General features: G+C 43.4%; 2 protein-coding genes and 1 pseudogene across 2 annotated transcripts; all 3 read right to left on the bottom strand.

The window, feature by feature from the left end:
* Positions 1–13,604: 13,604 nt before the first annotated feature.
* LOC139642131 (piggyBac transposable element-derived protein 4-like) lies at positions 13,605–16,599 on the bottom strand. The gene is made up of 3 exons (XM_071516863.1): positions 16,593–16,599; positions 15,743–15,941; positions 13,605–15,276 (listed from the first exon to the last, which is right to left on the bottom strand). The coding sequence occupies exons 1-3, from the start codon at positions 16,597–16,599 to the stop codon at positions 13,605–13,607; spliced, it is 1,878 nt and encodes a 625-aa protein (XP_071372964.1).
* A 3,753-nt stretch (positions 16,600–20,352) lies between these two features.
* On the bottom strand, positions 20,353–25,259 carry LOC139642130 (gastrula zinc finger protein XlCGF57.1-like; annotated as a pseudogene).
* Positions 25,260–62,649: 37,390 nt separating this feature from the next.
* On the bottom strand, positions 62,650–63,687 carry LOC139642127 (gastrula zinc finger protein XlCGF8.2DB-like). The gene has a single exon (XM_071516859.1). It carries the CDS (start codon positions 63,648–63,650, stop codon positions 62,910–62,912), a length of 741 nt encoding a protein of 246 aa, XP_071372960.1. The 5' UTR covers positions 63,651–63,687; the 3' UTR covers positions 62,650–62,909.
* Between the last annotated feature and the right edge of the window lie 77 nt (positions 63,688–63,764).

Raw genomic sequence — 63,764 nt, 5'->3', positions numbered from 1 at the left:
GTGTTTGGATCCAATCTGTAGAAAACCTTTGTGTGACGGTCCTCTCTTCTCCTATTACAGGTCTAGAGATGTAAGAGATTTCCTTGTACATGCAGACAGCTTGATCCCCTCTGTATTTATCCAGAGACGTTTGGACAGCCTGACCAGATTCTTCCCCTGCCGCAACTGTACGGCTTGTGAGAAGAAAAACACTTTCAAGATTCACGATTCAATACTTTATTGCCATACAACCTTAGTTGTAAGGAATTTGTCTCAGTGTGCTCATAACAGAACATTAACAGCAGGGACCACAAGCATAATATAACATAAAATCATGAACAAGCACATAAGGCAGATGATAAAATACATGACAAAAACCCCACCAGCCACCAGCCATACGGCTTCTAAAACATACATGGTAAAACAATGTGTTACAGGTACATCTGCTGGTTATTTATCTCACCTCATACCCATGTGGGTTAGAATACGTAGGCGAGACTAAAAGACCTGTGAAAACACAGATTATAGAACATGAGAACACAAAAGTGCCGTTGGCAGAAACAATGTCAAATCACCTACAGCCAAACATTTCCATGATGCCGGTCATTCTGTCTCAAACCTCCTACTGTGTCACAGAGCAGATCAGCAAGACAGGTAGGGGTGGGAATATAGAACAGAGGTTACTTGGGGGCAGAACGCAAATGGTAATGATAATAGTCTGTATTCATGTGAATTGTATAGACCTCCTATGGCCTCAGCTGCCTTATTGACTAATTGTTTGCATTCCCCATTTGCCACAAGTCTCTTTGATTGGCTCACACTGAATTTGAGTCTATAAATAAGTCTTTGTGAAGTGAGTCTTTGTACGGTGCTGAGGAAACTTTCACCTTTTGTCTGTTCACTGCACATTTGACACATTTTAGTTGGACACAATGTAAACAAATGTTTTGCTTTTAGGAGCCTGTTTTGTATTTTTTGTCATAATGTGCAAGATACTTTCTTCAACCCACTTACATTTTTTAGACTTTTTTTTTTTTACATTTTTACCTTTATTAGACAGTTCAAAGTTGAGACAGGAAAGACTGGCAGAGAGAAGGGGAAGACATGTGACAAAGGTCCTGGGGCAGATTGGAGCCACCAGGACGCCCCTTCTTCAATACATTCAATATAAAACATTTTCAAATAACATTTTACAATTTGTGTCAGATCTCATTTTGTGAGAGATTTCAATTAGTATTTGCTTTTTATCATTAATTTATACGACAGAATTGTGTATCACAATAACTTGTTCGCTGTGTATCAGGATATGATTCTACTGACAATAAATGACACTGAATTACTGCCCAGCCTGATATTAAGGAGCCTGTAACAGAGAAATAAAACTCACATGGGAATGTTGAACCTGAATTTGAGCCAAAGAGCAGCAACAGTAATTCTCTCTCTCACATTAGCCAACATTAACACAAGATGTGTATGAGCAGTATTCAGATCTGGCTGCATCCCGAACCACAACACTGACTAGAAGGGTTTGGGTTTCCTCCTGAATGATGGACTATCATGATGTGTCTCTAGTTTATTGTTCTGTTCCTGCTGAACAGTTCAGCTCAACCAGCAGCTCTGCAGCTTCACCTGCTGCTGCTCTCACCAACACACTTATGGCTTCTGACCTGTGAACGCCGGCGAAATCTTCTCCCACAAACACTGCAACTGTAGGGTTTCTCTCCTGTGTGGATCATCATGTGTCTCTTCAAATATGCCTTTTCACCAAAATGTTTACCACAGATTGAGCAACTAAAGGGTTTCTCTCCAGTGTGGACTCTCATGTGTCTCTTCAAACGTTCTTTATCAGCAAAAATTTTCCCACAGACAGAGCAATTCAATTCTTTTTCTCCTGCATGGACAGCCATGTGTCTCTTCAAGTGTCCATTTTGTCTAAAACGTCTCCCACAAACACTGCAACTGAACTTTTTCCCTTCTGTGTGGATTCTCATGTGTACCTCCATGTATGATTTATTACAAAAACTTTTACCACAGACTGAGCAACTAAAGCGTTTCTCTCCTGTGTGGATTGTCACATGTTTCCTCAGGTATCCTTTACAACGAAAACTTTTACTACAAATACTGCAACTGTATGGTTTCTCTCCTGTGTGGATTGTCATATGGTCCTGCAAATGAATATTCTTAAGAAATATTTTACCACAAACTGAGCACCTAAACCGTTTCTCCCCAGTAGAGCATCTTGCTCTACTGGGGACTACTGGGGATCTATGACTTACATGGACTTTGTTGTATTTCGGTGAGTCTAAACCTGACTGAGGTTCTCTAGTCTCCTTCCAATCCTCATCACTGTCTTCAGTCTCAGGTTCAGAAGAGTCTGAAGTCTTGCCATCACTAGTTGGTTGTAAATGACTAGCTGGATCTAAGTTCCTGGCTGGTTCTGATACTCCACAGTCCTCTCCATCAGCTTCTGTTTTCATCTGTTCAGTTGAGCTGCTGGCTAGAGGCTCTGCCTCTCTGTTCTCCTCAGTTTGGCTTTGATGAAGCTGTGAGGACTGAGGTTTCTCTTCATCATCTTCACTCTTCACAGGGACAGGAGTGAACGGGAACTCGGTGATATCGGCCTCCTCCGGCCCTCGAAGCCGCTCTCCCTCCTGACCGGTCCGGAGTTCCTCCTGTTCCTCTTTAATGTGTGGGGGCTCTGGGTCCTCCTGGTCCAGACTGGGGCTCCAGTCCTGCTGCTCAGGGGGAACCTCTTCTTCATGGACCAGCAGCTGTGGAACATCTGGAGGGAAGACTGAAATACACACATACACACATTAAGGAAAATTGTGACGGGTGTTCGAGTAAACCAACACTCAGATTACAAAAAAATCTGAATCATCAAGTTATGGAGCTATATTTCCCCCAAAACCAATCGTACCAAGATTGTGAAATGGTTCAATCAAAAGAAGGCAATTTGAAAACCCAAAGTCAGTTCTGTAAATCTTTAAACAGGATTGAAATCCACATTTCCCAAATTAAATCCTTATGTTACAACTACGAATAACCCCCCCCCCCCCCCCCGTTCGCATTTTGTATCTGTGTTTATACGTTTACGAACACAGTTGGTATCTCGACAGCTGCTTGCTTCAGCAAACTCAACTATTGTTCTCCTGTTTACTTATTAGTTGTGCTTGCTCCAGCAGTAGCTACTGCAATTACAATTTCACATTTGGCAGACGCTTTTATCCAAAGCGACTTTCACATGAGATTTGCATACAACACAAGCAAGTTTCTAGATAGGAGAGAACAACGAGAATAAGAGCTATAGAGCTAAGTTCTGGTCCAACAGGACAAAGGTGCTATGAGGGAGTGCTACAAGGTAGTGCTATGAGGTAATGCGTAGAGTGCATCAAATTTTTTTTATTTTTTTTTTATTTTTTTTTATGAAAGGAGGTATTCGCTAAAGAGCTGGGTCTTTAGCCTTTTCTTAAGGATAGAGAGGGATTCTGCGGATCGAATGGAGTTTGGCAACTCGTTCCACCACCGGGGAACCACAGAAGAAGAGTCTGGCTAGAGACTTAGGGCCTTGCTGAGGTGGCAGCACCAGGCGCCGCTCCATGGCAGAGCGTAGTGAGCGGGAGGGAGCGTAGACCTGAATGAGGGAGTTCAGGTAGGTCGGAGCCGTTTTGGTTATTGTTTTGTAGGCGAGCATCAAGGACTTGAACTTGATGCGGGCAGCAACTGGGAGCCAGAGGAGGGAGATGAACAGCGGAGTGACATGTGCTCTTTTGGGCTGGTTGAAGACCAGACGCGCCGCCGCGTTCTGGATCATCTGCAGAGGTTTGAAAGTACAGGCCGGGAGCCCTGCCAGTAAGGAGTTGCAGTAGTCAAGGCGTGATATTACAAGAGCCTGTACCAGGAGTTGTGCTGCATGCTCAGACAGGTAGGGTCTGATCTTCCTGATATTGTATAGAGCAAATCGGCATGACCGAGTAACAGAAGTCACATGCTCCTTGAAGGTTAGCTGGTCATCAATCATGACACCCAAGTTTCTGGCAGACTTTGTGGGTATGAGCTCAGTTGATTCGAGCTGGATACTGATCTGTTGTTGTATAGAGGGACTGGCTGGGATGACAAGGAGCTCAGTCTTTGACAAGTTAAGCTGAAGGTGGCGTTCCTTCATCCAAGCCGAGATATCGGCGAGGTGTGCCGATGTCCGTGCCGAGACTGTGGGGTCGTCTGGCGGGAACGACAGGAGGAGCTGGGTATCGTCAGCATATGAATGATAAGAGAAGCCATGTGAGCGGATCACTGCACCCAATGAGGTGGTGTATAATGAAAAGAGAAGGGGTCCAAGCACTGACCCTTGAGGTTCCCCTGTGGACAAGTAGTGGGATTTAGACACTTCCCCTCTCCAAGACACTCTGAAGGATCTCCCTGAGAGGCAGGACTCAAACCAGCAGAGGGTAGATCCTGAGAAGCCGAGCTCAGCGAGTGTGGAGAGGAGGATTTGGTGGTTCACCGTGTCAAAGGCGGCCGATAGGTCAAGTAACAGTAGGACAGAGGACTGACCGGCAGCTCCAGCTGATCGCAGTGTTTCTACTACAGACAAGAGCGCAGTCTCGGTAGAGTGTCCGCGTTTGAAGCCAGACTGGTTGGGATCATACAGGCGGTTCTCAGAAAGGAATTCAGAGACTTGATTAAAGACCGCCCGCTCAAGTGTTTTGGAAAGAAAGGTGAGTAGTGAAACCGGCCTGTAATTATCAACCTGAGATGGGTTGAGTGTAGGTTTCTTTAGTAGCGGGGTAACCCGGGCTTGCTTAAAAGCAGTGGGGAACACACCCGCTGAGAGTGAGGAGTTGATGATGTGCGTGACTGCAGGGATAAGTGTGGGAGAGATGGCCTGCAGGAGGTTGGAGGGTATGGGGTCCAACGGACAGGTAGTGGGACGAGAGTCAAGTAGTAGTTTGGAGACTTGCTCTTCAGTGAGAAGGGAAAAAGACAGGAGTGAGGTCCTGTTAGCTGGTGGCAGCAGACTGAGTTGATCAGGCTCAGAGAACTGATCACTGATGGTAGAAACCTTATCAGTAAAGAAGGATGCAAAGAGGTCAGCCGTGAGCAAACTTGAGGGTGGGGGTGGTGGAGGTTTGATGAGTGAGTTAAAAGCTGAAAATAATTTGCGAGCGTCCTTGGCGCTGCTGATTTTATCCTGATAGTAAGTGGTCTACTGTTACTATTACAACTACTACTGCAAATAATACCACTACTAATTGTGTTACTCCTTCTACAACAATTAAAACTACTAGTAGTATTACTGTTGCCACTGCCGCTGCTACATGAGCTAGTACTATTTCAACTACATACTACTGTAACAGTTACTACTGCAAATAGTACTGTAAGTTCAACTACCATAACTATCAGTACTACTGCAACTTACAAGTCCTACTACTAAATACAAATGATGTCTGTGCGCTCAAGATGATGTCTGTAAAGCCATGTGTAAATTGATTAATGTGGGGCACTAATACAGCTATAATATTCTTTCTGAGGCTTTCAATATGCGACCACCATCACTTGTCCCTTTGTTTTGTTTCCCCACTGTGACACACAGCAAAGTGGAAGTTGGCAGAGTGGTAAAGCTCAAGGTCTTTGGTCCACAAGGTTGTGAGTTCAAGTCCCTGATAGTGCCAGAAAACACCCTTGTCCCAGACAATAATTCACAATTTCAAACAATTAAAAAATGTGTTAAACACCTTCAAAACATAAAGCTAACAATACCTACTGATAACATAGGTGTGAAAAATTACTATTATAATCCACTTTGTTTTAAAAACATCGTTTTTATGAAAATGTTGGCCCTTGAAAGTTGTGTCCCATCAAATTTTCCTTGGTATCGTGATTAGAGTTGATTTGGTGTCATTTCTAGCGTCCCAAAGACTCAAAACAACCTACCAAGCGCTTTGTGTTTGTCTGCGGTTTCCAAACAGCTGCTCTGGCTCAAACCTTCACCCGCCCTCCTGGGTCTTATGGTGCATTCCATTGGAAGTCGGTAGTTCCGAGTTGGAATTACCGACTTCCCATCTAAATGCGTTCCTGTGCGTCTTCTCTGGAAAACATGGACGCAGCCTTTACCCGTTAACGTTCCCGGCAGCTATCTGACAGCTCAGGTTACGTTAGCAGACGAGTTCATACAGCAAAGACTTCTGTCTACTAACGAAGCTCAAGTCACTGAATTACGTTACAAATGGAAACTACAAAGTTGTTAAAACACGTTTTCATAACACAAAAACTACATATCAAGTAAAATCAAGTTTTATTAAGTACAAGTTGATGCTGTGACGTCATCTGTGTTTACGTCGGAGAACTCGGACAGAATGAATCTTGAACTCCGACTTGAACGACCGTTCTGTTGCACTTTTCCGTGTTGGAAGTCGTTTTTTTTTATTTTTTTTAGTACAATGGAATGCACCAATAGTATCATCAAAGTTCCAATAAATTAAATGATTTTGTTTTCCCAAAAGGCAGCTTTCGGTAGCTGGGAGCTAAAGCTAATGCTAGCTCAGCCCTTCAGAATAAAACTCCTGCAGCAATAGATTCCAAAACCTGTGAGAGAGGAGTGTGTACGATACTTTACGGGTTAAGAAGCGAGTTCTGAATGAAAGTAAAGTTTATATTTTACTCGTTTCTTAACCTGCAAAGTGCGCACTTTTGGATTTGCAGTCTGGCTAAACTAGGCTTGCCTAGCTGTGTTTTGTTTTTTCATTATTTAGTATTAGTATAAAGTATCATGTAGATGGTTTTAGGGCTGAACAATTCAGGATCCAGGACAATCTGTTTTAGGTTTAATAGTAAAAGAAAAGGGAAACTCCTGAGTTATTGTTACTAAATTGTGAAACGGGGCAGGTTTCCAATAACATGCATATAATTACTTTTTAATTTGTTTTTATGTTTATTTGTATTATTTTGTGTGTATGTGTACTACTGTCAACTCAGTCAGTGAAAAGTCACCTCCGTCAGGTGGATATTTTCTGTTATATTCAAGAAGAATATATTCATAATGGTTTAAAAATGTGTTTATATCAACAAAGAAGTTGCTATGGTACACCTAAAATGTGTTCTTTGTGTTATAAATTATATGTTTTTTATCACAAAGAGAAAATACATAATCAACAGAAATTGTAAATGGGCAACATTATCAGAGTATTTATTTCTTGAATAAAAAGATATCACACTTTTTGATTATACAGCTAATGAAATAATCTAGTATTTAATACTACAAAACTAATTTAACATTTCCTTCATATTTTATATTATAATACTACAACGTTTTGTGTGCCTGACGGAGTTGACAAAATTCATGTCCTCAGCTGCAAAAAATGCTATTTAAGAAAAAATTAAATCACGAGAGGTGGCCCCTTCATAATAGCTAATATTCTCATTTAAAAGCCAAGACTTTGATCTTTCAGAATATATGTTCCCAGCATAATTGAAGAGTAAATATCAAAAAACCCCAAAATAAGGTTTTGTCCCGATTCTCAAGAATGGGTGTTATAAAAGCTATGTTTTTAAAAGAGACTTCGATAAATATAAGACTTCTACTGGTTTAATGTGTCATGGTAGACAGAATCTGGGGCCCTGATAGTGAAATCTCTATTAGCTTTGGGGCAGAAAGAGCAAAGGCCTCTGGGAGAAAACACACTGGGGGGCAGAGAGGACCAAGACCTCGTGCCCCAAGGCCAAGACCAGCGTCCACATGCATGAAATTCACTCTGCGAGCCAAAAGTAGGCCAGAATGTGAGCTGTAAAAAGGATTTGATGCTACGGTCACCAGAAAGAGGTAGAAAGGTAGAAATGCAGCGCTGCAGAATAACGCATCCAAACCTACAACTCTGATTCTGGTGACTCTAGAATCAAATCCTTTTCACAGCGAACATTTTCTGCTATTTTTGGTTCACAGAGTGAATTTCATGCCGCTGACATGAATGAGTAGCCAACTTCCGTGTGGTCACAGCAGAAACATCATAAAATCTGAGAGTGAGAAAACATTTAAATGTCACCAACCTGCTCTGTGTAGCCGCACTTCAGGATGTAAAACAGCGTCCAGTAGCTTTCGTTGTCGGTCGTTCTGCTCTTTTGAACGAGAAACTTCCTCCTCGTACTCTGCTATCGTTCTTTCAAACAGCCCAAATATCTCTTCAACAGCCGCAGTTAGTCGCTGCTTCACCAACGCTCTCAGCTTCTGGACTTTAGACATTATACAATAACGCTGCTTACTGAGTCAAAACACAACCTGCTCGATATCAAACAGTCTCTTTAGCTAGCTAGCGTTGTGTTGCTAAGCTCCGTCCCTGTCTGTCTGTTAGCAGCTAGCTAGCTATGCTAACTTAAAAAGCTTTGTAGGCTACCGGGAGAAGAGTCTGAGGTAAAACCTTAAGAAAGAAGAGCGAAGGGCGCGAGCTCCGTTCAGATAGAGTTATCCATACACACACAGTCTTCTGCTGCTTCATTAAACATGGAAACTAGACTTCAGAAAGGAAAACAACGGAAAGTAATCCTCCGCTTCACGAAAGTTTACAGACACTGGCCGCCATCTTTGCGCGACGTCACGAAGCTTCTTCTTCTTCTCGAGTTGCGGCAGTTCAGACTCTTCAAGGCGTATTACCGCCCCCTGCAGGTCAACTCAAATCCATCTGGATGTTTTCCTACAATCTGTACATATTTGTTCAGTCCTCCGCAGCCTCAGTCTCTCCTTTCTCCCGACATGAAGATGTTTCTCTTCTTAACTGACTCTTCAACTGGATTTAATTTTTCCTCTCCTCCTGCCATGTCTTTTCTATCCCTCTCTAACGTTGCTCAGGTGTTCTGCTCTGCCGAGAAGCATTTTGAATTCTGTGTTTCCTCTCCCTAAAGAAGACTTTACAGTAGAGTCCAGTTTTTCGTTTCTGCGGTAGAAAATCAACACATGCCCAACAGCTGAGCTGGGTTTACCAGAGGGAAAGTACAGATCCTTGATGAATGGTAGGTCCCGCCTGTCAGGATGGCTCCGCTGTGACCATGGAGGCTCTTAAGACACATTATGTGTAACTTACATTCTCTTCGGGTTTATCCTGATGTCTGCACATTCCTCCTCTGTGTGCATCTCTTCCTCTTGCACGAATCACCTTCAATAAATATATACTCAAATAAGACGAACCTCTGACTCAATCAACTTTTATTCAACAAGATTTTTGAGATTCACTGATAAAAGTGTGTGTGTGTGTGTGTGTGTGTGGGGGGGGGGGGGGCATCTGAAAGGTGAGCTGACAACAATTAATTAAATTGGTAATGGAGAATTGATTTTATATGGAATTCCTGTGCTCGTATTCATTGTGAATTCATACTGTAATTGGACTGGTACTCACTGAATAATTTTACATTAAGCCACAGGTCACATGACAGATGAATAACTGTTCTAACACACTGAGCACAAAACACAAACCTTTTCTTTTAGAAAATGTACTTGGTCTGGTTTCTCTTGTTTTTGCTGTTTGCTGTTTTATTCACTGAACCTCATTTCCAGTCAGATTGATCACTTTCTATTTACTGTTTAAAAATGCATACAAATTTAACTTCTTTAATAAAAGCGCATTGTACATTTGGTACAAATAAAGGTTATGATGATGCTGTTATTGTTATCAGATCTGTGTCCATGTTGTGCCTGGTCTAAATGGTGAGACTAAATTCTCATTTGCTTGTCCGTTTTTCAATGTCCTCTCAGTCTGTTTCTTTTAAATATGAATTTGTGTTTTGAGCTCCAGCATCCAGAGGAAAGAGACGTTTCAGCATTAGCTTGTTGTGATAAACAAGCAGAAACCTCAGACTGTAGTTTCTGTTCTCCACCACTAGAGGGCGGCACGTCAACACAGATCAAGCCAACAGTTCAGTCCAGCTGGTTAAAGATCTGCTCTCCCTTCCTGTCCAGCAGCAGGATCCTGCTTAGGGCCTCAGCAGGCAGCGGTGGAAAGTAACTAAGTACATTTACTCAAGTACTGTACTTCATTACAATTTTGAGGTACTTGTACTTTACTTGAGTATTTCCATTTTATGATACTTTGTACTTATACTCCACTACATTTTAGAGGGGAATATTTTTTTTACCTCGTTACATTTATTTCACAGCTATAGTTACTAGTTACTTTTCAGATCAATATTTTATATTTAAAACATTTGATCATCTTTATAAAATAACTATAAAATAGCATTGTTATAGATTAGACTACCCAAAAGTATAGCTAAATTATTAAAATTAGCTTCACGTTGACAACTTTAAAATGCTGCTTACATGTACATGTATGTCAATAAATCAGTATTAATATTCCAATAATTTATGAAAAATATAACTCTCTAAATGGGGACAGTTTGCATAATGAGTATTACTCTATACTATAAGTTTGAATAAGTTTACTTTGATACTCTAAGTACATTTTGCTGCCAATACTTATGTACTTTTACTTAAGTAAGATTTTGAATGCAGGACTTTTACTTGTAATGGAGGATCTTTACATTGTTGTATTGATACTTTTACATGAAAACCTTCTCCTCCATATAGAAGAATATTGAAAACAAGCTCATGCGCATACTGATCTTAGTTTCTCTCAGTGATTTTCCACTCTGATGATAAATTCTTCTTCAGTACTTGTCCACCAAGCTAAAGTTGATAAATCCAGTTCCATATAAGGAGTGTCATGTTATGGCCTAATACAGAACAGAATCAGAATGTATTGATCATTTTCTATTCAAAAGATACCAACACATTTGTAACAGGTTGCTTTACAGTCTCTACTTGACATCAGCGGCTAGAATTCAAAATTTAAAAGACACACACACTGAAATTAACATTTTGTGTTCAATTTAACACTTTATTTAGAAAAAAACAAAAGCTAAAAGCACATTTAATACAGCAGAATGACAGAAAACAGACTTATTGATTAGAAAATTATTAGATTGAAAAATTGGGACGTCAACCAGTTTGAAATAAAAACAATACTTTATAACACACATGCACATTACCGCACAGTATGGCAGCTAATTGGCATGTGATCAATACAATCTGTTAACTTTATCCATACATTCATACAAAACAAATATTTCCAAACATTATTACTGTAATAATTAGGAAATACAAAAGTGTTACAATGAAAATAAAATTCACATTAGTAAGACAATTACAATGTACAATATTTACATAAAGTCTAATCAATACTACTGGCTCTTAATCTCATGTAACTCTGGAGAAACAATCAGATTGATTGGCTCACAGTTTCAAACAGGATTCTCGAAGGAGCCCCGGAAACGGTCTGAGCATTTAGCCTTCAAAATAAAAGCGCGGAAGTTTAAATGTGCAGAACCTTTGTTTTAAACCAATGAATTTGCGGACACACCCTTCATAAAATCCTGTACTATGCAACAAGCGTGAGCAGAGGTGTGGTTTGAGTATGAGAGGAAAAAAATACTCTCAAAGTCCGTATGATTGGTCAAGAAAGAAGCCGGAGGAGTGGTGCATTATGGGTTGATCACTCAAGAATGAGGAGCAGCAGTACAGAGTCGGCGTGAGAGACGGCACACATCGCTTCTTGGAATTTAGTATTCCTGTACGTTTTTTTAAATGAAATTTATTTGAATTAAATCAGTGGTTCTCAGTGTGGGGTCTGGGGACCACCAGGGGTCCTTGTGGGGGTTCCAGGGGGTCCCCAGCAAACTGATGAAGTGTTAAACTTCAGCATTATTTCATTTACAAGAAGTGAACACAGTTAGAGAATGTAGAAGAAAAGACTGTTCTGATCAGTTTCTCTGTTTTCTCTCTACCTGCAGCACAGACAGTCATGGAGTTCTGGACAAAATCAAATCTGACAGTAAAAATATTCTCAGATTTGGGTCCGAGAGACAGGTACTAAATTAAGGGTCCTCGATATGAAAAAGGCTGAGAATCACTGCTTTAAATCACAAATCTCATCAACTGTCCTGACTCAGTTTCATGTATGCGCCTAGAAATGGTGACAAATGCAAAACAGAATATAATGACGCTTCCCAAAGGCACTTAGGTCAGATTTCTGGTAATTGTTGGCCATGACAGACAGAGCTTAGAGAGGGAAGTGTGCACATGCAACTGAAAAAAAAAAACACACCTCTAATACTAAATGACTCTGGAGGAATCTGTCTGTGGCGGTCTACAACAACTTTTTTGAAGTAGGAGACTCGAATACAAAAGAATCTACCTGTGCATGTCTCTGTGCTGTGTGTGTGTGTGTCTGTGTGTGTGTGTGTGTGTGTGTGTGTGTGTTTGATCGAATATGCGGATGGTCTGTGACTCCTCATCAAACTTGTCCATGAAAACACCGTCCACCACGTCTTCTCTTTTGTACCGTCATCATTCTGCAGGGGAAAGGAAGAGAGAATAAATAAGAGAGAGTGAGGGAAAGGGTGAAAGAGAATGGGAAAGGGGGGGGGGGGGGGGCTGCGGATGATGTCACACACGGGGGAAGGGCATATGGATGTGGATAGGGCTGAACGATTTTGAAAAAATATCTAATTGCAATTATTTTGCCTGATATTGCAATTGCGATATGATTTGCGATATTAGAGGGAATGATCATTTTTACATCATTATTCTCATTTTCATTGAAAAACGTATTAAAATGATTACGGTGTGATTTTTGCGGGGATCTGTACCAAACAAAGATGTTTTCTTCAGTCTGTAGAATATGATGTGTAGGCCAGGACATCTCTGCAGCACCACAATATTTACTTTAAAATGATATTTTGACACATTTCACCTTTAACAAATATTGCGCCTCCTGCGAGTTGAAAATTGCAGTAGGCCATTATTGCGATTTCGATAAAATTCAGATTAATTGTTCAGCCCTAATAGAAGGGTTGGCATGGATTCAAAAATAATTGTTAATAATTGTAGTTAATTTGCCTCATCAACAGAAATACAGAAATGTCTCGGTTGACTTACCTTTACTTTTGAGTGTCAGGTGTCAGTCTGATGATCCACTGGTGAAGCAGAGGTGCAGGAGATTGGGATTGTCCTGCCAGCTGTTCCTCTGACCCGGCAGCTGGGACTGGAGATGGGCTCTTGCTGCTGCCCCCCCCCCCCCCCCTCCCCCCCCCTCCCCTCCACCAGACAGCAGCTGCACTATGTTTAAACCTCGCCTTCGCATTTACGTTTTCAATAATAAAGGCTCTAACCGTTCCACCTCACTGGCACTTGGGCTGTGACTTTGGTACAAACCGCTCTTACAAATCTATCGGCCATCGTGACGGGCGCTGCCATTACACGTTTTACCTCGCAAAAGGTTACGTTTGCTTTTATATGCTCAGCTGTTTGAGGCGGAGGTGTGGCTATGTGAGATTAACTGGTCAGCTCAGCAGTTTAGATACGAAATGTACCTTCTTACCAAGGCTAAAGGGACATGTGAATCTGCAGGCTTGATACAGCACACTAAGCAGATTAAAAAAAATAAATAAAAAAATTCAGGAATAATTTGAGAGTAAGGGGATGACTGACTTTGTACTATACACCTGTGTGTGTGTGTGGGGGGGGGGGGGGTGGAGGAGAGGAGGAGAGGAACATGGGACACGGGTCGGGGTTTGAACAGGACCTACAGCTCTTTGCGAATTCTGTCACACTCAGCGGAGTGCCAGGACTTAAAACAGTTCCGGTCTCGTGTGAAGCAAAGCCTTTTACCGTTACACCCCGGTGCCAAGCAGGCTACTTTGGTCCTGTTTTCTACCTTGAGTTTTCTGTAGCAAAGCCAACAGTTCCTTGACAAGTCCTGCAGCTGAGGGACGTGATCCGAATGGAACGACTCGGACGGCGGCGCCAGAGGCTTCAGGCTGTGAGACGGTAAACTCGCGTTGGCGTCGATCCCACCCAGCTGGCGAGCCAGGTTCTCCCTGAAATCCACCTGGGTGTAGTACGAGAAACGGTTCTCGGCCCCGGGCGCCGCGTGACACTGCTGCCACTCCTGAAACAACAGGAAACTGTTGACCACAGCGATGTCGATGAAGTGGTAGAAAAGTGTTTTCCACCACTTCTGAGTTTTGTGCTGGACTTCGTAGGTTTTAATCATATCGTCAGACGCGTCGAGTCCTCTTGTTTGTTTATGATAATCACCGATTACTTTGGGTTGGCGGACGATAGTTTTCTCCCTGAGACCGTCGCGTTTGACGAACCGCGTCACCTCGGTCATGTCGTTTGCTTTGTGGTAGTTGGAGAGGTAAGTCACCGCACGCGTGTCCTTCCACTGTAAAGCCAGAATGTCGCCCGGCTCTATCCTACACCACCTCATGTCCCCGCAGTCAGCCACGCGCTCCCAGCTTTTAATATCCTTGAATTCTGCAGGGAAACTCTTTCTGTTCGTTCTGCATGTCCCACAAGCGTTGAGCCCAAGCTGTCGCAATGTGGCCACGAGTGCCGGAGATGTATAGAAACTGTCAAAAAACACGTTGTGGCCCTGATCTCTGAACGGCTGCACCAAGGTCTCTACTATTTTTGAGGCAAAGTCAGTAACATGGCTGTTAGAACTTCCCATGTCAATGTTGAAGTCTAGAGTATACCCCGAGTCCGACGTTACAATAACCCATAATTTAAAACCCCAACGAGCTGGCTTGCTTTTCACATAATCCATGAACCCTGAGCGGCCTTTTGACTTTACCATGCGCTCATCTATGGCTAGGTTTTGAGTTGGCTGAAACAGCTCAGTGCTCTTTTGTTTGAGGTGATCCAAAAGAAAACGAAGCTTCACAAGGCGGTCCTGGTTATCCTCTGAGGCCGGGTCTACGATATGCAAAGCCGCCAGCAGAGATTTGAAACGATTTCGGGACATAAACATCTTCGACCAGGAACCCTGAAGCGGCTTTGTTCCCCAGTAACGCTTAACGTCCGGAAGATGGGTGAATCCCATGTAAACGAGAAGCCCCATGAACCGGTAAAACTCGGCCGGAGTCATCTCGTCCCAGCCGCCGTCACGGTTGGCGTAAGACGGGCAGTTCAACACGAGCTCCCACCCCTGCTGGTTCGAAAAGCCGCAAATCTGAGAAACGATAGACTGCGTAAAAAACAGCATGAAAAAATCTATTTCGCGGAACACGGTGTCGGCGGCGGACCGGACCGCACGGCGCACGCTGCCTAGATCTATACCGAGCGGGCGGCGGGGGGCGAAGGGCAGCGGCTTCGGGGCCCGGTCATCCGGCTCGTCGTACGAAGGGAAGGAGGAAGAGTCCGCAAAGCGCTTACGCTTTTTAGCTGGCACAGGACCTGTGGTGGAAGGGCTAACCATAGCCAAAAAAATGACAATAAGTTAGTACTGATGTGAATAATTATTGACATATCAATACAATATAGAGCGATTAATCGATTAGTTGTCAACTATTAAATTAATCGCCAACTATTTTGATAATCGATTAATCGGTTTGAGTCATTTTTTAAGAAAAATAAGTCAAAATTCTCTGATTCCAGCTTCTTAAATGTGAATATTTTCTGGTTTCTTTCCTCCTCTATGACAGTAAACTGAATATCTTTGGGTTGTGGACAAAACAAGACATTTGAGGACGTCATCTTGGGCTTTGGGAAACACTGATCCACATTTTTCACCATTTTCTGACATTTTATAGACCAAACAACTAATCGATTAATGGAGAAAATAATCGACAGATTAATCGACAATGAAAATAATCGTTAGTTGCAGCCCTAATACAATATTACACCAACAACATAACAATAATCATACACACGTACCCCAGTGATGTTGTCCCTGGCTGAAGAACAGGGTCCATCTCCACCTCTTCCTCCTCCTCCTCCTCGTCTTCCTCCTGCTGTGCATCGATGAGTTGAGCCTGTCTGAGCTCTGCATTGAGCTGGTCTTCTTCCTCCATGTCCATTCCTCCGTGGTCCTCAACAGTCTGCTCTACAAAACGCCTCAGACCAGCATCCGGCTCTACAACACAATACATATAAATACATGTCTCACAGCATCCGTTTTGAAACACTCATTAAATGTATTTAGCCAAGGCTCCAGACTTTTGTTTGATTTTAAAATATTGTCTGTAGCCACATAAGTAAAATTTATCATCAAGGTAAAAAGTAGGCTACCAAGTTACATTAACTAGTGCCCTGCTAATAGCAACACATCGCACATCCCTAGCAACAGGAGTAAGAGCTGTACGTTCTGTTCATTTGTTCCTGTGAGATACTTTTCAAGGTGCATCACTTTGTATCAGTTGCCCCAAAGAGACGCTAGACAGCGTAACATCAGTGCTTCCCATAGGCGCACCACCACACTATGAGCATGTCCACAAGAAAATAAAAAGTTGGTATAGAAATTGATCTAAACTCATCTCCCAATGCTGTGCCTAATGTGTCCATCACTTCATGTCTGTCACTGGCTGATGCACAGACCAGTAGTATTGACAGTCTCCCGTTATGAAAACTAAAGAGAAACGTTAAATTCTACAATTTGCTCCAAACTGGCATGTGTTAGTTACAGTGTTTGTAAACAGTAACTTATAAAACTATCAAACACTCAGAGAGTTAACATGAGTGCAGTGCTAAGACTGGCATATTGCCCCTGATCACCACTGGATTTCACTGGACATTGTCACAGAATATGAATACTGCCTGAGCCCATTAAAGTGCTGGTGCACTTATTAACATAAAGATTCAGCTCATTCACGTTAAAGAATATTCTGTGCCATCCGTTGGTCCCGAGTGTCCCCCAGATTCAAATTGAGCTTAGAAATGTTGTCAGAATCGCCTCGGCTGACTTTACCTTTAATTGAACTTTTATATCACAGGAAAATCCCGCCTCCAACACCATGAACCAATCATATCTAATTCTGGTTTATTGGTTTTCATTGGATGTTTTCAGGAAAAAATAATTATCATTGTATAACTGAGATATCAAGTGATGAGCCACTGAAATTTATATTAAATTTTTTGTATGAGCAGCCTGAAAAGTGTGAAAAGAGCTCAATGCAGTAAGTATAATGTAAAAAAAACCTTCTACAAACCTGCTTTGTCGATCTGGATCTCAGGCTTCAGAACATCTTCCAGCAGCCTGCGTTGGCGATCAATCTCTTCTTCGTACTCTGCTATCGTTCTTTCAAACAGCCCAAATATCTCTTCAACAGCCGCAGTTAGTCGCTGGTTGACTGATGCTTGATTTTTCAGAGAATGACAGGAACTCGGTATCCTGAATTTGCAGCTGACTGAAAAACTTCCTTTCTGGCTTCCTTCAGTTCTCTGTGTCGTCTTTGATTTCAGTGTATCTAAGCCAGGATCTAAGTTCCTGGCTGGTTCTGATACTCCACAGTCCTCTCCATCAGCTTCTGTTTTCATCTGTTCAGTTGAGCTGCTGGCTAGAGGCTCTGCCTCTCTGTTCTCCTCAGTTTGGCTTTGATGAAGCTGTGAGGACTGAGGTTTCTCTTCATCATCTTCACTCTTCACAGGGACAGGAGTGAACGGGAACTCGGTGATATCGGCCTCCTCCTTGAAGCCTCCTCCTCGAAGCCCCTCTCCCTCCTGAATGGTCCAGAGTTCCTCTGGTTCCTCTTTAATGTGTGGGGGCTCTGGGACCTCCTGATGCAGACTGAGGCTCCAGTCCTGCTGCTCAGGGGGAACCTCTTCTTTACAGACCAACAGCTGCTGGACGCCTGGAGGTATGACTGAAATACACACATACACACATTAAGGAAGGGCATAACTATAAGTTAACCTAAGCCTGTTGTAGGGCTGGGCGATATGGTTGAAATCAATATCATGATAATCATGTGGATTTTTCTCGATATCAATACATATCACGATATGGTTCATGTATGCAAAATCACGTTAAATAATCAAATTAATGTTCATCTCATTGAACCGAATGGTGATGTTAGGTGTGATGTCAAACAAAACTGAAATATTCAAATAATATTCCTACCATACCTCATTTTATGAGAGTTTTTAAGTAAAATGTGCTTGTCATCAACAATTCAGACAGCAGAAATGTGTCACGATATTAAAATATCTTCATATCATCACAATATGATTCCAGTGAAAACTTTTCTCAGAATTCTGAGATAATTATCTCCTTAATTTAGAAAAACAGGGCAAATTTTTTTTTCTCAAGTGAATGCATTACGCTTCCATAGCCAACACCCTCTGATTCTGTCACCATGACTTCATCACACTGTGTCATTGTAAATTGTTGCAGGACTGAACCTTTCTCTCTATTGTTATAACAACTTAGTTTACAAACCTGTTGGCTCCACCCACTTGGTCCAAACCTTCCCTGCCCCACTGTTCTCTGTGTAGCTTCTCAGACCCAAACTGTCTTTAGTTGCACATATCAGTGGTATCTATACCGTTATTGAAATAATAATTAGTTCTGAAATCACATCAAAAATATTTGATTTGGCCAATCCTGCTTATTGATCCCCCATAGATCTGTGTGTGTGTGTGTGTGTGTGTGTGTGTACGCAGAATACAGTATAATGATATATAATGTGTTATTCTATGTAATTATGACTACATTCAGGTGTGCCTTGCGATTTAGGCTCGACCTTCGGTGTGCTTTAGCCCGAAAATGTTTGAAAACCACAGCCACGAGCCGAGCCGAGCCGAGCCGAGCCACGAGGGCCGAGAGGTTTCATTCCGACCAAACGAACTGACTTGCCCCTTCGTCACCGTCGACTTTCGGTCTGTCTGCGGCTTTGCAGTTGCTCACAACAGGATACAATGTAACATGAGAAATGTGAAGATAACATTTAAATGTCACCAACCTGCTCTGTGTAGCCGCACTTCAGGATTTAAAACAGCGTCCAGTAGCTTTCGCTGTCGGTCGTTTTCCTCTTTTGACCGAGAAACTTCCTCCTCGCACTCCGCTAACAGCCCAAATATCTCCTCAGCAGCCGCAGCTAGTCGCCGCTTCACCGACTCTCTCTCTTGGACTTCACACATTTTCACAGTGACAGGAACTTTTCCTCCTGAACTTTTTTACTGACAAACTTTGTCCTTCAAAGCTCAAACAACTTCAGAGCCACGAGTCCATGAGAGAGAGCTGCTGCCTCTTCTTCTCCTTCTTCTTCTCCTTCTTCTTCTTCTTCGTCTTCTTCTCAGAACTAACCGGAGCCTCTGCCTCAGGAGCTCGTTCAAAGTTTGCACCGTTTTGCTTCCACGGTGCGAAACGTTTCCTCCCACCGGTGTGAAACGTCTTGCGTTACGTTTGACCCCGTTCAGGGTGATTCTACGTTTTTATTGGCTACGTACAAACGCCAGTCACGCGGAATCGTGTTTCAGCCAATAAGGAACAGGACCTTCAATGCACTACCGTTTCCTGTTAGACTTCCTGTGCTACATTTTGGGGCGCTAGTTTTGTTTTGTTGTTGTTTTCCACTTTAGCGCAGACGTGCAATTCACTTTCCGAACTTTTCTCCCCGTTTATCGTAATTATTACTCATTATTATACAATAACGCTGCTTACTGAGTCAAAACACAACCTGCTGGATATCAAACAGTCTCTTTAGCTAGCTAGCGTTGTGTTGCTAAGCTCCGTCCCTGTCTGTCTGTTAGCAGCTAGCTAGCTATGCTAACTTAAAAAGCTTTGTAGGCTACCGGGAGAAGAGTCTGAGGTAGAAGAAAACAAGAGGTCCATTCAGATAAAGTTATCCATACACACAGAGTCTTCTGCTGCTTCATCAAAGATGTAAACTAGACTTTTGAAAGAATTAACGATCAGTAATTCTCCACTCAAGAAAGTTTACATACACCGGCCGCCATCTTGCGCGACGTCACAAAGCTTTTTTTTCCCACTACTGCACCTTTCCTTCCCGCTTAAAAACTACACTCTTTTTTTGCAGCTTTAAAAATGAAGCAGAGTCCTGTTAATGTACCGATTCTTTTGAATATCTCTGTTTGATAGCTACTGTAAATAAAAAAGTAAAAAAAAAAAAAAAGGAAGTACACTAAAAAATAAAGCCATTAAAACAACTTTGCTTCCCGCTTCTTCTTCTTCTTCTTCTTCTTCTTGTAAGATTTGCGGCAGTTTTGACGCTTCACGGCGTATTGCCGCCCTCCAAAGGTCAATGTAAACCCAGTTCAGGGCGCTACAGCCTCGACTTCTATCCGAGGGTCCAACCCAGCAAACAATCACTCAATGCAAGCAAATTGATTTTAAATGTGCAACTGAAATTAAATGCCCTGCGATAACATCAGTCCCCTGTCAATAAATGTTATTGGTGTATACAGACTCCCCTCAGCTGGCATGGTGTTTTATGATTTTTTATTTTATTAGTTTATTTGTCAGGGAAAATGAAAAACAAACATTGTAACAGGTCACAATAACATGATACAGATGTGTTGTCCCTGGTTAGGCTTTTCTACATAAAAATGGTCATAACATATCATCATTACCAAAAGTACATTAGTTAATTGAGCACATAATAAGATCACTTTTGAAACCTGCTTAAGGAACTGGATACAAGGTAAGAGTGTTGTTCTTGGTGAGTTTAATCTGAATCAGGCTGACAAAACAATAAAAAAGAAGCTCAAAGAACTCATCTACCCCAACTCATAGATGGCCCTACTAGGAAAACAACCTCCTCAAAAACCCAAATTGATTTAATTTTTAGTAACAAGCCTGAGAGAATTACAAAGTGTTTCAATCTGTTTACTGGGCTGTCAGATCATAACATGACCCGCATCTCCAGGAAACTAACCAAAACATTGCTTGTTTACCATAAAGACAAACAGCAACATTCCTGTAGGATACCAAAAAGAAGTATGCATGATTTTGAGGAAGAACTTAAACAAATTGATTGGATGCAGTTTCTGTCTACTGACAATCCAGAGACTTTATGCAAACTTCTTACAGACACAATAAATACCATTTAAGAAAAAAAAAACTGCTTTGAAATCTGGTCTAAGACAAGACAGACTAGTTGTTAATGGTTTACGAAACAAAGTAGTACAAGAAGAGTTTGTTCCAGATATGTGGAGCATAAAAACTGAACGCTGCTTCTCCATGTTTAGTTTTGACTCTGGGCACAGAAAGCAGACCTGTCCCAGACCACCTGAGAGGTCCCAGACCACCTGAGAGGTCCCAGACCACCTGAGAGGTCTGGACGGTTCATAACGTAGCAGAAGATCAGACATGTATTTTGGCCCTAAACCATTCAGTGCTTTATAAACCAACAGTAGTATTTTGAAATCAATTCTTTGACAGACAGGAAGCCAGTGTAAAGACCTCAGACCTGGACTGATGTGATCCACTTTCCTGGTCTTAGTGAGGATTGGAGCAGCAGCGTTCTGAATCAGCTGCAGCTGTCTGATCGATTTTTTAGGGAGACCTGTAAAGACTCTGTTATAGTAGTCCAGTCTACTGAAGATAAATGCATGGACAAGTTTTTCCAAATCCTGCTGAGACATAAGTCCTTTAATCCTTGATATATTCTTCAGGTGATAGTAGGCTAGTAATTGTCTTAATGTGACTGTTGAAATTCAGGTCTGAGTCCATGACTACTCCAAGATTTCTGGCTTGGTTTGTGGTTTTTAACATTACCGACTGAAAAAAAATTCTTAGGCTCAAAATATTGGATAAAAAAAACTCTGCAAGGTATCACCACTGTCATATAATTACAAATTATAACCTTTGATAATTTTGTCTACCTTGCAAACTCCTGTTTAATGTAAAAAATTACCCATAATCCTGCTCCTCCCCTTTGGACAGAGTTTGTTTCACTATGCCCAGATAACATTAGGCAGATAAGAGCATCTACCAGAGGCAGCTGTGTAGCAACACAGGTCCACTGGATTTGGTCTGGACTAAGGGTCCACAACAGGGTCCAGAATTTGCTCATTGACAAATGGTTGGTGTTTTTCTGATAGCAATACATACCAATAATCCAATTGATGTTCATTGAATTGAAATGCACGGTGATGTCAAGTGTAAAACTGTAATTTTCAAGTAAAATTCCAGACCTTTTCCCAGATCTCATTTTGTGAAAGATTTCAATTAGCATTTGCTTTTGATCATTCATTTAGATGACAAAATTGTGCATCACAATAATGTGATCAACATGTATCACAATATGATTCTACTTAAAGAATAAATAATATTGAATCATTGTCCAGCCTGATACTAAATGAGCTGCAACTGAGAGAAATAAAACTCACATGGGAATGTTGAACCTGAATTTGAGCCAAAGAGCAGCAACAGTAATTCTCTCTCTCACATTAGCCAACATCAACACAAGATGTGTGTGAGCAGTATTCAGATCTGGCTGCATCCCGAACCACAACACTGACTAGAAGGGTTTGGGTTTCCTCCTGAATGATGGACTATCATGATGTGTCTCTAGTTTATTGTTCTGTTCCTGCTGAACAGTTCAGCTCAACCAGCAGCTCTGCAGCTTCACCTGCTGCTGCTCTCACCAACACACTTATGGTTTCTGACATGTGACGGTTGGCGAAAACTTCTCCCACAAACACTGCAACTGTACGGTTTCTCTCCTGTGTGGATTCTCATGTGTACAAGAAATACTCCTCTGTGGGCAAATCGTTTTTTACAAACTGAACAGCTGAAAGGTTTTCCCCTGTATGGATTCTCATGTGTGAACTTAACGCTCCATTCTGCCTGAACATTTTACCACAAAATGAACAACTAAATGGTTTCTCCCCTGTGTGGACTCTCATGTGTCTCTTCAAGTGTGATTTACGACCAAAACTTTTACCGCAGACTGAGCAACAAAATGGTTTCTCTCCTGTATGGATTGTCATGTGTCTCTTCAAGTGCGATTCATAACCAAAACTTTCAGCACAGACTGAGCAACGAAATGGTTTCTCTCTTGTATGGATTGTCATGTGTCTCTTCAAGTGTGATTCATAACCAAAACTTTCAGCACAGACTGAGCAACGAAATGGTTTCTCTCTTGTATGGATTCTCATGTGTCTCTTCAAGTGTGATTTATGACCAAAACTTTTAGCACAGACTGAGCAACGAAATGGTTTCACTCCTGTGTGGACTCGTATGTGTGTCTTCAAGTGCGATTCATAACCAAAACTTTCAGCACAGACTGAGCAACGAAATGGTTTCTCTCTTGTATGGATTGTCATGTGTCTCTTCAAGTGCGATTCATAACCAAAACTTTTACCACAATCTGAGCAACTAAAGAGTTTCTCACCAGTATACAATCTGTTATGACTTACAAGGACTTCATTGTTTTTCAGTAAATCTAAACCTGACTGAGGTTCTCTAGTCTCCTTCCAATCCTCATCACTGTCTTCAGTCTCAGGTTCAGAAGAGTCTGAAGTCTTGCCATCACTAGTTGGTTGTAAATGACTAGCTGGATCTAAGTTCCTGGCTGGTTCTGATACTCCACAGTCCTCTCCATCAGCTTCTGTTTTCATCTGTTCAGTTGAGCTGCTGGCTAGAGGCTCTGCCTCTCTGTTCTCCTCAGTTTGGCTTTGATGAAGCTGTGAGGACTGAGGTTTCTCTTCATCATCTTCACTCTTCACAGGGACAGGAGTGAACGGGAACTCGGTGATATCGGCCTCCTCCGGCCCTTGAAGCCACTCTCCCTCCTGACTGATCCAGAGTTCCTCCTGTTCCTCTTTAATGTGTGGGGGCTCTGGGTCCTCCTGGTCCAGACTGGGGCTCCAGTCCTGCTGCTCAGGGGGAACCTCTTCTTCACTGACCAGCAGCTGCTGGACGTCTGGAGGGAAGACTGAAATACACCCATACACACATTAAGGAAAACTGTGAGTAGGTTAACCGAAGCTTGTTACCATTACTTCATAATAGGGCTGCACGATATTGGAAAAAACTGACATTGCAATATATTTTTTTCTGCGATATATATTGCGATATGAAAAAATACAGGAATTTTCACCAAATGACTTGAATAACTCTATCAAGCCTTGCCCCTTTAAGAAGGTGGCCTTGTGGGTAACCTGCAGGGTGACGTAGCAGGAAGTGAGACTGTTTTTAGCTGCAGCCAGATGAGCTGCAGGATGCTAAGTAAAGTTAGCATAGTTAGCGGGAAAAGAGCTTAGAACGTCACCGAGAGGCCGTGCATTATGTTCACTGCTGTACCGAAATGAAGTTCCAGTTCTCCACTGCAGAGTTGGTCCGGACTCTTAGTAAAAAGCTTGTTACCGGCTACGAGCCAGGCTAAGCTAAAATAGGCTAGCACAGCACCAGAGGCTTCACAACTACGGTTCCCAGCACTACGTGCTTGGACCCCTAATAATACTTTTATTTATATACTTTAAGTTAGTGGTGAACATAAAAAGATTAAAACAATGACATAAAATAGATAAAAAATAGACAGTTCTGTACAGGCTGTAGACGAGCCAGGCCAGAATACAGTGAATTACAACAGTCCATACATGAGGAAATGAGTGCATGAATCACTTTCTCTAAATCAGCATATGACAGGAAAGATTTCATTTGAGAAACATTCCTTAACTGACAAATGCGTGATTGCACAACATTTTTAATTTGTTCTTCAAAATTCAAGTCTGAGTCGAAGATAACTCCAAGATTTACCTTGGTGGAAAGAGGGCCAAGAGATTTACAAATGATTTGAATGTAATTGTAATGTAAATGTGGGCCAAACATCACCACTTCCGACTCGTTATCATTTAGTTGGAGAATATTGTGTGACATCCAAGATTTAATATCTGCCAGGCAATGCTTTAGGGATTCCAAGCAGCCAGCAGCACTGGGCTTTACAGGGAGATGCAATGGAGTATCACCAGCATAACAATGGAAAGAGACATGATGTCTTCTAATTATATGGCCAAGAGAGAGCATGTACATTGAAAACAAGATGGGGCCCGAAATGGAACCCTGTGGTACACCACAAGTAACAAGTGCAGATTTAGAGACAGAACTGCCCAGAGCTACAGAGACTTTTCTGTCAGAGAGATTTGATACAAACCATTCAAGAGCAGCGTCTGTGATACCGACAAAATAGAGTTGGTGCAATAATATTAGGTTGTGTTGGGTTAAGGCAGTAATGTTATGTTCAAACATACTGATACAATGGACTAGAACCCATGTTCACATTGGGTTGTAGCAGAGGTGGGGACTTGAGTCACATGACTTGGACTCGAGTCACAGTTTTAATTGCTTGAGACTTGATGCATGAAGAGAAGACGAGACTTGACTTGACTTCTGCTTTGATGACTTGAAAAGATTTCTTAAGTCTAGACAAAAGATCTTGGCTCGAGTCAGACTTGAGTCCAAAGAAACCTTGTTCTCTGCACAGCACATTTTGCGCCTGAAATCATGGGTTGATCTGGGTTCGCCTTTTTTTGCGGTTTGATATAATTGCATAAGCATTTGTGGCTGTTCCAATTAAGCGCAAAATTAAGGGAGGATTTTATGGAAATTGTCAGAGGACGTGATTTATCAAGAGGCGGAGGCCGTGTTGATTGCGCACAGAATTTCAGACGTAGGAAAAGCGTCTTATCATTTTTTGCACAGATTGGCTCCAACGAGTCTGGCTCTGGAACCGGCTCTAAGATCAAGGTGACACAGTCATCCACACATCATAACATGTAGACATTAGATCGCATCCCTATTATAATTCCAATCAGGTTTAAACGGGTATGCTGATTTAAAAATACACCATTTACGCGTCACTGGCAAAGTAGCAGAATGTGCACTCAATATGCAAACTATTAGACATGGATCCCACATGTGATCGATGCAGGCACATGTTCTGGACATGTCCAAAGCTTTGCACATTCTGGCAAGCCATCTTTGAGACTTTCTCTAGGATATTTGAAAAAGCAGTAGAGCCGTCTCCATTTATTGCATTGTTTGGTGTGTGTGCCCCCGGTGGACACCCCTCTTAGTAGGTGGGAGATTAGCATGTTGGCCTTCTGCTCTCTCCTGGCCAGGAGACTGATATTGTTTAAATGGAAAGACCCTATTCCACCGACATATAATTGTAAGGCGCGGCAGCTGCGAGTGTGGCTGCGCGCAGAATAACAGTATTACGGTAGCCGGGCACGCTGCTGTTGCCGTGATAAGGAAGTGCCAAGTTTAGTTGGGAAAGTGTGCTGGCTGGACGCCGACTGCCTTGCGGCGTGAGGCGATATTTTTCCCTGGGGCACCGAGGAGCTGAGGCTACATTAAATGGTATGTTTACACTATGTTATGTGGTCTGCTAGAGGGCTGTGCGGTGAAGTGCGTAAAAGGCTGATTGCGTTGTACCTGTGTTTATACTGTGAAGGTGTTGAGGCAGGATCCTGATCTTAGCTTAAAGAAATTATGTGGGGAGGCTATATTGTTGGCTGATGACGATGTGAGGGGGAGAACTGCATATGCCTGTGAAGCGGCAGCGGAGTGTTCTGCTGTGAATGCTTCAGCACAGCCGGACCCCATTTTACTGGAGTTGAGGGAGGCTATGAAAAGGCAGAACGACAAAATGGAGGCTCTAGCTAACGAGGTAGCACAGCTCCAGGTTCAGATGGGGGGGCGGCCCCGTGCCATGAGGCAGGAGCCCAGATACGACTCAGCAGGTAGGCCTATCTGTTTCAGATGCCAAGGCGTAGGGCACTTAGCAAGGATGTGCAGGGGGATGCCGGGGCGAGCAGGTAGTGCTGGCACCGGAGGGGCTGGTGGTGCTAGGGCAGCTGTAGGGGAGATTGCACAGGGGCAGCAGGGAAACTTTCCCCCTCTGTAGTGGGGAGCCAAACTACGGATGGGAGGCAAGGAGGCTCAGTGGAGATAGCTAGTGATCAGGAGGAGATAGCTGAAGCACTGGTGGGTCCTGTTCCAGTAATACAAGCTGTGGTGGGGGGGGTCCCGTTGGCCTGTCTGTGGGATACTGGGTCTAATGTGTCAGTTCTTACTGAAAGTTTTTTTCGACAACATTTCTCAAACATGGGTGATGCTGCTTTGAAGGCATGTGGGTGGCTCAGTTTGAAAGGGGCTAATGGGACACCTTTGCCATACGTGGGGTATTTGCGACTTGATGTGGAAATTGCAGGGGTGGGGTATCCCCAGTGTGGGCTGTTGATTGTGAAAGACCCCTCTGACGAGGTAACACGGGAAAAAAGGAAAATGGTACCGGGTATAATTGGGATGAATATAATAAAGAAATGCAAAGATTGTTCATCATGTCCACCTGGTCTTTCATGTGAGCCCCCTTCCTCAGCCACTACTGAGGGGTTTGCTAAAGTGCTGGCCTCTGCACCTGTTGTCGTACCTGCCGGGTCTATGTGCCTTGTTTCAGCTTCAGGGTTTCAGAGTAACAACTCCACAGGTCAGGCAGTGGTAGTGGAGGCACTAGGAGTGGAGGAGGGGTTGCTACCGGGTAATCTGTTGGTGTCCACGTCTTATATGTGGATGCAGGGAGGAGAGCTAATGGTCCCTGTTGTTAACGTGGGCCATACAGATGTGTGCTTAAATCCACACACTCGCCTGGCACGCATAAGTGTAGCGGATGTGGTGGCTGGGGGTGTTAACTCGGTAGCATTCCAGGAGGTAGGGCCGCAGGAAGTGGAGGTTTCTGTAAACATACAGGAGGCTACAGTGGCGCAGCCATCAGTAGGGGTGCCCAAGTTTCCATTTGACTTTAACTGTCCCCATTTGGATGAGCAGCAGTTAGCACAGGTAAGAGATTTGCTGGATGAAAATGCAGATGTATTTGCCAGGAGTAATAGCGAATTGGGCTGCACCGAGATTATACAGCATGAGATTCCCCTGCTAGAGAACACCCCCGTTAAGCAGCGTTACCGGAGGCTTCCCCCAAGTCAGTATGAGGAGGTTAAAGCACATATAATGCAGCTGTTGCAGCAGGGGGTTATTAGGGAGAGTTGCAGCCCGTACTCCTCGCCTCTGGTGATCGTGCGGAAGAAGGACGGGACCCTGAGGATGTGTGTGGATTATCGTCAACTCAACGCGAAGACCCGGAAAGACGCGTACCCCCTGCCCCGAATTGAGGAGTCACTGGATGCGCTGGGGGGTGCTCAATGGTTTTCAACGCTCGACCTGGCCAGCGGTTACAACCAGGTTGTGGTAGCGGAGGGTGACCGCCAGAAGACGGCATTCTGCACACCGTTCGGCCTGTTCGAGTTTAACCGCATGCCTTTCGGCCTGTGCAATGCGCCAGGGACCTTTCAGCGCCTCATGGAACGCATCTTTGGGGATGAGCATTTTCAGTCTCTGCTCCTGTACCTGGATGACGTGGTGGTGTTCTCCACGTCCTTCAACCAGCACCTCGCTCGCCTGCGTATGGTGTTGTCACGGTTTCGCGAGCATGGCTTGAAGGTGAAGTGGAGCAAGTGTTCCCTATTCCAAAGTGAAGTGTCCTACCTGGGCCATGTCATCTCTGCCGAGGGGGTGGCTACTGACCCTGAGAAAATACGTGCAGTGGCTGAGTGGAGGCGTCCTGGAAACTGTGCAGAGCTCCAGTCTTTCCTGGGTTTTGCGGGTTATTACAGGAGATTCGTGGAAAACTTCTCACGTATCGCAGCACCGCTTCATGCCCTCTCGGCCATGAGCTCCCACAAGGGGCGTGGTTCAAGGTCCGGTGGGGTCCCCTTTAATCAGTTGTGGAGCCCGGAATGTGACAGTGCTTTTCAGATGCTGAAGAGGCGGCTCACCTCGGCTCCTGTGTTGGTTTATGCAGATTTCACCAAAGCTTTTTATTTGGAGATTGATGCTAGCCATCAGGGGCTGGGGGCGGTGCTGTCACAGGACGGGGAGGGGGGCCGGAGGCCAGTGGCCTATGCAAGCCGAGGGCTGCGGCGCTCCGAGAGGAATATGGACAACTACAGCGCCATGAAGTTGGAGCTGCTGGCTCTGAAGTGGGCGGTCACAGATAAATTCCGCGACTATCTGCTGGGGCGGAAATTCACAGTGTTCACAGACAATAATCCCCTGAGTCACCTAGCAACAGCAAAGTTGGGAGCGGTGGAGCAGAGATGGGTGTCAGAGCTGGCCCAGTTTGACTTCGAGTTGCGATACCGGCCGGGGAGGCAGAATGCCAATGCTGATGGATTGTCAAGGCAGTATGTACAGGCTGAGGGCCCGGGGGTTTGGCAAACGGCCGAGCAAGTGAAAACTACTCTGTCAGCTGGGGTAGGGGGCAACCGCACCGCTTCGGTGAATACCATGGGGGTATCGTCAAGCTTCCCTAAGTATTCTAGTGACTTCTTGGGTTCGCAGCAGCAAGCTGATGCGGTGATCACGGCATTCCATAAGTATTGGGGGAGGGGATGGAAACCCACCCGGGCAGAACGTGCGCAGGAGGACAGGGAAACGGTGGAACTCCTGAGGCAATGGGATAACATCACTGAGGAGGCGGGGGTGCTGTACCGGGAGCTCCTGGATTCCAGACGGGGGCGCCTGAAGCAGCTGCTGCTACCCCGCAGTTTGCGTGCGGAAGTCCTGGGGCACATGCATGATGGTCATGGGCACCAGGGAGTAGAGAGGACATTTCAGCTGGTGCGAGCAAGGTGCTACTGGCCGGGGATGCACGCAGAGATTGAGGAATACTGCCGGAAGTGCAAGCGGTGCATTGTGGCCAAGGCCCCACTGCCAAAGGTGGTTACAGAATGGGGGAGTCTCTTGGCGTCTCGACCGCTGGAAGTGCTGGCTATGGATTTTACAGTGTTGGAGCCTTCAAGCGATGGCCGTGAAAATGTGCTGCTGTTCACAGATGTATTCTCCAAGTTCACGGTGGCAGTTCCAACCCGAGATCAGAAGGCTGTGACAGTAGCAAGGGCCTTGGTGAAGGAATGGATTCATAAGTATGGGGTTCCTCAAAGAATTCATTCGGATCAAGGAAGATGTTTTGAAGCAGAGATAATACAGAATCTGTGCAAGGTTTATGGAATGAACCGAAGCCGTACTACCCCTTATCATCCGCAGGGAAATGGGCAGTGCGAACGGTTTAATCGCACTCTCCATGACCTGCTGAGGACACTTCCTCCGGAGAAGAAGAGGAGGTGGGTGGAGCATTTGCCGGAGGTGGTCTTTGCATATAATACATCAGAACATTCCAGCACTGGCTACACACCATATTTCTTGATGTTTGGCAGGTCCCCTAATCTGCCAGTGGACATTCTGTTGGGAGTAGGGGAGGAGGAATATGATGGGACTGCTGACGATTGGATCTACGTACACCAGCGGCAGTTAAAGGCAGCTCACAGTCATGCACAGAGGCAAATGGCACTGCATGCAGAGGCCCGGAGACGACGCAACGGGCCCCCTTCACGGCAAAGTGCTCTGCACGAGGGACAGTTGGTCTACCGGCGGAATCGCACGTTCAAGGGTCGGCACAAGATCCAAGACCTGTGGCTGCCAGTGCCATATCAGGTGTTGTCTCGGCCGAATCCCAAAGGGGCGGTTTACACCGTTGCTCCGGTGGATGGTTCCCAGGCTCCCAGTAGTGTACACCGGCTTGAACTCAGGCCCTGTGGTACTGATCGGGCTGCGGACCAGACTCCCGGGATGGGTGGGGAATCCGGCTTAGGGCAGAGCGGGGCCTCGGCTGACGAGGGGTCTGAAGAGGAAACTGCGGTGCTGCTAACAAAGTTTTCTTCAGAAGAGGGCACGGAAGGGCAGAATCCTGACCGAGTGCTCGGGCAAGCCAGTGATTTGGAGGAGGCAGATCTGCAGGCAGGGCCTGTGGAGCATGAGCAGAGTGACGTGGAGGATGTAGCGGTTGATTTACAGCAGGGGTCTGAAACGGAGCTGTCGGAAGACGAACGGGACTCTTCTCCGGTGATGCTGCGGCGGTCTACCAGAAGCACGGCAGGCGTGCACTCCAATCCTTTTCATCTGCCACGATCTGCGGTCCCAAGGCGAGGAGGAAGGGCTGGAGCTCGGGTAGTGGCTCACATTAACAGTCTGTGGTTAGGCACCTTAAAAGATATTCTGTCCACCTTGATTGATAATCTAGACGAGGGTTCAGTGATGTAGGGTAATTGGACCTGGCAGGTACTTAGCTCTGTGTCTTTATCCTCGGGACGATGATCTATGTTGGGGGGGTGAATGTAAGGCGTGGCAGCTGCGAGTGTGGCTGCGCGCAGAATAACAGTATTACGGTAGCCGGGCACGCTGCTGTTGACGTGATAAGGAAGTGCCAAGTTTAGTTGGGAAAGTGTGCTGGCTGGACGCCGACTGCCTTGCGGCGTGAGGCGATATTTTTCCCTGGGGCACCGAGGAGCTGAGGCTACATTAAATGGTATGTTTACACTATGTTATGTGGTCTGCTAGAGGGCTGTGCGGTGAAGTGCGTAAAAGGCTGATTGCGTTGTACCTGTGTTTATACTGTGAAGGTGCGGGGACTCTGTGAGGCTCATCTGGGTTGCAAGCTTTAGGAGCAAAAGCTTCGAGACCGGTATGTGTTTGGGATTGTGGATGTTATGGGTGTGTATATATTGTATGTTCGGATGTATTTGCTGGATTATTGTATTCGCTGGATTATTGAATATGTTGTTTTTCTTGATGTTTCAAGGGGGAGTTGGAGCGGAGTGTCTGTTGAAACCTATGTCACTGTTTTCGGAGTATGTGTTGAGCTGTAAACTGACTCGCCATAAAAGACGTTGCGGACGCATTTTAAGTTGTGGTGTGAATAAAACGTGCCTGTTGCAAAATCAGTTCCGGGCGTTTGCATTCGTTGGAGGGGGGAAACTAACCTGTGACAACGTTACATAATCATTGGATCAGGGAAGTCATGTACCATCTTAAATTGGAGAAGATTAGATATACTGTCAGTGGGTCTACTGGGACATTCCATACTATTTGGCAGCCTTTCTTAACCTTTGTTGAGGATATGGAGGCTGACAGCATGATAATGTAACCAATTTTTCTGTCATTTCATTCTATTTGTGTTATTTATTTTCCTTCTGTGGATGACTGGCTATGTATAGTGTTTATATGTGTTTGTCTGGTATTTGGGGGGTGGTGGGTGGGGGCTTCGGTTAAGTTTCCTTTTCTTTTTCTGTTGGACCTTTTTGGATCTATGATATAATGTGAAAAATTACAATAAAAAGACCCTGATCAAAAAAAATATGCAAACTATTACCTAAATATACAAAAAGGAAAACGCACGCTCTTCTCTGGATTTGCTGACACTTATGAGCCAATATCTGAGCGACATAGCCTTGATGTAAACAATGCAGCTAAAACATGTGTGTGATAACCTCTCTGTGGAGAGGTGTGTGTGTGTGGCTCCACACCTTCACCAGGTCTCCATCCCTCCCTCTGGCCCCTGAGTCTCAGTCAGGCTCCTGCTGCTCCTCCAGGGGAGTTCAGGCTGCTCTTTGGCTTTATTTGTGGTCAGCAAATTTTGGTTCATCTCCTCATATCATACCAGCACTGTTTATCTCTGCTAAAGTGCGCTCGTGGTGCCTAGAGCTGCAACGATTAATCGATTAGTTGTCAACTATTAAATTAATCACCAACTATTCTGATAATCGATTAATCCGTTTGAGTCATTTTTTAAGAAAAATAAGTCAAAATTCTCTGATTCCAGCTTCTTAAATGTGAATATTTTCTGGTTTCTTTCCTCCTCTATGACAGTAAACTGAATATCTTTGGGTTGTGGACAAAACAAGACATTTGAGGACGTCATCTTGGGCTTTGGGAAACACTGATCCACATTTTTCACCATTTTCTGACATTTTATAGATCAAACAACTAATCGATTAATCGAGAAAATAATCGACAGATTAATAGTCACCCGCAATTGCTTTTGTGCTGCGCCTGGAATTACGACATGTTAGTGATCCGGGCCCTTGTGTTTGTGTAAATGACTTCGATTGAAAGTGGTGAGATTTGTTCCAGCAGACGACTGAATTTAAATTCTGTTTTCTGAATTTGTATGGAATGATTGAATTTACTGAAGTTGAAACTGATTATAAAAATCATAAATCAAACTCATTATGCACTTACCAAGTTTCCTATTAAAATCATATTGCATTGAAAAGTCCTAGATATTTCGTTTTCTTTAAGATATTAAATTGATACTGGACTCTTGATTTGTTCTGACTTGACTTGCTGTTCTACATTTAGACTTGAGACTTGACATAAATGTCACCAACCTGCTCTGTGTAGCCGCACTTCAGGATGTAAAACAGCGTCCAGTAGCTTTCGTTGTCGGTCGTTCTGCTCTTTTGAACGAGAAACTTCCTCCTCGTACTCTGCTATCGTTCTTTCAAACAGCCCAAATATCTCTTCAACAGCCGCAGTTAGTCGCTGCTTCACCGACGCTCTCAGCTTCTGGACTTTAGACATTTTCACACAGGAACAGGAACTTTTCCTCCTGAACTTTTTACAGACAAACTTTGTCCTTCAAAGCTCCAACAGCTTCAAAGCTAAACCATTAATCTGAGTCCACCAGAGAGAGCTGCTGCTGCTTCTTCTCACGGCTTGTTGCCGTTAGCGTGTTGTTGTTAGCTACTTTAGCATAACATGGAATTCACTTTGCGGGTGTTTCTGCCGTATTATTAGTACTACTCGTTATTGTATAATGACAACTGAGTCAAAACACAACCTGCTCGATATCAAACAGTCTCTTTAGCTAGCTAGCGTTGTGTTGCTAAGCTCCGTCCCTGTCTGTCTGTTAGCAGCTAGCTAGCTATGCTAACTTAAAAAGCTTTGTAGGCTACCGGGAGAAGAGTCTGAGGTAAAACCTTAAGAAAGAAGAGCGAAGGGCGCGAGCTCCGTTCAGATAGAGTTATCCATACACACACAGTCTTCTGCTGCTTCATTAAACATGGAAACTAGACTTTAGAAAGGAAAACAACGGAAAGTAATCCTCCGCTTCACGAAAGTTTACACGCGCACACCGTCCGCCATCTTTTCACAACATCACAAAGCTTCTTCTTCTCGAGTTGTGGCAGTTCAGACGCTTCAAGGCGTATTACCGCCCTCTACAGGTCAATTCAAATAATCCGCTGGTTAAAAATAATAGGAAGAGACTCCCAAAATGTCTCCACTGTGCTTCTTTTCCTACAATCTGTACATATTTGTTCAGTCCTCCCAGCCTCAGTCTTGTTCCTTTCCCTTTCTCTTTCTTAATTTTTCATCTCCTCCTGCCATGTTTTTTCTATCCCTTTGTAATTTTACTCAGGTATTGTGCTCTGCCAGAAACACTCCAAGATCCCATTCACAAGATCAGGACGAGCTTTTGATGACCCGCTCTTCAAGGCAGCACCAAATTAAAGCAATTCAGTACAAAAAAAACTGATGCCTCATCTGTGATTCTCTTGCCTTGCTGGATCTCAAGCTGTGACACATACCTTCCAAATCCTGTCTGGATTCATAGATCCATCTGTGTATATCTTCAGTTGAGACTCCCATTCCTGACTGATTTAACCCTCAACATCAAGGTCTGAGGCATCGACACCTTTCTCTGGAAGGTCAGATCTACCTCAGGCTCTGGGAGCAACCAAAAAGGAATTGTTGGCCAGCAGCGTACATGATTTATAACAGTTTCTTGAACCCACAAGAACTTCATGAAGCCACTTCACCCACTGAGCCACACAGTCTTACTGTCTGTACTTGTTTGTCACTCCCAATAAAAACTTTGTTCTCTTCCTTCTTCTCAGAAGAGCATTATTCACCCTTTCTGAATGTGTCTCTCTTCCCATGCAGATGAATAAATGACAGACTGAAGACTGGAGCCTTATTGACTTCTTTAATTCTTCGACAATCAACAGATCACAACAATACAGAAAAATCACCCACACACTGTCTGCACTTACACATGAAAAAATGTATTGATAAGGAGGCAATGTTTTGGTGAAGGTGCTTCATCAGGCATCGATGCCTCATGGTGTTTTTCTGATAGCAACACATACCAATAATCCAATTGATGTTCATTTGATTGAAATGCACGGTGATGTCAAGAGTAAAACTGTAATTTTCAAATAAAATTCCCGACCTTTTCCCAGATCTCATTTTGTGAAAGATTTCAATTAGCATTTGCTTTTGATCATTCATTTAGATGACAAAATTGTGCATCACAATAATGTGATCAACATGTATCACAATATGATTCTACCTAAAGAATAAATAATATTGAATCATTGTCCAGCCTGATACTAAATGAGCTGCAACTGAGAGAAATAAAACTCACATGGGAAAGTTGAACCTGAATTTGAGCCAAAGAGCAGCAACAGTAATTCTCTCTCTCACATTAGCCAACATTAACACAAGATGTGTGTGAGCAGTATTCAGATCTGGCTGCATCCCGAACCACAACACTGACTAGAAGGGTTTGGGTTTCCTCCTGAATGATGGACTATCATGATGTGTCTCTAGTTTATTGTTCTGTTCCTGCTGAACAGTTCAGCTCAACCAGCAGCTCTGCAGCTTCACCTGCTGCTGCTCTCACCAACACACTTATGGTTTCTGACATGTGAACGCAGGCGAAAACTTCTCCCACAAACACTGCAACTGTACGGTTTCTCTCCTGTGTGGATTCTCATGTGTACAAGAAATACTCTTCTGTGGGCAAAACGTTTTTTACAAACTGAACAGCTGAAAGGTTTTTCCCCTGTATGGATTCTCATGTGTGAACTTAACGTTCCATTCTGCCTGAACATTTTACCACAAACTGAACAACTAAATGGTTTCTCCCCTGTGTGGACTGTCATGTGTTGCTTCAAGTTTCCTGTACCGCTAAAACTTTTACTACAGACTGAGCAACGAAATGGTTTCTCTCTTGTATGGATTGTCATGTGTCTCTTCAAGTGTCCTTTATGACCAAAACTTTTAGCACAGACTGAGCAAGTAAATGGTTTCTCTCCTGTGTGGACTCGTATGTGTATCTTCAAGTTTCCTTTATAACCAAAACTTTTACCACAATCTGAGCAACTAAAGAGTTTCTCACCAGTATACAATCTTTTATGACTTACATGGACTTCATTGTTTTTCAGTGAATCTAAACCTGACTGAGGTTCTCTAGTCTCCTTCCAATCATCATCACAGTTTTCAGTCTCAGGTTCAGAAGAGTCTGAAGTCTTGCCATCACTAGTTGGTTGTAAATGACTAGCTGGATCTAAGTTCCTGGCTGGTTCTGATACTCCACAGTCCTCTCCATCAGCTTCTGTTTTCATCTGTTCAGTTGAGCTGCTGGCTAGAGGCTCTGCCTCTCTGTTCTCCTCAGTTTGGCTTTGATGAAGCTGTGAGGACTGAGGTTTCTCTTCATCATCTTCACTCTTCACAGGGACAGGAGTGAACGGGAACTCGGTGATATCGGCCTCCTCCGGCCCTCCAAGCCGCTCTCCCTCCTGACCGGTCCGGAGTTCCTCCTGTTCCTCTTTAATGTGTGGGGGCTCTGGGTCCTCCTGGTCCAGACTGGGGCTCCAGTCCTGCTGCTCAGGGGGAACCTCTTCTTCATGGACCAGCAGCTGTGGAACATCTGGAGGGAAGACTGAAATACACACATACACACATTAAGGAAAACTGTGAGTAGGTTAACCTAAGCTTGTTACCATTACTTCATAATGTTAATGAGATCAGTGATGCTACCATTGCAGTTACAACAGAAATATGATAAAATGTGTATGAGTAATGTGAAAATAACATTTAAATGTCACCAACCTGCTCTGTGTAGCCGCACTTCAGGATGTAAAACAGCGTCCAGTAGCTTTCGTTGTCGGTCGTTCTGCTCTTTTGAACGAGAAACTTCCTCCTCGTACTCTGCTATCGTTCTTTCAAACAGCCCAAATATCTCTTCAACAGCCGCAGTTAGTCGCTGCTTCACCGACGCTCTCAGCTTCTGGACTTTAGACATTTTCACACAGGAACAGGAACTTTTCCTCCTGAACTTTTTACAGACAAACTTTGTCCTTCAAAGCTCCAACAGCTTCAAAGCTAAACCATTAATCTGAGTCCACCAGAGAGCTGCTGCTGCTGCTGCTGCTTCTTCTCACGGCTTGTTGCCGTTAGCGTGTTGTTGTTAGCTACTTTAGCATAACATGGAATTCACTTTGCGGGTGTTTCTGCGTATTATCAGTACTACTCGTTATTGTATAATGACAACTGAGTCAAAACACAACCTGCTCGATATCAAACAGTCTCTTTAGCTAGCTAGCGTTGTGTTGCTAAGCTCCGTCCCTGTCTGTCTGTTAGCAGCTAGCTAGCTATGCTAACTTAAAAAGCTTTGTAGGCTACCGGGAGAAGAGTCTGAGGTAAAACCTTAAGAAAGAAGAGCGAAGGGCGCGAGCTCCGTTCAGATAGAGTTATCCATACACACACAGTCTTCTGCTGCTTCATTAAACATGGAAACTAGACTTTAGAAAGTAATCCTCCGCTTCACGAAAGTTTACACGCGCACACCGTCCGCCATCTTTTCACAACGTCACAAAGGTTCTTCTTCTCGAGTTGTGGCAGTTCAGACGCTTCAAGGCGTATTACCGCCCTCTATAGGTCAACTCAAATAATCCGCTGGTTTGAAAAGTTTAAAAATAATAGGAAGAGATTCCCAAAATGTCTCCACTGTTTCTTTTCCTACAATCTGTACATATTTGTTCAGTCCTCCCAACCTTGTTAATCTTTCCATAAATCAATCAACATTCCCAAATGCCTGGAAATCTGCGGTTGTGATACCCATTTACAAGGCTGGTGGAACAACAGATGTGGAAAACTATAGGTCCATTAGCATTCTGCCAATAGCTTCAAAGATCACAAATTCAAATTCAAATTTCATTTGTCACATACACAGTCATACACAGTACAATGTGCAGTGAAATGCTTTAGGTACCTGTTCCGGCTCAGATAGTGTGTAAAACAAAATTTAAAAGAGCATACTTTAATAAATAAAATAGAAGTAAAAAATGTAGACTATACACACATGTGCTATATACAGAATTGTGCAAATAGTGCAACCTAACTTGGGGGGGGCTAGGCACAGTTCTCGTTGAGGAGTCGGATGGCCTGAGGGAAGAAGCTCCTCCTCATCCTCTCTGTGTCGGCCCTCAGGCAGCGGTAGCGCCTCCCTGATGGCAGCAGAGAGAACAGTCTGTTGTTGGGGTGACTGGGCTCCCCAACAATCTTCCTGGCCTTTGATCTGCATCGCCTGTTGTAAATGTCCTGGAGGTTAGGGAGGTTAGGGAGGTTAGGGAGGGTGGTTCTGATGGGTCGCTCAGCCGAGCGGACCATTCTGAAAATACTATGAAATGGATGGAGTCCTATTTCACAACGAGAAGGCAATGCACACAGATTGGAACAAAGCTCTCTTCACCAGTCGACTGCTCCACAGGTGTGCCCCAGGGATCTGTCCTGGGCCCCTTGTATTTTAGCTTATTTTAGTTCCTACTGTATGTCCTGATGTAATGACTCAAATGTATGCGGATGACACCATCATTTATACGCATGCCAAGACAAGACAGCAGGTGGCACATAAGTTAATGGCAGCAATGTCTAGTATCTCTGTCTCACTTTAGATATTAGCAAGACTGCATGTATGTATTTTTCAAACAGGAGGAAGGATGTTCATCAGCCTGAAATCTTTGTTAAGGGTGAAAAGCTCCAAATAGTCTCTGATTTTAAGTACTTTGGGATAATTATTGATTCACACCTAACCTTTGAAAAACAGGTGAGAAGAATCATCTGTACAGACAAACTGAACATTAGACATTTTGAATTCATTAGGAACCAATTGTCAACAAATGCTGCTAAGTTGTACATGCATTCTATGATTTTTCCACATCTGTCATGTTGTGTTACCACTTGGTCCCAAGCAGTAAAAGGCAAGGCAAGTTTATTTCTATCGCACATTTCAGCAACAAGGCAATTCAAAGTGCTTTACATAAAACATTAAAAGCATCGAGACAAAATGAAAATGATAAAATTCATATAAAAGACCAAGAAAATAAAGTTCAATAAAGAGCTAAGAGAATAAAAAAAAGCCTTGATTTAAAAGAACTGAGAGTTGCAGCAGACCTGCAGTTTTCTGGAGTTTGTTCCAGATATGTGGAGCATAGAAACTGAACGCTGCTTTCTCCATGTTTAGTTTTGACTCTGGGCACAGAAAGCAGACCTGTCCCAGACCACCTGAGAGGTCCCAGACCACCTGAGAGGTCTGGATGGTTCATAACGTAGCAGAAGATCAGCTTTCTCCATCAGAGCTACAAACTTCTGGAACACAATACCTAGCTCTATCAGACAATGCTCTACCTTCACTAGTTTTAAATCACAATTGAAGTCGTGGCTGAAACAGAACCAATCATGTGACCATTAACCACTTAAATACATAGAGCATTTAATTTAATTTTTTTATGATGTAACGTTTTTATTGTATAGTGCTTGTTATGTTTGTTTACTATACCCTGTATGATTTTTAACATTTGATACTGTAATTGTTTGTAAATTTGCCTGCACAGGGACTGCAGATGACATTTAGCTATCTAGCTAACTCTGGGATAGTCAATGACTGTCCACTGTCCCGGTTAAATAAACAAATAATAATAATAATAAAAAAGATAATAATAAAGCCTGCACTGACCCTTAGGGCTGGACTAAGGGCCCACAACAGGGTCCAGATGTGAGCACAGGTGGGTCCACCTCCGCCGGTGCCATTGAGCCGCCCTTCCTGGACCCACCATGGGCCAGTTCATTTGACTGCCCCACAACCCCAAAACTCCCTAAATGATGATGCTGGACATCTTGACGCAAGCCGGGACAGTGCAGAGCTCCAGCAACTGGTGAGCAACAGGTGATCCAGGTTAAGCTGTGGCCTCAATTTCAGTTAGTTGATGGTTCTGATTTCAAACTCCTACATCTGAAACATCTTTGAATAAAACCTCCCTTTCTTTACTGTGTGCCTTGCAGACTAAAATGACATGCTGGACTGTCTCAGGACCGCCACACTCACAAAACCATCTGGATGTTTTCCTACAATCTGTACATATTTGTTCAGTCCTCCTCAGCCTCAGTCTCTCCTTTCTCCCGACATGAAGATGTTTCTCTTTTTAACTGACTCTTGAACTGGATTACATTTTTCCTCTCCTCCTGCCATGTCTTTTCTATCCCTCTGTAATTTTGCTCAGGTGTTCTGCTCTGCCAAGAAGCATTTTGAATTCTGTATTTCCTCTCCCTACAGAAGACTTAGAGTCCAGTAGGGTCCAGTTTTTCGTTTCCCACAACTCCAGCATGTCCTGGGACCCACAGCACACCCTTTCTGAATGTGTCTCTCTTCCCATGCAGATGAATAAATGACAGACTGAAGACTGGAGCCTTATTGACTTCTTTAATTCTTCGACAATCAACAGATCACAACAATACAGAAAAATCACCCACACACTGTCTGCACTTACACATGAAAAAATGTATTGATAAGGAGGCAATGTTTTGGTGAAGGTGCTTCATCAGGCATCGATGCCTCATGGTGTTTTTCTGATAGCAACACATACCAATAATCCAATTGATGTTCATTTGATTGAAATGCACGGTGATGTCAAGTGTAAAACTGTAATTTTCAAGTAAAATTCCCGACCTTTTCCCAGATCTCATTTTGTGAAAGATTTCAATTAGCATTTGCTTTTGATCATTCATTTAGATGACAAAATTGTGCATCACAATAATGTGATCAACATGTATCACAATATGATTCTACTTAAAGAATAAATAATATTGAATCATTGTCCAGCCTGATACTAAATGAGCTGCAACTGAGAGAAATAAAACTCACATGGGAAAGTTGAACCTGAATTTGAGCCAAAGAGCAGCAACAGTAATTCTCTCTCTCACATTAGCCAACATCAACACAAGATGTGTGTGAGCAGTATTCAGATCTGGCTGCATCCCGAACCACAACACTGACTAGAAGGGTTTGGGTTTCCTCCTGAAAGATGGACTATCATGATGTGTCTCTAGTTTATTGTTCTGTTCCTGCTGAACAGTTCAGCTCAACCAGCAGCTCTGCAGCTTCACCTGCTGCTGCTCTCACCAACACACTTATGTCTTCTGACATGTGAACGCAGGCGAAAACTTCTCCCACAAACACTGCAACTGTACGGTTTTTCTCCTGCGTGGATTCTCATGTGTACAAGAAATACTCTTCTGTGGGCAAATCGTTTTTTACAAACTGAACAGCTGAAAGGTTTTCCCCTGTATGGATTCTCATGTGTGAACTTAACGCTCCATTCTGCCTGAACATTTTACCACAAACTGAGCAACTAAATGGTTTCTCCCCTGTGTGGACTGTCATGTGTTTCTTCAAGTTTCCATTATCGCTAAAACTTTTACTACAGACTGAGCAACGATATGGTTTCTCTCCTGTATGGACTCTCATGTGTCTCTTCAAGTGTCCTTTATGACAAAAACTTTTAGCACAGTCTGAGCAACTAAATGGTTTCTCTCCTGTGTGGATTCTCACATGTGTCTTCAAGTTTCCTTTATAACGAAAACTTTTACTACAAATGCTGCAACTGTATGGTTTCTCTCCTGTGTGGATTGTCATGTGGTTCTCCAAATGAATCCTCTGAAGAAATGTTTTACCACAAACTGAGCACCTAAACCGTTTGTCCCCTGTATGGAGTCTTATGTGTCTTTTAAGATGTCCTTTTATATTAAAACTCTTCCCACATATTGAGCAACTGAAGGGTTTCTCCCCAGTATGGCTTCTTATGTGTCTAACCAATGCTCCAGGCTGGCTATAACCTTTTTTACAAAATGAGCAGGAGAAAGGCTTTTCCCCTGTATGACTTCTCATGTGTCTCACTAGATCTCTCCTTTTGATGACTCTTTTACAACAAACTGAGCAACTAAAGGGTTTCTCACAGGTATTCAATTTCTTATGACTTACATGGACTTTGTTGTTTTTCAGTGAATCTAAACCTGACTGAGGTTCTCTAGTCTCCTTCCAATCCTCATCACTGTCTTCAGTCTCAGGTTCAGAAGAGTCTGAAGTCTTGCCATCACTAGTTGGTTGTAAATGACTAGCTGGATCTAAGTTCCTGGCTGGTTCTGATACTCCACAGTCCTCTCCATCAGCTTCTGTTTTCATCTGTTCAGTTGAGCTGCTGGCTAGAGGCTCTGCCTCTCTGTTCTCCTCAGTTTGGCTTTGATGAAGCTGTGAGGACTGAGGTTTCTCTTCATCATCTTCACTCTTCACAGGGACAGGAGTGAACGGGAACTCGGTGATATCGGCCTCCTCCGGCCCTCCAAGCCGCTCTCCCTCCTGACCGGTCCGGAGTTCCTCCTGTTCCTCTTTAATGTGTGGGGGCTCTGGGTCCTCCTGGTCCAGACTGGGGCTCCAGTCCTGCTGCTCAGGGGGAACCTCTTCTTCACTGACCAGCACCTGCTGGATATCTGGAGGGAAGACTGAAATACACACATACACACATTAAGGAAAACTGTGAGTAAGTTAACGTAAGCTTGTTACCATTACTTCATAATGTTAATGAGATCAATGATGCTTCCTTTGCAGCATGGTGTATGGTGTAAGCAACACTGAGGTGCAGACTGTTAATTTATTTCCCATAAAATCAAAAATGTCCACAGCTGCAAACATGGACAGTGGAAGTAGGCGTGCGGCTGCACCAGCAGCTCCACTTAACAATAATAATAATAATAATAATAATAATAATAATAATAATAATAATAATAATGAGAAGAAGGAGAAGAAGAAGAAGAATACTTTTATTTATATACCACTTTACAAAGTTAGTGGTGAACATCAAAAGATTAAAACAATGACATAAAATAGATAAAAAATAGCATAAAAAGATACTAAACAATAAAAGCCAACTGAGAAGGAGAATTAAACAATTAGGAAAAAGCGAGTTTTAAAAAAAAGTATATATTCAGTTTTGATTTAAACACAGTGACAGACTCGTCCCTTCTAATATTCTCAGGCAGCTCGTTCTTGGGGTTCCTCACCGCAAAGCTCTGTCTCCTTCGGTCTTGAGTCCAGACCTGGGAACTGACAACAGACCGTTTCCAGTAGATCTCAGGGAGCATTTTTGCTCAAGGCAGTTAAAGGTTCTGAGATATATGCTGGGGCCAAGCCATGAATAGATTTAAAAGTCAGTAATGAAATTCTGCGCACAATAGGCAGCCAGTGAAGAGAGGCCAATATGGGTAAGAATAATGAGAGTATCTCCTCTTTGTTTTAGTTAGCAGCCTGGCAGCAGTGTTCTGTACAGGCTGTAGACGAGCCAGGCCAGAATACAGTGAATTACAACAGTCCATACATGAGGAAATGAGTGCATGAATCACTTTCTCTAAATCAGCATATGACAGGAAAGACTTGACAACTGACAAATGCGTGATTGCACAACATTTTTAATTTGTTCTTCAAAATTCAAGTCTGAGTCGAAGATAACTCCAAGATTTACCTTGGTGGAAAGAGGACCAAGAGATTTACAAATGATTGGAATGTAATTAGGTGGGCCAAATATCACCACTTCCGACTTGTTATCATTTAGGCAAAGCAAGGCAAATTTATTTATATCGCACATTTCATACCCAAAGGTAACCCAAGGTGCTTTACAGAGTACACAGGCAAAAGCACAAGAAACAAATGATAAAAACATTAAAAGCGAGCAAGCAAAAGCACATAGAATAAAAACAATAAAAGCAAACAGGCAAATGCACACAGAATATAAAAAATAAAATAAAAAAAAAGTTAGTATAAAAGAAAATTAATTAAAAGCAATGGTAAACAGGTAGGTCTTTAGCTTGGATTTGAAAGTAGTCAGCATTGGCTCAAGTCTCAGCTCCACTGGCAATTTGTTCCACATTTAAGCAGCATGGAAGCTAAAGGCTTCACCATGTTTTGTTTTTAGTCAGTAATCCAGAACCAGCCAACCTAAGAGGTCTGCAAGGTTGGTATTGGGTTAGGAGATCTGATAAGTATCTTGGACCTAAACCGTTCAATGATTTATGGACAAGTAATAGAATTTTGAAATTGATTCTGTGAGAAACAGGTAGCCAGTGTAGTGCTCTGAGAACTGGAGTTATATGCTGGTATTTTTTGGTCCTTGATACAACCCTGGCAGCTGCATTCTGGATGAGCTGAAGCTGTCTGATTGCTGTCTTAGACAGACCTGTAAACAGTCCGTTGCAGTAGTCCAGCCTGCTAGAGATAAAAGCATGCACAAGTTTCTCTAGGTCATGTTTTGACATCAAGTCTCTGATCCTTACAATATTTTTAAGGTGATAAAAGGCTGATTTAGTTATTGATTTAATGTGACTACTGAAATTAAGGTCTGAATCCAGGATAACACCGAGGTTTCTAGCTTGATTTTTGCTCTTCAAGGACAGACTATTAAGGTGAGCAGAGACTCTAACTATTTATTCTTTGGCCCCAAAAACAATGACTTCAGTTTTTTCTTCATTTAACTGGAGAAAATTCTGGAACATCCAGCTACTAATTTGTTTAATGCATTGTCCCAGGAAGTCTATTGAACTGTATTCGTTAGCTGACACGGCTATATATATTTGCATATCATCTGCATACATGTGATATGAAACCATAAAATTTTGAATAATATCAGCTAATGGGAGTATGTAAAGATTGAATAACAGAGGTCCAAGGATTGACCCTTGCGGAACTCCACACGTTGTTGGGAGACGCTCTGATGTACAGCTACCGATTGATACAAAATAGTCTCTGTCCTGAAGGTAGGACTTGAACCAATTTAGGACCATGTTAGAGAGACCAAACCAGTGTTCAAGTCTGTCTATTAATATATTGTGGTCAACCGTATAAAATGCAGCAGTAAGGTCCAATAACACGAGGACAGAGACTTTACCAGAATCTATGTTGATATTAATGTCATTCAGAACCTTGATAAGAGCAGTCTTGGTACTGTGGTGGGGCCTAAAGCCAGACTGGAAAATGTCAAGGTAGTTATTTACTGCCAGAAAGTTGCTGAGTTGTCTAAAGACAACTTTCTCAATGATTTTACAAATAAATGGCAGGTTTGATATGGGCCTGTAGTAGTTTAGTACAGATGCATCCAGATTAGCTTTTTTTTAAAAGTGGTTTGATTATTGCAGTTTTCAGGGCTTTGGGGAAGACCCCTGAAAGCAGTGAACTGTTAACTATCTGTAATACATCTGTTGCCAGGCAACTAAAAACTAGAAAACACTGAAGGCAGTGGATCAAGGCAGCACGTGGAGGGTTTGAGATGTAAAACAATTTCTTCAAGAGATGTGAGGTTTATGACATCAAAATGAGTCATCTTTACCAGATTAGTTCTAGTAGATTGCTGAGGCGTGTTATTTAGCTTAAGTGAGGAAGCACTGATAGTTTCCCTAATCTTTTGAATTTTTTCTGTGAAAAAATAAGCAAAGTCATTACACGACTTTGTAGAGTTGAATTCAGGAGGCATTGGTACTCGTGAGTTGGTGAGTTTATCCACAGTGGCAAACAGTATGCGTGCATTATTATTAATGACGGAAATTTGTGTTTGGTAGATTATTTCTCTGTTGTAACAATGCTTCTTGGCAATACATTTTATACCGTTGGAAAGCCTGTTTATTTCCCTTTTAAATGGTGCCTCATTTGTAAGGAACATGCATTTGTGGGACGAGCAGCACAGCTGAGTATGTGGGTTGCGCTCATGTAAAATTTGCCAAATCTTCTCTGCCAATGCCAAACAGCTTATTCTGCTGTTGCTATTGACTCTTGTTTGGTGTTGTTTGGTGGATTGGATGATTGAAGTCTATCAGTAACAAGGAAGAAACAAGACATATTGGCAATTTTACAATTTATTCATTTAACAAACAGTCAGGAGCCTCAGTAGCGTGTGGAAGAACCATACACAGCCACAACAGCCTGGCACCTCCTCCTCATGCTGGTCACCAGCCTGGTCACACACTGCTGTGGGATGGCATTCCACTCCTCAACCAGGATTTGTCACAAGTCAGCCGACGTGGTTGTGTCGGACACTCTAGCACGAACAGCACGCCCGAGCTGATCCCATAAGTGTTCAATTGGGTTGAGGTCAGGACTGTTGGCAGGCCGTTCCATTCTCTCTACTCCCAAATTCTGGAGGTAGTCTCTGATAAACCCCGCTCTGTGGGGGCGAGCGTTGTCATCTTGGAGGATGGAGTTCGGTCCCAGACTGTGAAGATATGGGATCGCCACTGGCTGCGGAATCTCATCTCGATATCTCTCTGCACTGAGATCGCCTCCAATGATGACAAGCCTCGTTTTTCCAGTGATGGAGATGCCGCCCCACACCATCACACTGCCTCCACCAAAAGGTGTTACTCTATCGGTGCAGCGATCAGCATAGCGTTCTCCCCGTCTTCTCCACACTTTGACCCTACGATCCGACTTCCGTAGGCAGAATCTGGACTCGTCGCTGAACATAACGTTCCTCCACATGTTCAGGTTCCGGTGCAGGTGTTGCCGACACCGGCGCAAACGGGCCTGACGGTGAAGGGCGGTCATGGCAGGCCTCCTGGCAGCCCCATGAGCCCGGAGATTGGCTGCGTGCGGTCTGTTCCGGATCGTCTGGGCCGAGAGCCGTGTGCCATATCGTCCTGCAAACCTTGACTGCAAATCTGTATCTGAAGACAGTCTACGGTTCCTAAGTGCTGAAAGGGTGAGGAACCGGTCTTCTTGGGGTGTCGTCTTCTTGGGACGCCCACTTCACGGTCTGTCTCTGACATCCCCCGTTTCATGGAACTTGGCCTTCAGTTTGGAGATGGTACTATGGCTCACTCCAAATAATGCCGCAACTTGCTTTTGTGGAACACCAGCTTGAAGTCGCCCTATCGCACAGGCCTTATCGACATCAGACAAACGTGGCATGCCGATTCTTGGAGCAGACACCAATTGACCACTGTAGCAGGGCCCATGCTCACAGGTGCTGCCAATCAGGTGCCAATCAGGTACCTGATTGTCAGCACCTGGGGGACCGGAAGCTCAAAACAAGACTCAATAGCAACAGCAGAATAAGCTGTTTGGCATTGGCAGAGAAGATTTGGCAAATTTTTCATGAGCGCAACCCACATACTCAGCTGTGCTGCTCATCCCACAAATGCATGTTCCTTACAAATGAGGCACCATTTAAAAGGGAAATAAACAGGCTTTCCAACTGTATAAAATGTATTGCCAAGAAGCATTGTTACAACAGAGAAATAATCTACCAAACACAAATTTCCGAACTTTTTGTTCGATGTTTAGTATTTGTGGAGACTCTCTTTGTAGAGATCATAATGAATTTGGAGTTTAGTTTTCTGCCATTTACGCTCAGTTTTTCGACACATTCTTTTTTGGAGTTTGGCCTGAGGGGCGTTCCTCCATGGTGCCATTTGCTTACCAGAAGAGACTTTGACTCTAACTGGCGCAATTTCATCAATGACATTTAAGATTTTAGAATTAAAATTGTCTAGAAGATCCTCGACTGACGTTGACAGAGAGGAGGGTATCGTGGAGATTGCCTGAGAAAATGCTACGCTACTGTATTCACTGATATAACGTTTTTTGACTGTTTCAGACCTAGTGCGAGTGTCCACTATGACAGTCATATCAAACAAAACACAGAAATGATCCGATAAGGCAGCATCAAGGACCATGACATTGGATATATCAAGACCTTTGGAGATAACCAGGTCCAGTATATGGCCTTTGTTGTGAGTAGGCTCTTTTACATGCCGAGAGAGTTCAAAGTTTTCAAGGATAAAGGAAAGTTCTTGGGCATTCCTATCATTGGGATTATCAGCATGAATATTAAAATCACCAGTAATAATTACACGGTCAAAGTCAGTTACAATAATGGAAATCAATTCTGCAAACTCATCGAAAAATGTAGCTGAATATTTTGGTGGCCTATAGATATTTAACAGGATAGTTTTAGCACTCCTATTTAGTATAACTGAGAGAGGAGTTGTATGTACCAAATGATAACTGTTTGCAAAAGAACACATCCTTGAATATAACAGCTACACCACCACCTCTTCTTCCTGCTCTAACTACATCCAGAAAGTTAAAGTTGGGGGGGGCTGACTCAATAAGAGCTGCTGCCCTGTTGTTTTCATCCAACCATGTTTCGGTTAAAAACTTAACGTCAAGTTTATGATCTGTAATAAAATCATTAATCGAAAAGGATTTGCCTGCCAAGGATCTTACATTCAGCAAAGCCAAATGTATTGTGTCAGGGTCAGGTTCAGAGATTATTGTCTGTTGGCGAGGAATACCAATTAGGTTTGATAATTGTGCAAACTGAGTTGGATACACCCTGTTACCTCTATCTCTAATCATGACAGGAATTTTCGATATCACACGATCAGGGCTGATCACACATGGAGTGATGCTTTGTGAAGGACAATTGATGGGATATAATCTAGAATTACCGGTACTTTTGTGAACAGAGTGAAACACTGAATGAAAAAAGTTGACATTTTTCAAACAGGAACCAGGGAGTCAGGAGATTTTACTTGATTGTACAGCAAGGTCAATGTTTATAGATAGCAGAGAAGACCCCCTGTAATTTGGGTGAAGGCGGTCAGATTTAAAGAGCTCAGTTCTGTTATGGAAAGAAGTAAAATTGTCCACATAAATTACGTTTTTGGTATTGCAGTAGGCTTTCAGCCAGATATGGAGCTGGCGTACGTGGCTGAACTTAACATCACTAAAGCAGGGGGGGGGGGGGGGGGGCGGAGATGACGTAATGTTTACCAGCCGCTTGCAGCACATCCATAAGACGGAGGAAGTCATCTTTGAGTTTCTCAGACTGTTGAGATTTTATGTCGTTTAATCCAACGTGTGCGACGACTGTGGAGATGGAGGGATGATCATGAATACATTTTGGAAGGACATCAGTGATGTCCTGTACTCTGGCTCCTGGGAAGCAGAGAGTTTTTGCTTTCGGGAGCGATACGTGACGAACGATGGATGATCCGACCACCAGAACAGCGGGGGGGCGGCGTCCCCAGGGAGTGTTGCTTGGAGGTCTGTCCGGTTCAGATGACGTAGGAGCAGGCTCCAGTACAGGTCCAGCGGGGGGTTTGTGGGGGCTAGGAGCCGCCCGGGTTTCCTTCGGTGTGAGCAGACACTTGTTGCGGGCTTGGAGTTAACCGAAGCCTTGGTGGATACCGCTGACGGGGAAGCCCTCTCCACAGCTGCCGGAGAGGGACGGACCTCCAGAGTGGCACCTGAGCCAGAGGACAAGCATCCATTTGGAGTCGGAGAAGGTGGACAGCTCAAGTTTTCCAAAGCCTGGAACTTGTTTTCAAGTCTCAAGACTCCAGAGGTGCGTGGCCGAGCAGCAAAAGAGCCACGGGACCCTCTGCCCTTCACTAGGCTCATTTAGTTGGAGAATATTGTGTGACATCCAAGATTTAATATCTGCCAGGCAATGCTTTAGGGATTCCAAGCAGCCTGCAGCACTGGGCTTTACAGGGAGATACAATGGAGTATCACCAGCATAACAATGGAAAGAGACATGATGTCTTCTAATTATATGGCCAAGAGAGAGCATGTACATTGAAAACAAGATGGGGCCCGAAATGGAACCCTGTGGTACACCACAAGTAACAAGTGCAGGTTTAGAGACAGAACTGCCCAGAGCTACAGAGACTTTTCTGTCAGAGAGATTTGATACAAACCATTCAAGAGCAGCGTCTGTGATACCGACAAAATAGAGTTGGTGCAATAATATTAGGTTGTGTTGGGTTAAGGCAGTAATGTTATGTTCAAATAGGCTATTGTGCGCATTGTTTGGCCCTTATATTTATATTTTATCCTAATACTATGGATATTTGTTTCCTTAACATAATGAGATTAAAAAAAAAGAAGAAAAAACAAACAAGTAAACACACAAACACATAACACATAAACACACATACTGAGCACATTAACTATGACACAGGTGTTTTGTCATATTAGACTTAAATACTGGCAGTGACAGGTTTTGAGAGAGAGGGACTGGTATTCCAAAGTGATGGTCCTCTGTATTTTGTGGCATATTGGCCAAGAGTTGTGTGATAATAGAGAAGATGAATATCCTTTGTTTGCCAAAAATGTTGCCTGGCAGACCCAGTACAGGGTCCCAGCTCAGCCCTCAGTCTTCAGTGGCCTATTAGCCTGTACAAATCTTCTTGCAGCACAGGTTTCTAATGGATAACAGGCTGAGGTCGAGAGATATAAACTCAATACAGATGAGTTGTTAAAAATGCAAAAAATATAAAATCAAAATCACAGATAGAAACGAACTAATCAGTAGTAAAATGATTATATCTTTCCTGATTCACATACTGTAGTAGGAGGAAAAAGGCATGTTCTTACCAACTTCTTTGATAAAAACCCTTAAAACTCCAAAAGGTTCAACAGCATAAGAAAAAGAGTCCAACAAAGTCCTTTGAAAGAATAAAATCCTCCGATAATTAGAGATGTTCTGATACCATTTTTTCCTTCCCGATACCGATTCCGATACCTGAACTTGCGTATCGGCCGATACCGAGTACCGATCTGATACCAGTGTGTTAAAAAAAAAATATATATATATTATTATTATTGTTTTTTAACAGCTGTATACTACTAACCCTGTATGGATGTGATATGATTGCTATCATTGTTGTATGGCCTGGCTCAGGTTAAACCCTTTGGAAAACATGAACAAATACATACAGAGAATGATGCCATAGAACTTTCTTTTATTATGTAGTTTGACAGTCAGTCATAACTGAAAAAGAACATAAATAAATAAATCTAGGAATAAATAATAATTCCTTTAATAAATTGTTAAAGTGCAGGAAAACTGGTGACACTACTTTAAAGTTGATTTTTTTTCGGGGCTAATAAATTATGTGATATCAGATCGGTGCATAGACTCGCGTACTCGCCGATATCCGATCCAGCATTTTAGGCTGTACTGGAGGCATTTCCGATACTGGTATCAGTATCGGAACAACTCTACCGATAATGATTCAACAAAGTCCTTTGTCCGTCATAGACTCAGAGTTCGTCCGAGCTCAAAGTCCAGCGTCTTCTTTGTGAGGCTAATGCTGCTTTTCCACCGCATGGTACCGGCTCCACTCGACTCGCCTTTTTTGGTTTTCCACTGGGCGAGTACCAGGTACCAGGCACCATATCACCTGGTACCTGGTACTTTTTTCGTAGCACCTCCGTCGAGGTTCCAAGCGAGCTGAGGCGATACCAAACGGTGACGTGAAAACACTGCAGACTACTGATTGGTCAGAGAGAATCGTCATCGCGACACGGGACATATGCTAACGTTAGCTACCAGGTTAGCTTACCCTCTTGAGTCGCCTTGAGCAGCCAGAGAGCAGTCTGCTGTCTCGCTGCCTTCAGCCTCTTCTGAAATAAAATCTGTTTCCTTGCCGTGACTAACAGCCACATACCGAGAATCAACCCTTCGATATCCTCCATTGTTGCTGTGTGTGTCCCGTTTTATGTAGCGTCGCTATGAGCTTTAGAAAGCACTCAACACTTCTTACCCAAGAGAATTACCAATGCTATTTTGCAGTCATTCTAACCGTTTTTATGTCCCCACCCCCTGGATTTCAAGGTACTTCCCTCTTTCGCTAGCTGCTTGCTTCCAGCCATGAAAAGGTTCCACCCGTTATAATTTCTTAATATAACGGTTGTCACGTACACATGAACACTCCCATGACTTCTTAATGCAACATTTGGTAAGCTGTGCTTGAAACGTACATTTGTACATGAAGGTACATGTTTGATAGATACTGATGTTGGAAAAGGATAACAGATTTAATTTCTTGAACAGGGGAGCCGATGGTTCATGGCGATTTGACGCAGTTGCCAGTCTTAAAATTTATTTTTGGATTAAAATATTTTTTTGAAGGGAAGAAGGATACGTACCGGCCCGAACGATGTTACAGTGTGATATATATGGATACATTAAACTATAATAAAGTGTTAGAAGACAGGATTGATTTACCAGTGAACAAACTTTTCTAATGATGCCAAAAGACTTCATGGCTTGCTGTTCTACATTTAGACTTGAGACTTGACATAAATGTCACCAACCTGCTCTGTGTAGCCGCACTTCAGGATGTAAAACAGCGTCCAGTAGCTTTCGTTGTCGGTCGTTCTGCTCTTTTGAACGAGAAACTTCCTCCTCGTACTCTGCTATCGTTCTTTCAAACAGCCCAAATATCTCTTCAACAGCCGCAGTTAGTCGCTGCTTCACCAACGCTCTCAGCTTCTGGACTTTAGACATTATACAATAACGCTGCTTACTGAGTCAAAACACAACCTGCTCGATATCAAACAGTCTCTTTAGCTAGCTAGCGTTGTGTTGCTAAGCTCCGTCCCTGTCTGTCTGTTAGCAGCTAGCTAGCTATGCTAACTTAAAAAGCTTTGTAGGCTACCGGGAGAAGAGTCTGAGGTAAAACCTTAAGAAAGAAGAGCGAAGGGCGCGAGCTCCGTTCAGATAGAGTTATCCATAACCACACAGTCTTCTGCTGCTTCATTAAACATGGAAACTAGACTTTAGAAAGTAATACTCCGCTTCACGAAAAGCGGCAAGCAGCAGCCGTGATCTTGCTCCATCTATCTTCCAGGTTTTCTTTTGTGGACTGTGGACTGTGCGTTGCTTCTTCTTCTTCTTCTTTTTCCTCCTCTTCTTGGCATTTCAAACCATCTTAAGGTTCATCACCGCCACCTACTGGACTAGATGGACCAGGACTTTGGATTTATTGGCGGTTGGCAAACAAACCGCCACACATCGATCTGGAGGGTGTATTCACAATATCTCTCATAATAATAATAAAGATACAAAGGATCTGGGCAAAACCTATACTGTATATACTCTTGAGGGGAAACTTAATGGAGTGGCTGGTTTCTTTACATCTTGTGCTGCTGCCTGTAAAGTTTTTATGAAATTTTAAAAATGCAACAGTTGTGTCACTGGCAAATCTTACAAAACAGGGCAATTTTTCAATCTCGTTTATTGTCCTTGCAAATTACAACAGACTACACAGGGAACCAGAAATGTGTCTTCCTCTGGCTTCAGGGTATTACTGGGTTAATACCACGGCAACGTCAAGCCTGACTACAGAGGAGTTTTCTTCAGTTTTTTAATGTATAATGTAATATAATTCCAGTTATCCGGTTTATGTTACTATTCCGTGAGGCTACTGGCACAAGAGATACACTTCCCTTTTCAGCTAGGCCTCATTCTTGCACGCTAGACATTAGGGATGGGACGATCTGTTTCTCTCCTGATACGATTCGATACCTGATCTGAGGTTCAGGATCAATACAACCAGGATACGATGTGACAACAAAGTCTGACTGTGTAGAATTCTGTTTATTTCTGAGACTCAAATCTTTCTAGCGATGCCATTGGCTGCTAGAATGTAAACAACAATTTAAAAATGTCATTACAAAGTGACAATCTCTTTACTTACAAACAATAATCTAACGGAAAGGGCAAAAACAATAAAACCAGTTAATTCACCTTCATCTGTTTTTCTTGTGGTTATTAAACTATTAATTATTAGCTTCTCTACAGTGTACCAACTCTATACAAAAAAATCTACCCCAGCTAATATTCCTCAGGATAAGTGTCCTAGTCCAGAAAAATGTTCATGCTAAGGACCCCAGACAGACAGACAAATTAATTAATTATCTTATTCTGCTGATTAATAAATTAAATGGTATCAAACTGATACCAACCGTGATTCTCTCAGGACCATCTAAGAACTCATAAATATTGTATTTGTCTATAAACGCTGGCCAACCAGATACTAGCAGGGTAGTGCTAACTCACTAGTGATGCTCCCATCCCCTTTATTGAAACAATGAGGACAGCAAGTAAGAGCAGCTCCTGAAGTGAGTTCAGAAGTGAAATGATGACATTCGATCAGTCCCATTGAGCCTGATTGTCTTGGCCCTCCTGGTGGACCAGCAGAGTTTCGATACAGTCTCATCCCACAGAAGTTTATTCACACCTGACCTCCATGCTCAGGTGGAGAAACTGGGGCAGATAGATGTGTTGCCATACTGGAGTAAGAAACTCACCACCAGATACCAGCAGGATACGGAAGCTGTCAAGCTTCTTCAAGAGAAGACAAAGTGGGTTTATGGTGATGGAGTGCTTTGGTTTAAGAAGTGTTCTGAAGTTTCTGATGGGGCTTCTGTAATGCAGTTCGAAAATGTCACTCATGGGAAATGCTGCATGCCTCCGCAGTGACTGACCAGATGTAATGAGGTATGAAGGGGGAGCCGCATATTTCTGCTTGTACCTTCTCCTCAGAACAACTCCTGGTAAGCTACTGTGTAGACCGGAGGTGTGACTATAAGGACGCTGGGAAAGCTTCAGTTCCTGAAGGGAGATAGCAGAGGCTGTGGGGTGCAGTGTGGACACACAACAAGCTCAACAAAGCCAAACAACAAGTGGGAATCCACTGTTGGACTGCAAGGTCGCTGTATGGACTGGTGGCCACAATGCACAACATACAAAGTCCTTGCTAGCCATTATGACCCCCTTGGTTATATTGTCCCATTTACCATAAGAGCAAAGGTATTGGTGCAGCGCTTGTGAAGCAGGAAAAGGTGGGATACCCCACTGTTACCACAGAACTTGCTCAGCTCATGGCCCACATGGGAAAGAAATCTGGACCTCCAAAGCATCTCCTTGCCCAGATGCTACATCGGCTCAAAGCTAGGCTGCCCAAGCTGTGTCGGTGACATCCATGTGTTCTGCAATGCCTCAGGGCAGGAATATGGTGCTGTCGCCTATCTGAGGAGAGACAAGTCTGTGGGTGACCATTTGCTGTGCACTGCTCTAACTGGCAAAGGTTCTCAGAACTGAGTTAAGCCTCCCTATCCACAGTGACACCTTCTGGACAAACTCTACAATAGTACTCACATGACCATTTTCAGATGCCTACTGCTTCAAAATATTTGTGGGAACCTGTGTGGCAGAGATACAGGACCGCGAACTAACTGCCACTGACTCTGTCAATCCAGAATTGGTGAGTCGTATCCAGTGGCAGCCTTGGAACCTGGTCTGTCAGCAAAACTGCCCCCTGAATTAAAGATGGTCCCTCACTAAAACCTCACAGTTATTATAAGTAGAGAGAACTTTTATAAAAAAAATAAAAAAAAACAACCAAAGAAGAAAACAACCCACTTAGTTTCTCGCTAAGTATTTATCATGGTGTAATTATGCAGGACAACCTAATCAATAGCCTGTTGGTGAAGAATTCTCTCTTAAAGTCAGACACCAGAGAACTAACACCTGTGGCTGTGATGTCATCAAAATAGAAAATAAAAATGTGCTGCTTCATAGAGAATGAATTTGGAAAGCCAGAGTATCCAGGAGGATTTTCAGGACATCCTGGAGAGCATAATGTGGAGTTTAATACGTTAAAATGGATGCCCAAAGGAAATTTATTGCACCCAACAAGAAATAATCTGTCTTTAGATTTAGGGATGCACCGGTGGCTGATCCCAGTCAGTGTAACGACAAAAATCCAACTGCACACTCACTTTCCTTCATCAGGATACATGCAAGTGACAACATATCCTTAATTCATCTATGTGTGCTATGTAGGACCTTCTCTGACCTTGTGATCATTGCCATAAAAAGAAATTCACAATTTGGTGTTATATGTTATATCATAACAAATTTTATTTCTTTTGCAGTAATATACACGACCGAAAACAGTCCGTTTTCATATCATTTCTGTTAATCCGCAATCATCAACAATTATTTCTCATAGCAGAGAAAGGAAAACAGGGAATTTGTTAATGAATTTGTTACTTAAGAAATATATTGTAGAATATTAGAAGTAAACTGCTGACACTACTAGCAGCCTTTCTTAGACTGTTAGGTTGGGGTGCTGGTCCCAGGGTAGAGTCATAAACATGTGGTGAAAAATGGTCCACAGCTACCAACAAAATGGTCCACCACTTGTAGAATTTCAATATCTATGTATTTTGCACCATTTTGTTGGGAGTTGCGGACCATTTTTCACATATTGTAGAATATGTTGAATTAGTCATGACAATAATTCCATATTCCATATTAAAACAATCCTCCTTTATTGATCATAATTACTTGTACTTGCACGCTGCTAAGTAATCCATTTTTACAAGATTTTACTGCAATGAGCTTCATTCAGTTCATAATCCTATGTAACTAATCACACTGTTTTGGTAAAATTCATGCAGTTGATTATTCATGACAGATTATTTTGTATTTGCAGCGAGAAAATGAACAAATGCTTTACTTCTGTGTATGAGCAGTATTCAGATCTGGCTGCATCCCGAACCACAACACTGACTAGAAGGGTTTGGGATTCCTGCAGAGCTCCATTCCTCATACGTTGCTTGATCAATTCATTCATTCATCTTCACTATGAAATGCGTACATGGAGTTAGTTATCCATGTACGAGGAGCAGAGTCCTGAATGATGGACTACCATGATGTGTCTCTAGTTTATTGTTCAGTTCAGCTCAACCAGCAGCTCTGCAGCTTCACCTGCTGCTGCTCTCACCAACACACTTATGCCTTCTAATGTTTGACCGACAGAAATAGCTTTTCCCACAAACACTGCAGCTGTACGGTTTCTCACCTGTGTGGAATCTCATGTGTTTTTTCAGACATCCCATTTCACTAAAACTTTTACCACAAACTGAGCAAATATATGGTTTCTCCCCAGTATGGATTCTCATGTGTCTTCGCATCGCTCCACTCTGACTAAAACTTTTGTTACAGAATGAACAGCTGAAAGGTTTTTCCCCTGTATGAATTCTCATGTGTGTAATGACTCCAACATGAAGGCTGAATCCTTTGCCACAGACTGAGCACAGAAAAGGCCTTTCCCCTGTGTGGCTTCTCATGTGTACCTGCAAGTTTCCATCCTGATGAAATCCTTTACCACAAACTGTGCAACTAAATGGTTTCTCTCCTGTGTGGAGCCTCATGTGTCTCTTCAGATGGTCTTTTCGACTAAAACTATTGCCACAAAGTAAACAAATTAAGGGTGTCACCCCGGTATGAGATCCCATATCACTTTGAGGAATCTCATTGGTTTTCTGTGAGTCTAAACCTGACTGAGGTTCTCTAGTCTCCTTCCAATCCTCATCACTGTCTGCAGTCTCAGTTTCAGAGGAGTGTGAAGAGAGGAGCTTGCCATCACTAGTTGGTTGTAAATGACTAGCTGGATCTAAGTTCCTGGCTGGTTCTGATACTCCACAGTCCTCTCCATCAGCTTCTGTTTTCATCTGTTCAATTGAGCTGCTGGCTAGAGGCTCTGCCTCTCTGTTCTCCTCAGTTTGGCTTTGATGAAGCTGTGAGGACTGAGGTTTCTCTTCATCATCTTCACTCTTCACAGGGACAGGAGTGAACGGGAACTCGGTGATATCGGCCTCCTCCGGCCCTTGAAGCCGCTCTCCCTCCTGACTGGTCCAGACTTCCTCCTGCTCCTCTTTAATGTGTGGGGGCTCTGGGTCCTCCTGGTCCAGACTGGGGCTCCAGTCCTGCTGCTCAGGGGGAACCTCTTCTTTACAGACCAGCTGCCGGACGGCTGGAGGGAAGACTGAAATACACACATACACACAGAGTGAGCATAAATCAAATAATCTCATTCCAATAAAACCAATTTAAGAAGAAGGTTTCCACTGCATTGGTCACTAACTCCACCATTTTTTGACCAATTCCCTAGTTACTTTAAAACAAAGTAAAGGCAAGTCTAAGAAGCCTGTATACAAAATTTTGTGTCATTCTGACTTGTTCATAAGAGCACCCAAGGAAGTATGGGAAATGGAGTCTTTGTTATAATATAACAACAACTTCAAAGGGCTGTAATTTGCTCAAATGTCAACATATTATTATGTGTTTTGACAGGTCGTTTTATTATGATGTTTCTGACCACTCTTACATGTTTCAAGCTGATTGATTACTGTGGCATGATTTTACAATCATTTGAACTTTTTGTGCCAAAGTTGTGCAGATCCAATGAGCCTGCATACCAAATTTGATGTCATTCTGATTTATGGTTCATGTGAAGAAGATTTTTCAAAAAAATCAAAAATGGGGGAAAATTTTTAGAGGCGGAGCTTATAGGTCCCATTGGCAAAGTTGTTCACCATGATCAGATACATATGAATACCAAGTTTCGGAACTCTACGACTAACGGGACGGCGGGTATGAGTCTTAGACTTTGGGAGCTTATTATAGCGCCCCCTATGGGCTAATCGGTGCCATTTTTTATATCCCAGTAGCGGTTGACCGGGACTGTCTATATGCCAAAATGGACAAAAAGTTATCAATGTATGGCTGAGTTATTGGCTAAAATACAGGGGGAAAAAACAAAAATAAAATAATATTAACAATAATGATAATAATAGGAATTCCAGCAATTACAATATACAAACCTATCCAATAAAGGTCCCACAGCAGACTAGGTGACTTAAAACAGCATCATGTCAGCTAGAGTTAACAAGAATAACCCCAGAAGTACGGTGAGTTCCCCTTCACGAGCGTAAAACTTCATTCGTCATTTTTGGAAAAGCATTGGGGTGGACAGAACAGTGACGTTTCCCTTTAGAAGAACCAACACAGTTTACTACTTTCATTTACTACAGCTTCATCTTCAACATATTCCTTATTTTCACTTTAATAGTTACCCAAAAAACGTTGCAACATATTTTGGTAGATAGGGTTTTATTTTGAAAGCTGTGACCGGAAGTCACCCCTTCTTATTGTGGCTAGCTTGACGCTGCTCCTAGCTACGGTCCGGACTGACTAACCTGCTCTGTGCAGCTTCACTTCGGGGTTCAACACGACATCGAGCAGCTTCCTCTGGCGGCGGATCTCCTGCTCTGACCGGTGAACTTTGTCTTCGTACTCCGCCACGGTTTTCTCAAACAGCCCGAAAATCTCCTCCGCAGCCGCCGTTAGCCGCTCGGTGAGCAGCGCTCTCAGCTCCGGGATTTCAGCCGTTTCTTTTCCTTTTTCCACCAGCAGCAGAAAGTCTTCAGCAGCGGCGCTGATCCGCTCCTGTACAGACACCCTCAGCAGCTGCACGGCGCACATTTTACTCCTTTTCTGCGCACTTTAGCCTTCCGCCAAACAAACACAGGCAGCAAGCGGGAAAGTAAACAGAGCCGCTGACTTCCGGATCAACGTGGTTCGTGTTTGTTGAGTGAAGCGGAAAGAGCAGAGCGCGCCTCCTGCCGGCCTGGAGGGGCACGAGAAGATTCAACTTTAGAGTCACGAACTGAAATAAAAAATGACCTTTTCGCTATTTTAGATTCAACAGATTCCAATACTCAAGGGGCCCCACAAAAAATATTTAGGCCTATATTTTAAAATAGAGATAATAATGTCAAAAGCGGCAGTTTTATAAATTAAATTATATTTAACACGAACAGTCATGAAATAGCGACTATTTAAAAGAGCCGACAATGTTAGTCAAGCGCACATATTGCTACAAAATATAGCAAGGCAATGTTACACTAAGCATGTAAATGCAGGTTCAAAGCAGTAGACCTACAACTTCCACAGACCAGAGACACATCAAAATAATCTCAATATTCCCTCAAAAGTGGCTCAACTTCCTCCTGCTAGAGGAAACATGACATGACAAAAAAGTCAACGCTCAAAATATCATCTGTTAATATTTATTATACAACGGCCTGGGTGAATACTTGATTCTGATTGGCTGGAGGGGTGTTGGTTAATTTCAGATACCACGGAAACTCTGAGGAAGACCAAGGGCTGAAACACATACGAACTATAGCTGCTGTGCAAATAAAAGACTGGCATAAATATTTACACCTGAGTGCAGACATTTTTCTATATAGCTTATGTTTCTTGAGTCGGCACCTGAAGAAGTTGAAGTTTGGAGTGGAGCACGCCTTTTCTCTTTGTTCCATAACTTCAGATACCCACATGTCTTTGACATAGTAGTCCTTATCACTGGTCTAAATTAATGCATGTTGAGACTTGCTTACCACCTCAAAGCTGATCAGTGCCCTCAGTGTCCAGCTGTTTTCGTGTGTCGGTATCGCTGAGGAGATCCTGACTGACCAGGGAACAAACTTCACTTCACATCTGATGGGTCGTCGGCACAAGGAGTCGGGGATCACTGCCTTGAAGAAAACCCCTTACCACCCTGAGACGGATGGCATGGTTGAGAGATTTAATCAGACTCTGAAACGTATCTTCAGAAAGTTTGTGTCTGATACGGGAAAAGATTGAGACAAGTGGCAAGTCTTCTTCCTCTTCTTCTTCTTCTGCTCCTCCTGCCATCCTCTTATAGCAAGCTCCTTGCTAACTGGCAAAGCCCATTCACGGTGGTGAGGAAAGTGGGCCTGACCACCTATGAAGTTCTGCACCCAGAAGGGAAAAGAGCGGCAGATTTACCACATCAACCTGCTGAAGGGATGGAAGAAGAGAGGGGGTCCAGTCAAAAGCACAACCCTCTCGGTCCGCCAGGTTGCAGAGGAGGATGAGTCGGAAGGGGTTGTGGAGGCCTGGAAGGGGCCTGAGAAGGTCGACCTCTGCCACCTTGATGGCAACCAATCAGTGGAGCTACAGATGGTGTTTGATGTCTTTCCACAGCTGTTCCAGCAGAGGCCAGAGCTGACCAATGTCCTGAAACACACCATCAGAGTCAAGTCTGACCAGGGCCAGTACGCCAGTGCTGCTATAGAGTGCCAGAGCGACTTGTCGGGGCCTTGAAGGAGGAGATTCGGACCATGCTGGAGCTGGGAGTCATCGAGCCTTCAGACAGTGAGCGGAGCAGCCCCGTTGTCATCATGCATTGATTTCCACAAACTGAATGCCATCTCCTTCTTTGATGCCTACCCCATGCCCCGCATTGATGACCTGCTGGACAGGATTGGACCACACTGGATCTCTGCAAAGGTTACTGGCAGGTCCCACTGGATGACCAATCAAAGGCCCTCACTGTCTTCCAGACACCCCAGGTCACTGTCATGCCCTTCGGCCTCCACGGCACACGGGCAACCTTCCAGCAGCTGATGGACTGGGGGCTGCAAGACTGGAGCGTTGCCTACCTTGATGAAGTGGTTATCTACAGCCAGACCTGGTCCAAACATCCAGAACATCTGCACAGGGTCCTGGGAAGGATCCATGCCACTGGCTTAACCCTCAACCTGCAGAAATGTGAGTGGGCAAGACGGTAAACAAAGCACCTGGGCTACCAGTTAGGACGGGGGGACGCCCGTCCACAAGTGGACAAGGTAGAAGCCATCCTGAACAGACCAACAGACCCCACACAAAGAAAAGCTCCTTCCTTGGTCTGGTAGGATGGTATCGCACATTTGTTCCCCAGTTTGCCGCTCTTGCCGCACCTCTGACGAAGCTGGCGAGCAACCCAGTGAGGCGGACAGCCGAATGTGAAAGTGCTTTTCAGGCTCTTAAAGCCCACATGTGGTCTTCTCCTGTACTCCACAGCCCAGACTGTAATCGGCACTTCCTTGTCCAGGTGGATGCCTCGGGGGTGGGTACTGGAGCTGCGCTGGCACAAGGAGAACCTGGGGAAGAGCGGCCTGTCCTTTACCTTAGTCGGAAACTCTTACCTCAGGAAACCAGGTACTCCACCATTGAGAAAGAGTGTCTCGCCATCAAGTGGGCCCTGGACAGCCTGAGGTACTGTCTCCTCAGCAGGGAGTTTGATCTTCATACAAACCACAGAGCGCTGACCTGGATCCAAACAACGAAGGATCGAATGCCAGAGTAACACGGTGGTTTCTTGAGCTTGAGCCTTTCGAGTTCTGCGTGCGCCATAAAGCAGGAGAGGACAACATGACTGCAGACTATCTCTCTTGGCTGCCTAACATCGTCACGGCAGGAGAGGAGGGTGGTGATGTGACGGAGAAGCCATCACTAGCCGCGGGCAGCACTTGGTAAACGCGCTCCTTACACATACTGGCATACACACACTCACACACACACACTCACACACACACTGCCCTTTCTTCCCACTGTCATTGTAGTGAGTGCACGCACCACAAAGCCTAGTTCTGGCTCTGCAAATACTTCACCGTTTACCTCCCTGTAATGTATTTAAGACACAATTTATAATCATCAATAATTATGTGGATTTATCATTGTAAACAATTAGTTAACTTAATATTATGGACTAGCATGTTTTACTATATTGTTATAAACATTGTGGATATTTGCAGATGTTTTTATACATATGTTAGGTTGATTAATTGTTAATGGGTATATGGTATCTCCCATCGAGTACAACGGGAGCTCATCCTCCACAGTTACAGCAGACTGGGGTTGGCTGTGCCCAGAACTGTAGCTGCCATTGCTTTTTTGGAGCCGCTTTCTAGTGCTTTGCTTTTGTAAATACTTTCTTTTGCCTTTATTAAATGGACGTCTATTTTTCTTTTTTATTATGGAGCACCAAATAAATACCACTGCACTGAAATGCTGAGCGACGAGACATTTTTTGTCAAGCCCACACTCCATAAGACAAATCCTTACATTAGCCAATACACTGAATTTCCAGAAAAGGTGACACAGTGTTTCCAAAGCCAAATTAACTGAATGTTTGTGAGGTCGATATTATGAAATTCCCACAGGGAATTTGTAGAATATGTTGAGTTAATCATGACAGTAATTACATTTCCATATTAAAACAATCTTCCTTTATTGACTGTAATTACTTGCAGGCTGTTAATATATATATAAATATATATATATATTATTGCAACAAACTTCACTGTAGATTATAGTTTTTAACTCTAACTAATCACACTGTTCTGGTCAAATTCATGTAGTTGATTATTCATGACAGATTTTGTACTTGCAGTGAGAAAATGAACAAACGCTTTGTTTAGTAAAAGATGTATATGAGCAGTATTCAGATCTGGCTGCATCCCGAACCACAACACTGACTAGAAGGGTCTGGGTTTCCTCCTGAATGATGGACTATCATGATGTGTCTCTAGTTTATTGTTCTGTTCCTGCTGAACAGTTCAGCTCAACCAGCAGCTCTGCAGCTTCACCTGCTGCTGCTCTCACCAACACACTTATGGTTTCTGTTTGACTGACAGAAAAAGCTTTTCCCACAAACACTGCAGCTGTAGAGATTCTCTCCTGTATGGACTCTCATGAGTTTCTGCATATGACTCTTCTGAACAAATGTTTTACCACAAACTGAGCAAATAAATGGTTTCTCCCCAGTATGGATTCTCATGTGTCTTCGCATCGCTCCACTCTCATTAAAACTTTTGTTACAGAATGAACAGCTGAAAGGTTTTTCCCCTGTGTGAATTCTCATGTGTGTAATGACTCCAACATGAAGGCTGAATCCTTTGCCACAGACTGAGCACAGAAAAGGCCTTTCCCCTGTGTGGCTTCTCATGTGTACCTGCAAGTTTCCATCCTGATGAAATCCTTTACCACAAACTGTGCAACTAAATGGTTTCTCTCCTGTGTGGAGCCTCATGTGTCTCTTCAGATGGTCTTTTCGACTAAAACTATTGCCACAAATTAAGCAAATTAAGGGTGTCACCCCGGTATGAGATCCCATATCACTTTGAGGAATCTCATTGTTTTTCAGTGAGTCTAAACCTGACTGAGGTTCTCTAGTCTCCTTCCAATCCTCATCACTGTCTTCAGTCTCAGGTTCAGAAGAGTCTGAAGTCTTGCCATCACTAGTTGGTTGTAAATGACTAGCTGGATCTAAGTTCCTGGCTGGTTCTGATACTCCACAGTCCTCTCCATCAGCTTCTGTTTTCATCTGTTCAGTTGAGCTGCTGGCTAGAGGCTCTGCCTCTCTGTTCTCCTCAGTTTGGCTTTGATGAAGCTGTGAGGACTGAGGTTTCTCTTCATCATCTTCACTCTTCACAGGGAC

The sequence above is a fragment of the Centroberyx affinis genome, unplaced genomic scaffold, assembly GCF_046629955.1.
Source record: "Centroberyx affinis isolate AG114_WGS23_722 - 3 ecotype Tasmania unplaced genomic scaffold, CSIRO-AGI_Caff_v1 ptg000434l_1, whole genome shotgun sequence".
Lineage (NCBI taxonomy): Eukaryota > Metazoa > Chordata > Actinopteri > Beryciformes > Berycidae > Centroberyx > Centroberyx affinis.
The sequence above is the reverse complement of the archived record's forward strand: the minus strand, read 5'-3'. Positions and strand labels throughout refer to the sequence as shown.

Coding starts and splice junctions, on each gene's coding strand:
- LOC139642131 (XM_071516863.1), bottom strand. Junction 15,277..15,742: donor CCAGGGACAACATCACTGGG/GTACGTGTGTAT, acceptor GGCTATGGTTAG/CCCTTCCACCACAGGTCCTG.
- LOC139642127 (XM_071516859.1), bottom strand. CDS start 63,650: ATGAAAACAGAAGCTGATGGAGAGGACTGTGGAGTATCAGAACCAGCC.